The following is a 72089-nucleotide window of genomic DNA, read 5'->3' on the forward strand; positions in this document are numbered from 1 at the left end:
AAACATGTTTTCTTTTCCAGTGTTGGCGAATAAGCGGTTCAATAATCCAAATATAATGTGGGTTGTAGTTACTGACAATGACCACAGGAAGGCAGTGATCATCACAGCTTCTGTGTATCTGTCTGTATTAGTTTGGTTAGTAAATAAAGTGTCACGATGTTTCAGTTTTTCGACCCATAAAGAGACATCATGCAGTTCATCTTCTAACCACAAGAGGGCACCAACTCCTCATGAAGCTCTGAGAAACTCAATAAATAAAAGACTTCTGAAGTGTTTATTTTTTATGATTTGGACAAAAGACCAAAATAACAAATACGTTTAATAATTTAAATACAAATAAATGTTTCAATAATACATTAACATGTACAGTACGGGTAAAAAGCCACAGGTGCTGAGCACATAGGTCTGTTAAAGATTCTGTGTACTAAGACTCAGGACGAAGGGGAGGTAGGGGGTTCAGAGGGGTCTTTGAGGGGGGGGGGGCTTTTGTTTAATTATTACATAAACCATGTACCATGGGTGCCCGAGCCTTCAGCTGCTCGGCACCCAGACTTACTTTTGCATCATCACCTGCCAAGCAGCGCAAGATGACGTAACGAAATGGGCGTGGTTTGTAAACAAATCATAACAATCATATAGGGAGGCTCCTTGAAGGAAAGTTATCGCACCTGATGCTTCAAGGCACTTCCTTGTTTATCTCCTCACGCAAGGACGTTGGCACGCGAGCTTTTCCTCTCCGTTAAAGTTTAAGCCCTTTAACTTCATATTTAATCTGTTTGAGTTTGAAGACGGCGGGAATATTCAGAAAGGATAGAAACTCTCTGGGAGTGGAAGAAGAAATCGTCGCCGTCACCTGTTCAGGTGAGTTAAAGCGGCTCAATCAGTGGAGAAAAACATGCTGCGTTCATGTGATGTCGGGCGCGTCGGAAAAACGAGACTCCGAGTTGTAAAATACTCAAATACCTGCTCGAGTCAATACAACAACTTGGAGTCAGTACCAAGCGAACTACCCCTCTTGGATTAATAAAGTATTTCTGATTATGTTTCTGAATAAAGTGCCAGACTTAACGTCAGACTCGTCATCACCTGCGGGGGTTTAATCTGTTAACGTACTTTTTTTTAGTAATTCATGTCGGCCTATCGCACAACTTTTAACAGTAATATTTCACTGATCCTCTTTGTAGCATCAACACCTCTTTGTGTTGTGTTTTTCCCCCCACCTACCACATTAAGACTTTTAGAACTGAAATCAACGACCATCCGAGCAGCACGTGAACGCAGCATCTGTCAGATTCCCCAAATTAGTTAGTTTTTTGAAGGTTTGAACATTTAATTGATTACACCTCAAACTGAATGTTGCGTGACAGGAAGCAATAACACTGGCTCTAAGTCTGTGGGCGTAAACTGTGATAAGTCGTCATTGAACGGTGACTCATAGACACAGCATGTTCCCTGGCCTTCAGGGTGCTGACTAGACTTCTCCTATTCTATTTTAAGAGGTTTCACAAGTTTCATGTGTAAAAAAAATATAATAAATAAATAGCATAAATAAAAAATTGTGCAAACACACTTTGGTCAAGAAAAACTTTTAATTGAACCATTTCAGAAACATTTAGAGCCCGACCGATAAATCGGCCAATAACAGCATATCAATAACGATAGTCATCAATGAAAAAACATTTCATTTGACTTAATTGAATTTCCTGAAGTTCCTGGTTTGAATCCCTGTCTGACAGGAGCCTCTCTGTGTGGAGTGTGCATGTTCTCCCTGTGCAAAAACATTAAGCAAAAGACAAAACAAAAACTTACTTAATAAATCCAAAACGAGGAACAGATAGAATCATAGCACATGCGACAAACGACAGAAGACACCTACAAAAGACAATGATCCGACAAGAGGGTAAGAACACAGAGAGACTAAAGAGACATGGTCAGACACAGGTGAGACGAATTAAGACAGGTGAGGAACATCAGGGTAATCAAGACAGGCGGGAAACACAAGGAACAAAGAACACGAGACCAGAACACTAAAAGACAAGTATAAAGTAAAACCCAACACTGACACCACCAAAACCAGATCTACAAAATAAAACAGGAAACACTAAAAACTAGACTTAAAACACAAGACAGGAAACAAACTTACAGACAACAGGTAAACACTAAAGAACAAAGCGACCACACCAGGAATCACATACAAGCAACACAGGAAATGATGCAGAACACTAAAGATAAAAAACTAAAACGAGACAAAACACAGAACCAAACAAAACCACGACAGCATGACTCGGCGTTTTGAACAAGTCATTCAAATATTTCTCTGTGAGTTTGAAAGCATGAGGAGGAATCTCCCATCATTTTACAACTCATCACATCCTCATTTCTATTTTTATTTTGTAGCTTTCATCATGATGATATAGAAGCCACACTGACGAAATGCTTTATTTATATCACACATTATTACTAACTGTTATGTTTACCTTCAGCTGCATGATGGTGATCTTTTATTCATCATGATTAATGGTGTTGTTATCAGGTGTGAGGTTCACCCTGCATTACATTTATTTTTGAGGATTACGAATTAAAATCATTCCAGAGAAATGTAAACTTTTTTTTTCTCCACATCCAAACAGGAAGTAGTAACAACTTTCAGGTTTTTCAGAGTAAAAGTTTTAACCGGAAGTGTAAAGAGTTGGACTTTTGCCTCCTTTGTTTTACGATAGGATAGGATTTAACTTTATTGATTCCCAAAGTGGAAATTCGGGCGTTACAGCAGCAGCAGTGCAGAATCAAAAACAAAAAGTCAAAAATCGAATAAAATAATAACATAAACATAAATACAATCCAGGTCGTAAGTGGGGGATATATACAGAGGACTATAGTGTGGTGGACTCAGCAGGACAATGAAAAAGATAGTAATAATACTGTGCAGTGAATGGCACGTTAAAGTGATCAGTGAAGAATTTTTAAAGTGACATTTGTGATGTAAAGAGGGTTATGTAAACAGTATTGACAGTTATAAGTTACAAGTATAATAAATATAGTGCAGTTTTTGACTTTACGCGTTCATTGTGTGTTTTGTTGTTTGTCCAACAGGAATATTGATCTGTGAGTCCACAAGGATCCAACACTGCACCACACTTAATGAAGAGACAAGTTCCGCTAATAAACATGTAAGCTAACGCGACAGTGGGTGTCTCACAGTGCAGCCGTGTTTTATGTACACTCACTAATTTATTTACGGTCATTTAGGATCTACCAAAGACCAGACTCCCCTGATCCTGACCCCAGACCTGATCCAAGCTGCGAGTCCATCAGTAGTAACATGTCCATGTCTGATCCAATCCAGCTTCCAAAGGCCCCCTGTGGTCCAGAGCACAGGTGATGTTTTTACGAATAGACACGTCTCTGTCCTTCAGAGTCACAGAAAAAAAACGGCGTGCTAAATGTCTGCGGGATCTTTAAGTGTGATGATTCAACTTTGTTTATCTCTTTAAACAGGATCCTAAAGAAACTAGAGTCAACAAAATCTGGATCTGGATCTGAACCTGGATCTGAACCTGGATCAGAGGCGGGCTGTGTGTGCTTCCGAGACAACGAGTCGAAGGCTGAGCCTATAGCGTTTAAGGACAGGGTCTCCCTTTTGGAAGAGTAAGTAATCAATGAAGTTTTGCAGAATCGTGACAGAAATATGAATTGTATGTTTATATAAGAAGTTTTATTTTTATTTTTATTGGCTTTAAGCATTTAATCTCCATGAAAAACATGCACAAATGTTTTATAATAACAAAGAAATATAAATAAATGAAAAAAAATCTTTGGGCTGAAATATTATCCTTTAAATGTCTGAACAAGCCCAATTAAAACGTTTCAAACAATTCAAAAACTGAAGTTCCAGCATGTCATTCAAGTGCTAAAAAAATAAAGCCGATGTTGAAGTGTAAAATCCTGCAGTTCCTGGAGTGTCCACTAGAGGCTGCTGCAGAATCACAGGAAGTACAAAAAGCCTGTTTTTACAGCAGACATGAAGACATGATGTTTACAGCCTGCTTCAAGAAACCAAATAGGTGTGATTGGCTCATGTCTCCATCCACACACACTGTATGGTTTGTTTCTAATAGTATCATCACCTGATCTCATACTTTGTGGTTCCTCCACAGAGTTGACCGGCAGAGCTCAGATGTTCCCAGCGGTCAATCTGCCCATCAGCAGCAAACACACCTGGACTCCATATTTATGGTCTGTTCACACAGCAACTATGAATCTATCTGTTTTGTTTCTAATAATCTCCATGTTGCACTTCATAGAGCACATGGTCATCTGTCCGTCCAACATAGAATCAAAATCAAAAATCAAATTTTGTTCCAGATGTTGGAGGAGAAGATGATCACTTTTGTGAAAAATGAGCTGAAGAATCTCCGGAGAGTTCTGAGTCCAGACGACGCAGAGATCTCAGAGAGTCCGCCCGAGGATGAGCATTTAAAGGACGGCGAGGATAAAGAGCAGAGGAGGAGGATCAGGGAAGCATTTCTGAAGATGACCGTGGACTTCATGAGGAGGATGAAGCAGGAGGAGCTGGCTGACCTTCTGCAGAGCAGTAAGAAGATTTATGGTTTAACATGCTAACATTTATTAATAGACTACAGACAAATCGCTCTTCTTGAGGAGGACTTACAGTCCATGTGCAACAATTACCAGCCTCTTCTTTTTCAAAAAGTTATGCCCTAATTTTTCTCGGGATCAAATCAGATCCCACATTGAATCCAATCCCGTCTAGTTCCTTGAAAAGAAAGAGTTAAGTTTACAATGGAGACCAGAAATCAAGAAATACTGATAGAAAATCAGTGTCCATCAGTCTTCACTCTCTCAGGTGGAAACAGGAAGTGTGTGTTACCATGGTTTCTCAGTGGCATCTTGGGGGAACAGCTTATTATTAATGTAGCTAATGCATTCTGTAAAGATGTCGATTTTCTCTTGTAAATTATATTAGTGTAGACTTCAGATGGAGCCCACATTCTTTATTGTAATTTATAATTTAATGTTTAGTTAATTTATTGTAACATCAAAGAACAGGTTGTCTTAAATGAAAGCACAGACAAGGAGACTACAAATGAACATCACGGCAGCAAAACGTTCATTTTTTGTTGCAGCCTAAATTAAGTTTTACAAAAGACATCAAAAGTAGAACAATGAGTTTTCTGCAATCAATCAATCAATCAATCATTATTTGTATAGCATCAATTCATAACAGATGTTTTCTCGAGACACTTTACAAAAAGCAGGTAAAGGACCTTACTGTTTGTCTGTTAACATTAACAAAAGAGCAGGTAACAAGACCATGCTCATTGTTATGTTTACATAAAGCAGGTAAAGGACCTTACTGATGGCTATATTACAAGAGCCCAGCTGAATCCGTCATAGCGTGGCAAGAAAAAACTTCCTTTTAACAGGCAGAAATCTTCAGCAGACCCGGATCATGACGGAACAGCCATCTGCTAAACTGTGCTGGGCTTGAAAATGGGATGGGGGAGATGGTACAAGATTCAGAAAGAAGGATAGGATAGGATGGGGGGACGGGTGAATGTTTGGGCAGGCCATCCTCATCAACAGTCCTGAGGAACCTAAGAGAGCTCAGGAGCTCCCAGAAAAAAGGAGAGGTTAGTAACTTCAATATAAAAATAGTGACAAGCAATAATAAGACATGATAAAACATGCAATATGATTTAATATTTAATATTCTTTAGTTTTTGCAACAGTCCCTTTAGATGTAAAACACAATCAAATACGAAGTTGCTAACATCTGTATGATGATATTAAATGTCGATCTTAGTTGGAGCAGTGTTTGTATAGGTCGCTTCTTCCGAGACAACCAGACGCAACAGGCGTTACACGTGATCATCAAGTCGGCAGACTCACTGGCGGAGAGTTTTATGGCCCACTACCACTCCCCGCTAAAAGGTTTGGGATGGACTTAATATGGCGGACCCTCAGTGGGTTGGGTGTAGTGGATGGTTTGAAAAAGACCCTGTGTCACGTTTTTCTTCTTTGTTGAATTTATTAGCAGGGTACACTATGTCGCACTGATATGACGTCACGCTATTACGTAACTTGAGTTGCTATCTGCATCCGGCTTACACATCGCAAACCACATAGGGCATGGTTGGTTGTGAAAAGGCACAAACAGGATCAGGCCTTACTGAGCCAAACCGTACCAAACTGACCCATATCGGACCGCTTGGTGGAAACATGGCAACTCTTTGAAGAACTATAAAATTCCTCCACAATGCTTATGAGGCATCCTTAAATCCACACATCTTACTGACCCTTGTGGCCCCTTCAGAGCATTTCCCCTTTAGTCCTTGTGATCTAGTTGAGTGTCTACACCAAACCAGGAAAGTTTGGTGAAGTAACACTCCATTGTCTAACACGTTGGGCTAGTTTGACCTGAGCTGTTTTCAAATTTAGCATTCTTAGACTATTTCAGGACCAAATTTAAAGCATTGTTACTTTAAATATTCTGTAACTTGTTGGCTTCTTTTGTTAAAGAGACTACAAAGAACTCCTAATGAATGCCATCCTTGCAAGCTTAGTATTTTGCCAGAATAGGTAATTATTTTGTCTTACTTGTATTTTCAGAATCTCCTGCCATGTGCCAACTCAATGTCAAATCTAATCTGAAGAAGAAGTTTCAGTTTGTGTTTGAGGGGATTGCTAAAGCAGGAAACCCAACTCTTCTGAACCAGATCTACACAGACCTCTACGTCACAGAGGGAGGGACCGGAGAGGTCAATAATGAACATGAAGTTAGACAGATTGAAACAACATCCAAGAAAGTTGTCAAATTGGAAACCAAAATCAGATGTGAAGACATCTATAAACCCTCATCTGAAAGAAATACACAAATTAGAAGAGTGATGACAAAGGGAGTGGCTGGCATCGGGAAAACGGTGTTAACACAGAAGTTCACTCTGGACTGGGCTGAAGACAAAGCCAACCAGGACATCCAGTTCACATTTCCATTCACTTTCAGAGAGCTGAATGTGCTGAAAGAGAAAACGTTCAGCTTGGTGGAACTTGTTCATCACTTCTTTCCTGAAACCAAAGAAGCAGGAATCTGCAGGTTTGAAGAGTTCCAGGTGGTGTTCATCTTTGACGGTCTGGATGAGTGTCGACTTCCTCTGGACTTTAAAAACAACCAGACCCTGACTGATGTCACAGAGTCCACCTCAGTGGATGTGCTGCTGACAAACCTCATCAGGGGGAAACTGCTTCCCTCTGCTCGCCTCTGGATAACCACACGACCTGCAGCAGCCAATCAGATCCCTCCTGAGTGTGTTGACATGGTGACAGAAGTCAGAGGGTTCAACGACCCTCAGAAGGAGGAGTACTTCAGGAAGAGATTCAAAGATAAGAAACAGGCAGGAAGGATCATCTCCCACATCAAGACATCCCGAAGCCTCCACATCATGTGCCACATCCCAGTCTTCTGCTGGATCACTGCTACAGTTCTGGAGGATGTGCTGAAAGAAGAAGAGGGAGGGGAGATGCCGAAGACCCTGACTGAGCTATACATCCACTTCCTGGTGGTTCAGTCCAAAGTGAAGAACCTCAAGTATGATGGAGGAGCTGAGACAGATCCACACTGGAGTCCAGAGAGCAAGACGATGATTGAGTCTCTGGGAAAACTGGCTTTTGAGCAGCTGCAGGAGGGAAACCTGATCTTCTACGAATCCGACCTGACCCACTGTGGCATCGACATCGAAAAAGCCTCAGTGTACTCAGGAGTGTTCACACAGATCTTCATAGAGGAGAAAGGACTGTACCAGAGCAAGGTGTTCTGCTTCGTCCATCTGAGCGTTCAGGAGTTTCTGGCTGCTCTTCATGTCCATCTCACGTTCACCAACTCTGGAGACAATCTGATCTCAGTCACACCATCACCCTCCCAGTCGTCTGAAACAACAAATGAGGCAACTGTAGAGACCCAGTTCTACGTGAGTGCCGTGGACGAAGCATGCAAGAGTCCCAATGGACACCTGGACTTGTTCTTGCGCTTCCTCCTGGGACTTTCCCTTCAGTCCAATCAGACTCTGCTACGAGGTTTGCTGAAAAAGACAGACAACTGCGAACAGACAAATCAAGAAACATCCAGGTACATCAAAGACAAGATTGAGGAGGCTCCTTCTGTAGAGAAAAGCATCAACCTGTTCCACTGTCTGAATGAACTTAAGGACCGTTCTCTAGTGGAGCACATGCAGCAGTTCCTGAGATCAGGGAGTCTGTCCACCGAGAAGCTGTCTCCTGCTCAGTGGTCGGCTCTGGTCTTCATCTTGCTGTCGTCAGAAAGTGATCTGGAGGAATTTGACTTGAGGAAATACTCAGCCTCAGAGGAGGCTCTTCTAAGGCTGCTCCCAGTTGTAAAGGCCACCAAGAAAGCTGTGTAAGATGGCTTTTTCCATCATAAACGTTTATGCCAATTCTTGCAGGAAGAAACAACAAATAAAAATATCACTTGTGTTTTACTATTTTCTCTCCAGGCTTAGTGGGTGTAATCTCTCGGAAAGAAGCTGTGAAGCTCTGTGCTCAGTTTTGACCAACCAGTCCTCAAACCTGAAAGAACTGAACCTCAGTAACAATGACCTGCGGGACTCGGGAGTGAAGCTGTTTTCGGCTGGACTGGCGAGTCCACACTGTACACTGGAAACTCTCAGGTCAAGATACGTTTTTAACCCATTCAATTAAGGGCAACTTGAAATATGATTTTGAAGTTCTGGAAAAGACCTATCAAGGAATCAGAAAAGATTCCTTGGAGGACACCTGCTAATCAACCCCACAAAGTCCCAATCCAGTGGTCTCTGCTGGAAGGCAATGGGATGCTGTCGCCAAGTTCTAGGATTTTGGGTCTTGTTTAAGGTTAAATGGATTGTAAGAGCACTTGACGAATTAGAGCAGTGTTTGCAGTCAAGCTACTGTCATGGTGAGGGAAGTCACTCTGAAGGCACATCTTAAAATTTGACAGTTTATCTACTGTATGTTCCGACAACCGCCAATGGTCATGGGTCCGGGTTTGGTCTTCAAGGAAGGGTATGAGTACTCTGGGGTTCATGAGTTGGATTAAAACAGATCCAAACATGGATTTGTGCAGCTTCAGCAGCGATGTAAGCATTGTACTGAACCAGGAGTTTTCCAGGCATGTCCAAATAGGAGGGAACCATGGGGAAGGGTCTGAGATGCTGGAGGGATTAAAGATGGATCTGGATCTCAAAAGATTTGTGTTTTGCCGTTAGCCTGATCATCCTATCTGCCATATCTGCGTTGTTTGCAGGTTGTCAGGCTGTCTGATCTCACAGGACGGTTGTTCCTCTCTGGCCTCAGCTCTGAGTTCCAACCCCTCCCATCTCAGAGAGCTGGACCTGAGCTACAACCACCTGGGTGAGTCAGGAGCAAAACTGCTTTCGGCTGGACTGAGGGATCCAAACACCAAACTGGAAACTCTCAGGTATGAGAAGCCTGCTGTGGCCTTAAACAATTTGTTGCAAAAATAAATTGGACCATTTTCTTTCTTGGGCTGAAGGTGGGATGGGGGTGTGTATAGTTTTGGAATCAGATGATTGGCCAATGGGTAGAGAGTGGATGAGATGGACACGTTGCCACATTTACCAGTATATCTGAGTCTGTTTTTAAAAATATGTAATGAATTTATGTACTTGAGAGTGATGATAACTGCCAATCCTTTTAGGGTGCAGCCTGATGGAATCCAATGGTTGAAGCCAGGTTTGAGAAAGTGTAAGTATGATTCATCCAGAAACTGGGATATCACTCGCACAAACCTCCTATTGTCTTGAGTCTTCATCAAACAGTTAATCAGGAATAACGACTGCTGTATTTTTCTCTCCAACAGATGAATGCAAAGTCACACTTGACTCAAACACAGTGAACAAAAACATCAAGCTGTCCGACAACAACAGCAGGGCATCGTATGTGGAGAAGGATCAGTCCCATCCTGATCATCCAGACCGGTTTGACCGGTGCCCTCAGCTCCTGAGTACAAACGGTATGAAGGGTCGTGCCTACTGGGAAGTGGATTGGACAGGAAGATGTTCCATATCAGTGGCTTACAGGGAGATCGGCAGGAAAGGAGACAGTGAAAACTGTGTTTTCGGAGAGAACGAACTGTCCTGGAGGCTGATATGCTCTGATGGCGGTCGTTACTATGTCTGGCACAACAACAAAAGAACATCCATCTACTCATTGTCCTCCCCCTCGGACCCTAACAGGGTAGCAGTGTATGTGGACTGTCCTGCTGGCACTCTGTCATTTTACAGAGTTTCATCTGACACGCTGATCCACCTCTACACTTTCAGCTCGACGTTCACTGAACCCGTTTACCCCGGTTTTGGGTTCGGGTTCTTGGCTGGTTCCTCTGTATCTTTGCACTCTGTGGAAGAGGGAGAGCCACTTACTGCTCATTAGATCAGTTGAGCTTGAATGGGATCACATTGCAATCCAGCTTTGAGGTCATTTTGATTAATTCAACAACAAAAATATCTTAAACTGATTGATGCCATTTTGCATTTACAAAATAAACTCCTCCTACTTCCAGTCTTTTTAAAGTTGGGGTAGATACCTCAAGTGAACTAGTAAGAGAATAAGTAAGCTATATTTCGATAGTATCCAAGCAGAAAACTGTGAAATACGCCCTTAAAATCTTATTAAGAGCGTTCCTCACTGTTGCTAGGTTTTTAGCAGCAGCAGCTCGAGACCTGGAGATTGTACCGTTTTAAAATGAGTCGAGGTGCAAGATATAAATGTGCGAGAAAACGGATTAGTTTTGCTTCCTTCAATGTGGTAGACAAAGTTAATCAATGTAACTCCTGCCTTTTTTTATTTTAGTTGGGGTATACCGGTTTAGTGTTCCAAACATCGGACAATTTTTCACCTGAGGGAGCTGCGTACGCGATGACAAATGAAAGCGTTAAACAGCAGCCTTCGTGAATATTCTCACATGGATCAGTTCTTCCAACAGTAGCGTATGTGGTGTTATACTGTATATGCTTGTCAGCTGCAGACTCTTAACACCTGAAGACAGCACTTGAATGTCTCCAGTTGGCCCAGGCTGATGGTCAACCAATCAGTGAGTCTGTCCTGAGGCTAAAACTGATAACGAGTTGTGACATTGGAAACTGGGTGGGACGGCGATGCCCAGGTCCGGAAGGGTCACGCTGTGGTTCTTGGTATTTCAGTCAATAAACTTCATCTAGTTCCTGCTGCTTTCATATTGGTTCAGTTAAGTTATACTCTTTTTTTTTTTATTATTTATCCTGTTGAGTATTAACTTCCAGCTTTCCCCTTTTACATTGTTTTTTTTTTTTACAGTGTATGATGTGGTCTGGTATTTAAATAGCATGTCCTGTGTTGTGATTTTTACAGTGTATGTCCTGATTCCGACGCCGTAAGTTTTAGTTGTGATTCCTTACTGTGAACACCCGGGGGAAGTAAACATTCATACTTCCTGAACCAATTACGTAAATATTAAACTTGTGATTATGTGGCATAGTAACTTTAAAACGTGTATGTGAGATATTGGCGCCCTCTGGTGGTCAGAATATGTCACAGCTGCTCTCTATTACACTGTTTATACGATGCAAATTTTTAAATAAACCATTTTAGTTGATTAGATCCAAACTAATTATTACGTCATGATTATGGTGAATGTAAAATAGTGCTGTAGTGACACACTTTGACCACTGGAGGGAACTTAGTAATTTTCTTTTCGTTTAGAAATAAGTATTTATTCAGTATTCAGTTTGTTAAAATTTCACTGATGAACATTGGTGCTCAAATAATGTGAAATAAGTCCCTGAGAGTATTGTTTTTCTTATTGTCAGATTTGTAGTTTCTTACAGTGACCACTAGTGAGCAGTGATCCTTGTAATTTTGTCTTTCAGTCACGTCAATAGATTAATTTGCAGTACCAGTGTTTGTAATGAAGACCGCACAGATTGTATGTGTTTATAAGCCTTCAATAAATAATAAACTAAATTAAAGTTTTTTGTGATTTAACTGTTAAGGAGATCATATCAGATCTCTTTGAACACAGCAGCGTGCTGTCTCAGACTGCGGGTTTGTTTGTGGTGTTTTCCGCCTGACAGGAAGTGTGTCATTCTTACAGACTTGATGTGTCAGACCTGCTGTCAGCAGAGTTTATAAATGGTGAAAGGTCCTTTTTTTTTAAGATGAACTTTGTTCTCAGAGATGGGGGCGTGTCCAAAGGGATGGTCAAGAGTGACATAGGACCCCCCTTGTTCCTTCTGTCTGTTTTAAAAGCATGTCAATGTCAACTTTTACTTTTCTCTCCGAGTTCAGGATGATTTTAAGAAAAAACGAAAAGAGACAGACGTCCATTCAGGTCGTAAAGGTCAGAGGTCAGCTCAGCCATGTGGAGGGGAGGTGTGAGAGAGGGAAAAGGTTTAAAAACCCTCAAAACCCCCAAAACAGACGCAGCTGAAACTTCCAGAAACTTTCACATCAGGTCTGCGGATCTACAGATCAGGTGAGCATGTTTCCTTTCGTAGCGTCACTGAAAAGAGTCGAGTGTAAAAGGTGCTGTTTGGCGTTTAGAAAGTGTTTTTATGGACCGTTCATTTCTCTAAATGTCTGTTGTAGTCGAGACCACGCCAACAGAGACCAAGACAGATCTGAGACCAGAGCACTCTGAGACAGAGACGAGACCAAGACATTTAGGGATCAAGACCGTGTCAGGATCGAGACCAAGACAAAGAAATTTAGGTCACGAGACCAAGACCATGAACACCTGTGTCACTGACTTAGGCCGTAACACACTGGGAAGATTGCGTCCGAAGTAAAGGGGGTAAAAAGTTGTTCTTTTAGATGGAGGGGTTTTCCTTCTAATCTCAGGATCAGTGCTGGTCTTGATGGTCTTGGTTTAAAATCCAGAGTCAGCCCAGTCTGAGGCCAAGATAAAAATGCTTCAGATTCCATGATGAGACAAAGACCTTCAGAAAAGTTGATTTTGAGAGGACTTTTGTCTTTTCTACAAACAGAAGAATCTTCAGTGAAACAGTCCGACGAGGTTTTTAATCTTCCTCTGTGATCTTTGTGTCCTCAGAGGAGCTGAAACATGACAAAGTGTTTTCTGCTGAGCGTCTTCGTCCTCCTGATGCTGATTCCTGCAGGTAAATAAAACTTCCAACTTTTCATTCTGGATGTTTGCAGCCACATCAAAGATGCCCGGGGTCAATGTCAATGTCAAATGTTTTGATGAGTCAGCAGTTTTGATTGGATGAAGGATCAGAGTTATTCACAATAAGGCGTGTAGCTGAGCTGATTGACAGGTGGGCGCCGTGTAACGGTTTGTCAGGAGGCTTAAAACCCGCCTCAGCTCTCAGCCTGATCCGAGGAGCGATGACCGAGGAGACACGAGAGCTGACTTCACAGAAGTCTTTTCACTGACAGACACGCCCCCTTCTCGTATATCACTCACTGATTGGACGCTGCAGAGGATCAGACTTCAGTTTAATACGGGAGAAAAGAGGGACATTAAAAAGAGGCTAAACGGAGCGTGGGACATTTAAACAGATGATGAACATCAGTGAGTTTGTAAAGAGTCGCTCTGTGATGAGCTGGGATTAAAAAGAGTCTGATGAAGAGGAGTCCGTTTTATATTCTCACTTATTTATCTTCTGAACGTTTCATCATTTAGATTCTAATCAATCATTTTCAGTATCCTGACACATGAATATCTGTGTTTATAAAATACAGAGGTTGTTGTCTAAATACAGGCTAGGTTCAGTCCAAACTGATTAATAATAATCAATCATTATAGACAATTCAAAATGAAATCTTTTAGTCAGTAGAAACTGTCCTTTTGGTTATGAGTAGACTGCAGGTTGTTCTTCAGGTAAAGACACTAAACACTGTAACTGTGTGTGTTTGATTAGTAATAACACAGTGCGTGTTTGTGTGGACATAAACAGCTGTTCGGCTGATTGACAGCTGAACGTGATCAGCTGATGTCGCGTCATGTGACGCTGTCGAGGAAACGACGTCTCATGAGTCTTAAAGCTGATTTCCTCGGTCCTCTCTCCTCGGCTTCGAAGAGCTTGATGCAGTCATTGGTCGCCTCTCTCTGAACAAAGCTCCTGGTTCAGACGGTCTTACAGGAAACTTTTACAGATACTTCTGGGAAGATATTAAAATGTTGCTGCATCAGGTTTTCTCCGAAATCTTTGAAACATGTTTACTTCCACCCACAATGAGACGAGGGATAATCGTCTCAATCCCAAAGCCCAACAAAGACCCCAGACTTATAGAAAACAGGAGACCTATTACTCTCAGAAACTCAGACTACAAACTACTAACCTACATCTTCAATACTCGTCTTCAAACAGGGATCTCAGATCTTGTTTCAGAAACACAATCAGGTTTTTTAAAAGGCAGATCAATCCACAACAATATAAGGCTGGTATTAGACATTATTGAATATCGAAACTTAATTGAAGATGACGGATTTATTTTGTTCCTAGACTTTTACAAGGCCTTTGATTCAGTAGAACACTCTTTTATCTTGTCGGTACTTGAACATTTTGGCTTTGAATCTAAATTTAGAAATCTTATTAAAGGTTTATATCAGGATATCAGCAGCTGTGTCATATTATCTAAAGGCACTACTCCTAGCTTTAAGGTTAAGGTAGGTATCCCTCAAGGTTGCCCAATTTCACCATATTTATTTATATTAGCTACTGAAATGTTAGCAATTCACATCAAAAATTGTAGTGACATTAAAAAGTTAAATGTATTGGGTACAGATATTATTATCAGCCAATTAGCGGATGATACTACAATTTTTCTAAAAAATAGACATCAAATTCCACTAGCTATTGAAAAAGTAAAACAATTCTCCAATGCTTCTGGGTTAACTTTAAACCTGCGAAAATGCGAAATATTTGCAATACATGAAACAATACTTCAGGATATTTGTAACATTCCAATCAAGTCAGAAATCAAATATTTGGGAATTCACCTTACAAAAGACCAAAAAATAAGTCAATCATTGAATGTAGAAAACAAACTAAAAGAATGTAAAGCAAAGTTGAGTTTATGGCTCCAAAGAGATTTATCAATTCTTGGTCGAATTTATTTAACGAAAATGGAAAGCTTGTCCAGATGTATTTACCCAACTTACTCTATTGCTATCCCAAACAAATTAATTAAATCAATAAACCAGATCAATATGAATTTCATTTGGAGGAACAAAGCACACTATATGAAGAAAAGTAGTATGGTTAAAGACTTTAGGGATGGAGGCCTGAAAGTTATTGATTTTGACTGTCTTAATGGAACTTTAAAAATAAACTGGATAAAAGCCTGGATCCAACATAGTAACTCCTTCTGGTTTTGTATTCCAAATCATTTATTTAATAAAATTGGAGGGTTAAAATTTCTTCTTGTCACAGATTTTGACATCAACAAACTTCCTATTTCTTTATCAGAGTTCCATAAACAAATATTATTGTATTGGAAATTGTTATATGTCCATAACTTCTCACCCCACTCCACTGTACTCTGGAATAATAGATATGTACTATACAGAAAGAAATCTTTGTTTTTTGAAGATTGGTTTAGAAAAGGTATTTGGTCCCTGGTTGACTTGATGGATGACAATGGTCACTTATTAAACTATGATCAATTCTGCACAAAACATAACTTCAACCCAATGAAAGCTGATTTTGATAAGCTACAAAAAGCACTTCCTCAAGAATTTGTCTTCCTGACGAAAAATATAATGACACATCAGACTATTCAACCGCGTTTGGCTCCACTTTCAATTCAAGGTGTCTTAATATGGGATAAAAAGTGTAATAATTCTTTCATAAGAAAATCATTCACGGACAAATCATTCCCAGGAAAGCAAAACAAAAATAACATCTTGAATAAATTTGATGAAGGTTCTGTTGGCAAACTAAGATCCTTGTATCTCAAACTACCTTTACCCCCTAAAACTAAAGAAATACATTTCAAAATCATGAATGACATCTACCCATCCAAAGAATTACTCAGGTTACGCTTCAATATTGAAGATAACATCTGTTCATTCTGCAAAAGTGACATAGAAACCACGGACCATATCTTTTTCTCATGTGATGTGACTCATACATTTTGGGTTGAGATCCATAAATGGATCGCAAAGGGAATATCGTCACGTCTACCTTCCATCTCCAGAGATGATATTACATTTGGAATCTCAAACAATACAAATGAGGAACTTTGTCTTAATTTGATTCTGTGTATGGCAAAATTCTTTATTCACAAGAGTAGATTTTTAAAGTCATCCCCCAATTTTGTCTCTTTTCTGAATGATCTCAAACTTTATCTCAAGTCCTTAAAACTAATTAATGGAAAAAAAGCAAAAATGATATACGATGTTTTGAAAAACTTTCCCAAAGTATTAGACAACTAACATTACATACCCTTGTATATTTCATTTACTATTTATTTCTCCTTAATTTCCTTTTTCTTCTCAGTTCAGACCTCATTTATTATTTCTTAAGATTGTCATTTATTTTCTCTATTTTGAAATGAAGTGCTGGATATTGACGTTGCAATTTTGATGTGCTTGTTTTCTACGTTTGTACTGAAAGAAACGTTCAATAAAGTTTTTGAATGAAAAAAAAAAAAAAAAATAAAAAAATAAAAAAATAAAAAAATAAATAAAAAAAAAATAAAGCTGATTTCCTCGGTCCTCTCTCCTCGGCTTCGTTTCCTCCGTGCATCTCTGGTGGGCGGGGCTAAGACGCAAGTGGAGGAGAGAACTCGGAGGACACTCGGTGCAAATAAGGGACTTGGGATTGAGCCCAGATCAAAGAGCTGGCCAGGACCTTCTGGGCTCACTTCCCCTCTGCAGACCGACTCGGTTACGGAGCCCACGAACCGGACGAGTAGATGGACGATGGCAAAAAAGACCAGACCTAAACCTAAAAAATTCTGAAATGAGATTGAGATTTTTTTTCTCTAAATATATAATAAATGATCAGATAAAATAGATTAAAAAAAAGTGGTGTAGTTATTCCGTCTGACCACAGGAGGGCAGTAAACATGTTTTCTTTTCCAGTGTTGGCGAATAAGCGGTTTAATAATCCAAATATAATGTGGGTTGTAGTTACTGACAGTGACCACAGGAAGGCAGTGATCATCACAGCTTCTGTGTATCTGTCTTTATTAGTTTGGTTAGTAAATAAAGTGTCACGATGTTTCAGTTTTTCTACCCATAAAGAGACATCATGCAGTTCATCTTCTAACCACAAGAGGGCACCAACTCATGAAGCTCTGAGAAACTCAATAAATAAAAGACTTCTGAAGTGTTTATTTTTATGATTTGGACAAAAGACCAAAGCAGACCAAGATAACGTTTAACAATTTAAATACAAATAAATGTTTCAATAATACATTAACATGTACAGTACGGGTAAAAAGCCACAGGTGCTGAGCACATAGGTCTGTTAAAGACTCAACGTACTGAGGACAAAGTAGAGGTAGGGGGTTCAAAGGGGTCTTTGGGGGGGGGGGGGGGGGGGGGGGGTTGTTTAATTATTACATAAACCATGTACCATGGGTGCCCGAGCCTTCAGCTGCTCGGCACCCAGACTTACTTTTGCATCATCACCTGCCAAGCAGCGCAAGATGACGTAACGAAATGGGCGTGGTTTGTAAACAAATCATAACAATCATATAGGGAGGCTCCTTGAAGGAAAGTTATCGCACCTGATGCTTCAAGGCACTTCCTTGTTTATCTCCTCACGCAAGGACGTTGGCACGCGAGCTTTTCCTCTCCGTTAAAGTTTAAGCCCTTTAACTTCATATTTAATCTGTTTGAGTTTGAAGACGGCGGGAATATTCAGAAAGGATAGAAACTCTCTGGGAGTGGAAGAAGAAATCGTCGCCGTCACCTGTTCAGGTGAGTTAAAGCGGCTCAATCAGTGGAGAAAAACATGCTGCGTTCATGTGATGTCGGGCGCGTCGGAAAAACGAGACTCCGAGTTGTAAAATACTCAAATACCTGCTCGAGTCAATACAACAACTTGGAGTCAGTACCAAGCGAACTACCCCTCTTGGATTAATAAAGTATTTCTGATTATGTTTCTGAATAAAGTGCCAGACTTAACGTCAGACTCGTCATCACCTGCGGGGGTTTAATCTGTTAACGTACTTTTTTTTAGTAATTCATGTCGGCCTATCGCACAACTTTTAACAGTAATATTTCACTGATCCTCTTTGTAGCATCAACACCTATTTGTGTTGTGTTCCCCCCCACCTACCACATCAAGACTTTTAGAAATGAAATCAACGACCATCGGAGCAGCACGTGAACGCAGCATCTGTCAGATTCCCCAAATTAGTTAGTTTTTTGAAGGTTTGAACATTTAATTGATTACATCTCAAACTGAATGTTGCGTGACAGGAAGCAATAACACTGGCTCTAAGTCTGTGGGCGTAAACTGTGATAAGTCGTCATTGAACGGTGACTCATAGACACAGCATGTTCCCTGGTCCTAAGGGTGCTGACAGACTTCTCCTATTCTATTTTAAGAGGTTTCACAAGTTTCATGTGTAAAAAAAATATAATAAATAAATAGCATAAATAAAAAATTGTGCAAAAACACTCTGGTCAAGAAAAACTTTTAATTGAACTATTTCAGAAACATTTAGAGCCCGACCGATAAATCGGCCAATAACAGCATATCAATAACGATAGTCATCAATGAAAAAACATTTCATTTGACTTAATTGAATTTCCTGAAGTTCCTGGTTTGAATCCCTGTCTGACAGGAGCCTCTCTGTGTGGAGTGTGCATGTTCTCCCTGTGCAAAAACATTAAGCAAAAGACAAAACAAAAACTTACTTAATAAATCCAAAACGAGGAACAGATAGAATCATAGCACATGCGACAAACGACAGAAGACACCTACAAAAGACAATGATCCGACAAGAGGGTAAGAACACAGAGAGACTAAAGAGACATGGTCAGACACAGGTGAGACGAATTAAGACAGGTGAGGAACATCAGGGTAATCAAGACAGGCGGGAAACACAAGGAACAAAGAACACGAGACCAGAACACTAAAAGACAAGTATAAAGTAAAACCCAACACTTCCACCACCAAAACCAGATCTACAAAATAAAACAGGAAACACTAAAAACTAGACTTAAAACATAACCCAGGAAACAAACTTACAGACAACAGGTAAACACTAAAGAACAAAGCGACCACACCAGGAATCACATACAAGCAACACAGGAAACGATGCAGAACACTAAGGATAAAAAACTAAAACGAGACAAAACACAGAACCAAACAAAACCACGACAGCATGACTCGGCGTTTTGAACAAGTCATTCAAATATTTCTCTGTGAGTTTGAAAGCATGAGGAGGAATCTCCCATCATTTTACAACTCATCACATCCTCATTTCTATTTTTATTTTGTAGCTTTCATCATGATGATATAGAAACCACACTGACGAAATGCTTTATTTATATCACACATTATTACTAACTGTTATGTTTACCTTCAGCTGCATGATGGTGATCTTTTATTCATCATGATTAATGGTGTTGTTATCAGGTGTGAGGTTCACCCTGCATTACATTTATTTTTGAGGATTACAAATTAAAATCATTCCAGAGAAATGTAAACTTTTTTTTCTCCACATCCAAACAGGAAGTAGTAACAACTTTCAGGTTTTTCAGAGTAAAAGTTTTAACCGGAAGTGTAAAGAGTTGGACTTTTGCCTCCTTTGTTTTACGATAGGATAGGATTTAACTTTCTTGATTCCCAAAGTGGAAATTCGGGTGTTACAGCAGCAGCAGTGCAGAATCAAAAACAAAAAATCAAATCAAATAATAACATAAACATAAATACAATCCAGGTCGTAAGTGGGGGATATATACAGAGGACTATAGTGTGGTGGACTCAGCAGGACAATGAAAAAGATAGTAATAATACTGTGCAGTGAATGGCACGTTAAAGTGATCAGTGAAGAATTTTTAAAGTGACATTTGTGATGTAAAGAGGGTTATGTAAACAGTATTGACAGTTATAAGTTACAAGTATAATAAATATAGTGCAGTTTTTGACTTTACGCGTTCATTGTGTGTTTTGTTGTTTGTCCAACAGGAATATTGATCTGTGAGTCCACAAGGATCCAACACTGCACCACACTTAATGAAGAGACAAGTTCCGCTAATAAACATGTAAGCTAACGCGACAGTGGGTGTCTCACAGTGCAGCCGTGTTTTATGTACACTCACTAATTTATTTACGGTCATTTAGGATCTACCAAAGACCAGACTCCCCTGATCCTGACCCCAGACCTGATCCAAGCTGCGAGTCCATCAGTAGTAACATGTCCATGTCTGATCCAATCCAGCTTCCAAAGGCCCCCTGTGGTCCAGAGCACAGGTGATGTTTTTACGAATAGACACGTCTCTGTCCTTCAGAGTCACAGAAAAAAAACGGCGTGCTAAATGTCTGCGGGATCTTTAAGTGTGATGATTCAACTTTGTTTATCTCTTTAAACAGGATCCTAAAGAAACTAGAGTCAACAAAATCTGGATCTGGATCTGAACCTGGATCTGAACCTGGATCAGAGGCGGGCTGTGTGTGCTTCCGAGACAACGAGTCGAAGGCTGAGCCTATAGCGTTTAAGGACAGGGTCTCCCTTTTGGAAGAGTAAGTAATCAATGAAGTTTTGCAGAATCGTGACAGAAATATGAATTGTATGTTTATATAAGAAGTTTTATTTTTATTTTGATTGGCTTTAAACATTTAATCTCCATGAAAAACATGCACACATGTTTTATAATAACAAAGAAATATAAATAAATGAAAAAAAATCTTTGGGCTGAAATATTATCCTTTAAATGTCTGAACAAGCCCAATTAAAACGTTTCAAACAATTCAAAAACTGAAGTTCCAGCATGTCATTCAAGTGCTAAAAAAATAAAGCCGATGTTGAAGTGTAAAATCCTGCAGTTCCTGGAGTGTCCACTAGAGGCTGCTGCAGAATCACAGGAAGTACAAAAAGCCTGTTTTTACAGCAGACATGAAGACATGATGTTTACAGCCTGCTTCAAGAAACCAAACAGGTGTGATTGGCTCATGTCTCCATCCACACACACTGTATGGTTTGTTTCTAATAGTATCATCACCTGATCTCATACTTTGTGGTTCCTCCACAGAGTTGACCGGCAGAGCTCAGATGTTCCCAGCGGTCAATCTGCCCATCAGCAGCAAACACACCTGGACTCCATATTTATGGTCTGTTCACACAGCAACTATGAATCTATCTGTTTTGTTTCTAATAATCTCCATGTTGCACTTCATAGAGCACATGGTCATCTGTCCGTCCAACATAGATCTGATGATTGGTTCAAAATTTGTTCCAGATGTTGGAGGAGAAGATGATCACTTTTGTGAAAAATGAGCTGAAGAATCTCCGGAGAGTTCTGAGTCCAGACGACGCAGAGATCTCAGAGAGTCCGCCCGAGGATGAGCATTTAAAGGACGGCGAGGATAAAGAGCAGAGGAGGAGGATCAGGGAAGCATTTCTGAAGATGACCGTGGACTTCATGAGGAGGATGAAGCAGGAGGAGCTGGCTGACCTTCTGCAGAGCAGTAAGAGGATTTATGGTTTAACATGCTAACATTTATTAATAGACTACAGACAAATCGCTCTTCTTGAGGAGGACTTACAGTCCATGTGCAACAATTACCAGCCTCTTCTTTTTCAAAAAGTTATGCCCTAATTTTTCTCGGGATCAAATCAGATCCCACATTGAATCCAATCCTGTCTAGTTCCTTGAAAAGAAAGAGTTAAGTTTACAATGGAGACCAGAAATCAAGAAATACTGATAGAAAATCAGTGTCCATCAGTCTTCACTCCCTCAGGTGGAAACAGGAAGTGTGTGTTACCATAGTTTCTCAGTGGCATCTTGGGGGAACAGCTTATTATTAATGTAGCTAATGCATTCTGTAAAGATGTAGATTTTCTCTTGTAAATATTAGTGTAGACTTCAGATGGAGCCCACATTCTTTATTGTAATTTATAATTTAATGTTTAGTTAATTTATTGTAACATCAAAGAACAGGTTGTCTTAAATGAAAGCACAGACAAGGAGACTACAAATGAACATCACGGCAGCAAAACGTTCATTTTTTGTTGCAGCCTAAATTAAGTTTTACAAAAGACATCAAAAGTAGAACAATGAGTTTTCTGCAATCAATCAATCAATCAATCATTATTTGTATAGCATCAATTCATAACAGATGTTTTCTCGAGACACTTTACAAAAAGCAGGTAAAGGACCTTACTGTTTGTCTGTTAACATTAACAAAAGAGCAGGTAACAAGACCATGCTCATTGTTATGTTTACATAAAGCAGGTAAAGGACCTTACTGATGGCTATATTACAAGAGCCCAGCTGAATCCGTCATAGCGTGGCAAGAAAAAACTTCCTTTTAACAGGCAGAAATCTTCAGCAGACCCGGATCATGACGGAACAGCCATCTGCTAAACTGTGCTGGGCTTGAAAATGGGATGGGGGAGATGGTACAAGATTCAGAAAGAAGGATAGGATAGGATGGGGGGACGGGTGAATGTTTGGGCAGGCCATCCTCATCAACAGTCCTGAGGAACCTAAGAGAGCTCAGGAGCTCCCAGAAAAAAGGAGAGGTTAGTAACTTCAATATAAAAATAGTGACAAGCAGTAATAAGACATGATAAGACATGCAATATGATTTAATATTTAATATTCTTTAGTTTTTGCAACAGTCCCTTTAGATGTAAAACACAATCAAATACGAAGTTGCTAACATCTGTATGATGATATTAAATGTCGATCTTAGTTGGAGCAGTGTTTGTATATGTGGCTTCTTCCGAGACAACCAGACGCAACAGGCGTTACACGTGATCATCAAGTCGGCAGACTCACTGGCGGAGAGTTTTATGGCCCACTACCACTCCCCGCTAAAAGGTTTGGGATGGACTTAATATGGCGGACCCTCAGTGGGTTGGGTGTAGTGGATGGTTTGAAAAAGACCCTGTGTCACGTTTTTCTTCTTTGTTGAATTTATTAGCAGGGTACACTATGTCGCACTGATATGACGTCACGCTATTACGTAACTTGAGTTGCTATCTGCATCCGGCTTACACATCGCAAACCACATAGGGCATGGTTGGTTGTGAAAAGGCACAAACAGGATCAGGCCTTACTGAGCCAAACCGTACCAAACTGACCCATATCGGACCGCTTGGTGGAAACATGGCAACTCTTTGAAGAACTATAAAATTCCTCCACAATGCTTATGAGGCATCCTTGAATCCACACATCTTACTGACCCTTGTGGCCCCTTCAGAGCATTTCCCCTTTAGTCCTTGTGATCTAGTTGAGTGTCTACACCAAACCAGGAAAGTTTGGTGAAGTAACACTCCATTGTCTAACACGTTGGGCTAGTTTGACCAGAGCTGTTTTCAAATTTAGCATTCTTAGACTATTTCAGGACCAAATTTAAAGCATTGTTACTTTAAATATTCTGTAACTTGTTGGCTTCTTTTGTTAAAGAGAGACTACAAAGAACTCCTAATGAATGCCATCCTTGCAAGTTTAATATTTTGCCAGAATAGGTAATTATTTTGTCTTACTTGTATTTTCAGAATCTCCTGCCATGTGCCAACTCAATGTCAAATCTAATCTGAAGAAGAAGTTTCAGTTTGTGTTTGAGGGGATCGCTAAAGCAGGAAACCCAACTCTTCTGAACCAGATCTACACAGACCTCTACGTCACAGAGGGAGGAACCGGAGAGGTCAATAATGAACATGAAGTTAGACAGATTGAAACAACATCCAAGAAAGTTGTCAAATTGGAAACCAAAATCAGATGTGAAGACATCTATAAACCCTCATCTGAAAGAAATACACAAATTAGAAGAGTGATGACAAAGGGAGTGGCTGGCATCGGGAAAACGGTGTTAACACAGAAGTTCACTCTGGACTGGGCTGAAGACAGAACCAACCAGGACATACACTTCACATTTCCATTCACTTTCAGAGAGCTGAATGTGCTGAAAGAGAAAAAGTTCAGCTTGGTGGAACTTGTTCATCACTTCTTTCCTGAAACCAAAGAAGCAGGAATCTGCAGGTTTGAAGAGTTCCAGGTCGTGTTCATCTTTGACGGTCTGGATGAGTGTCGACTTCCTCTGGACTTTAAAAACAACCAGACCCTGACTGATGCCACAGAGTCCACCTCAGTGGATGTGCTGCTGACAAACCTCATCAGGGGGACACTGCTTCCCTCTGCTCGCCTCTGGATAACCACACGACCTGCAGCTGCCAATCAGATCCCCCCTGACTGTGTTGACATGGTGACAGAGGTCAGAGGGTTCAACGACCCTCAGAAGGAGGAGTACTTCAGGAAGAGATTCAAAGATAAGAAACAGGCAGGAAGGATCATCTCCCACATCAAGACATCCCGAAGCCTCCACATCATGTGCCACATCCCAGTCTTCTGCTGGATCACTGCCACAGTTCTGGAGGATGTGCTGAAAGAAGAAGAGGGAGGGGAGATGCCCAAGACCCTGACTGAGCTGTACATCCACTTCCTGGTGGTTCAGTCCAAAGTGAAGAACCTCAAGTATGATGGAGGAGCTGAGACAGATCCACACTGGAGTCCAGAGAGCAAGACGATGATTGAGTCTCTGGGAAAACTGGCTTTTGAGCAGCTGCAGGAGGGAAACCTGATCTTCTACGAATCCGACCTGACCCACTGTGGCATCGACATCGAAAAAGCCTCAGTGTACTCAGGAGTGTTCACACAGATCTTCATAGAGGAGAGAGGACTGTACCAGAGCAAGGTGTTCTGCTTCGTCCATCTGAGCGTTCAGGAGTTTCTGGCTGCTCTTCATGTCCATCTGACCTTCACCAACTCTGGAGACAATCTGATCTCAGTCACACCATCACCCTCCCAGTCGTCTGAAACAAGAAATGAGGCAACTGTAGAGACCCAGTTCTACGTGAGTGCCGTGGACGAAGCATGCAAGAGTCCCAATGGACACCTGGACTTGTTCTTGCGCTTCCTCCTGGGACTTTCCCTTCAGTCCAATCAGACTCTGCTACGAGGTTTGCTGAAAAAGACAGACAATTGCGAACAGACAAATCAAGAAACATCCAGGTACATCAAAGACAAGATTGAGGAGGCTCCTTCTGTAGAGAAAAGCATCAACCTGTTCCACTGTCTGAATGAACTTAAAGACCGTTCTCTAGTGGAGCACATGCAGCAGTTCCTGAGATCAGGGAGTCTGTCCACCGAGAAGCTGTCTCCTGCTCAGTGGTCGGCTCTGGTCTTCATCTTACTGTCGTCAGAAAATGATCTGGAGGAATTTGACTTGAGGAAATACTCAGCCTCAGAGGAGGCTCTTCTAAGGCTGCTCCCAGTTGTAAAGGCCACCAAGAAAGCTGTGTAAGATGGCTTTTTCCATCATAACGTTTATGCCAATTCTTGCAGGAAGAAACGACAAATAACAATATCACTTGTGTTTTACTATTTTCTCTCCAGGCTTAGTGGGTGTAATCTCTCGGAAAGAAGCTGTGAAGCTCTGTGCTCAGTTTTGACCAACCAGTCCTCAAACCTGAAGGAACTGAACCTCAGTAACAATGACCTGCGGGACTCGGGAGTGAAGCTGTTTTCTGCTGGACTGGCGAGTCCACACTGTACACTGGAAACTCTCAGGTCAAGATACGTTTTTAACCCATTCAATTAAGGGCAACTTGAAATGTGATTTTGAAGTTCTGGAAAAGACCTATCAAGGAATCAGAAAAGATTCCTTGGAGGACACCTGCTAATCAACCCCACAAAGTCCCAAGCCAGTGGTCTTTGCTGGAAGGCAATGGGATGCTGTCGCCAAGTTCTAGGATTTTGGGTCTTGCTTAAGAGTGAAGGTTAAATGGATTGTAAGAGCACTTGACGAATTAGTGCAGTGTTTGCTGTCATGCTACTGTCATGGTGAGGGAAGTCACTCTGAAGGCACATCTTAAAATTTGACAGTTGATCTACTGTATGTTCCGACAACCACCAATGGTCATGGGTCTGGGTTTGGTCTTCAAGGAAGGGTATGAGTACTCTGGGGTTCATGAGTTGGATTAAAACAGATCCAAACATGGATTTGTGCAGCTTCAGCAGCGATGTAAGCATTGTACTGAACCAGGAGTTTTCCAGGCAGGTCCAAATAGGAGGAAACCATGGGGAAGGGTCTGAGATGCTGGAGGGATTAAAGATGGATCTGGATCTCAAAAGATTTGTGTTTTGCCGTTAGCCTGATCATCCTATCTGCCATATCTGCGTTGTTTGCAGGTTGTCAGGCTGTCTGATCTCACAGGACGGTTGTTCCTCTCTGGCCTCAGCTCTGAGTTCCAACCCCTCCCATCTCAGAGAGCTGGACCTGAGCTACAACCACCTGGGTGAGTCGGGAGCAAAACTGCTTTCGGCTGGACTGAGGGATCCAAACACCAAACTGGAAACTCTCAGGTATGAGAAGCCCGCTGTGGCCTTAAACAATTTGTTGCAAAAATAAATTGGACCATTTTCTTTCTTGGGCTGAAGGTGGGATGGGGATGGGGGTGTGTATAGTTTTGGAAACAGATGATTGGCCAATGGGTAGAGAGTGGATGAGATGGACACGTTGCCACATTTACCAATCGATCTGAGTCTTTTTTTTAAATATGTAATGAATTTATGTACTTGAGAGTGATGATGACCGCCAATCCTTTTAGGGTGCAGCCTGATGGAATCCAATGGTTGAAGCCAGGTTTGAGAAAGTGTAAGTATGATTCATCCAGAAACTGGGATATCACTCGCACAAACCTCCTATTGTCTTGAGTCTTCATTAAACAGTTAATCAGGAATAACGACTGCTGTATTTTTCTCTCTAACAGATGAATGCAAAGTCACACTTGACTCAAACACAGTGAACAAAAACATCAAGCTGTCCGACAACAACGGCAGGGCATCGTATGTGGAGAAGGATCAGTCCCATCCTGATCATCCAGACCGGTTTGACCGGTGCCCTCAGCTCCTGAGTACAAACGGTATGAAGGGTCGCGCCTACTGGGAAGTGGATTGGACAGGAAGATGTTCCATATCAGTGGCTTACAGGGAGATCGGCAGGAAAGGAGACAGTGAAAACTGTGTTTTCGGAGAGAACGAACTGTCCTGGAGGCTGATATGCTCTGATGGCGGTCGTTACTATGTCTGGCACAACAACAAAAGAACATCCATCTACTCATTGTCCTCCCCCTCGGACCCTAACAGGGTAGCAGTGTATGTGGACTGTCCTGCTGGCACTCTGTCATTTTACAGAGTTTCATCTGACACGCTGATCCACCTCTACACCTTCAGCTCGACGTTCACTGAACCCGTTTACCCCGGTTTTGGGTTCGGGTTCTTGGCTGGTTCCTCTGTGTCTTTGCACTCTGTGGAAGAGGGAGAGCCACTTATTGCTCAGTAGATCAGTTGAGCTTGAATGGGATCACATTGCAATCCATCTTTGAGGTCATTTTGATTAATTCAACAACAAAATGTGTCAAAAATATCTTAAACTGATTGATGCAATTTTGCATTTACAAAATAAACTCCTCCTACTTCCAGTCTTTTTAAAGTTGGGGTAGATACCTCAAGTGAACTAGTAAGAGAATAAGTAAGCTATATTTCGATAGTATCCAAGCAGAAAACTGTGAAATACGCCCTTAAAATCTTATTAAGAGCGTTCCTCACTGTTGCTAGGTTTTTAGCAGCAGCAGCTCGAGACCTGGAGATTGTACCGTTTTAAAATGAGTCGAGGTGAAAACGGATTAGTTTTGCTTCCTTCAATGTGGTAGACAAAGTTAATCAATGTAATGTAATTTAGTTGGGGTATACCAGTTTAGTGTTCCAAACATTGGACAATTTTTCACCTGAGGGAGCTGCGTACGCGATGACAAATGAAAGCGTTAAACAGCAGCCTTCGTGAATATTCTCACATGGATCAGTTCTTCCAACAGTAGCGTATGTGGTGTTATACTGTGTATGCTTGTCAGCTGCAGACTCTAACACCTGAAGACAGCACTTGAATGTCTCCAGTTGGCCCAGGCTGATGGTCAACCAATCAGTGAGTCTGTCCTGAGGCTAAAACTGATAACGAGTTGTGACATTGGAAACGGGGTGGGACGGCGATGCCCAGGTCCGGAAGGGTCACGCTGTGGTTCTTGGTATTTCAGTCAATAAACTTCATCTAGTTCCTGCTGCTTTCATATTGGTTCAGTTAAGTTATACTCTTTTTTTATTATTTATCCTGCTGAGTATTAACTTCCAGCTTTCCCCTTCTACGTTGTTTTTTTTTTTACAGTGTATGATGTGGTCTGGTATTTAAATAGCATGTCCTGTGTTGTGATTTTTACAGTGTATGTCCTGATTCCTACGCCGTAAGTTTTAGTTGTGATTCCTTACTGTGAACACCCGGGGGAAGTAAACATTCATACTTCCTGAACCAATTACATAAATATTAAACTTGTGATAATGTGACATAGAAACTTTAAAACGCATTCGTGAGATATTGGCGCCCTCTGGTGGTCAGAAGATGTCACAGCTGCTCTCTATTACACTGTTTGTACGACGCACATTTTTAAATAAACCATTTTAGTTGATTAGATGAAAACTAATTATTACGTCATGATTATGGTGAATGTAAAATAGTGCTGTAGTGACACACTTTGACCACTGGAGGGAACTTATTAATTTTCTTTTCGTTTAGAAATAAGTATTTATTCAGTTTGTTAAAATTTCACTGATGAACATTGGTGCTCAAATAATGTGAAATAAGTCCCTGAGAGTTTTGTTTTTCTTATTGTCAGATTTGTAGTTTCTTACAGTGACCACTAGTGAGCAGTGATCCTTGTAATTTTGTCTTTCAGTCACGTCAATAGATTAATTTGCAGTACCAGTGTTTGTAATGAAGACCGCACAGATTGTATGTGTTTATAAGCCTTCAATAAATAATAAACTAAATTAAAGTTTTTTGTGATTTAACTGTTAAGGAGATCATATCAGATCTCTTTGAACACAGCAGCGTGCTGTCTCAGACTGCGGGTTTGTTTGTGGTGTTTTCCGCCTGACAGGAAGTGTGTCATTCTTACAGACTTGATGTGTCAGACCTGCTGTCAGCAGAGTTTGTAAATGATGAAAGGTCCTTTTTTTTTAAGATGAACTTTGTTCTCAGAGATGGGGGCGTGTCCAAAGGGATGGTCAAGAGTGACATAGGACCCCCCTTGTTCCTTCTGTCTGTTTTAAAAGCATGTCAATGTCAACTTTTACTTTTCTCTCCGAGTTCAGGATGATTTTAAGAAAAAACGAAAAGAGACAGACGTCCATTCAGGTCGTAAAGGTCAGAGGTCAGCTCAGCCATGTGGAGGGGAGGTGTGAGAGAGGGAAAAGGTTTAAAAACCCTCAAAACCCCCAAAACAGACGCAGCTGAAACTTCCAGAAACTTTCACATCAGGTCTGCAGATTTACAGATCAGGTGAGCATGTTTCCTTTTCGTAGCGTCACTGAAAAGAGTCGAGTGTAAAAGGTGCTGTTTGGCGTTTAGAAAGTGTTTTTATGCACCGTTCATTTCTCTAAATGTCTGTTGTAGTCGAGACCACGCCAACAGAGACCAAGACAGATCCGAGACCCGAGCGCTCGGAGACAGAGACGAGACCAAGACATTTAGGGATCAAGACCGTGTCAGGATCGAGACCAAGACAAAGACATTTAGGTCCCGAGACCAAGACCATGAACACCTGTGTCACTGACTTAGGCCGTAACACACTGGGAAGATTGCGTCCGAAGTAAAGGGGGTAAAAAGTTGTTCTTTTAGATGGAGGGGTTTTCCTTCTAATCTCAGGATCAGTGCTGGTCTTGATGGTCTTGGTTTAAAATCCAGAGTCAGCCCAGTCTGAGGCCAAGATAAAAATGCTTCAGATTCCATGATGGGACAAAGACCTTCAGAAAAGTTGATCTCGAGGACTACAGCACTACTAATTATTACAAAGTTCCTGTTCGGCGTATGGAGAAAAATAACGAGTGGTAATAAAATGAAGGAATTTTGTCTTTTCTACAAACAGAAGAATCTTCAGTGAAACAGTCCGACGAGGTTTTTAATCTTCCTCTGTGATCTTTGTGTCCTCAGAGGAGCTGAAACATGACAAAGTGTTTTCTGCTGAGCGTCTTCGTCCTCCTGATGCTGATTCCTGCAGGTAAATAAAACTTCCAACTTTTCATTCTGGATGTTTGCAGCCACATCAAAGATGCCCGGGGTCAAATTCACTCAAAACCAAAGAGAACTGTAACCACTGATTGTTTTTCCTCAGTGTTACTTCATACTGACTATTTAGTTTGTTTTGTTTTTGTCATGTTAGAATATCTGAAAAATAATACCCGTTGAGCCTGAGAGGTCAAACTTAAAGCAACAAGGTCAGACAAGAAAAAAAAGCTGTTCTCTTGTTTTCCTCACCTGCTCGTTACTTTCGAGGATCTGTGCTGAAAATGACGAAACAGCGAGGAAAACAGAAAAACCTTCCTTCCTCTTCTTTCTGTGAAACACTCAGGAGGAGGTCTCACTGTGACAGATTTTCTAAAGACAGAATTCCTCCAACGCAGTGTTTTGCAAAATGATGTTACAGCTGCAGTTCCTGGAGTGTCCACTAGAGGCTGGCTGCAGCAGCACAGGAAGTCACATACACACCCATTCAAACAGCCTGTTTTTACAGCAGACATGAACATGTTTACAGCCTGCTTCAAAAAACCAAATAGGTGTGATTAGCTCATGTCTCCATCCACACACACTGTACGGGGGGGGGATGTTTTGATGACTCAGCAGTTCTGATTGGATGAAGGATCAGAGTTATTCACAATAAGGCGTGTAGCTGAGCTGATTGACAGGTGGGCGCCGTGTAACGGTTTGTCAGGAGGCTTAAAACCCACCTCAGCTCTCTGCCTGTCGTTAGCTTGATTCAAAGTTAGCATGAGACAGCATTTCCAGCACGGAGACCGCCATCCATGGGACTCCAGCGCCCCCTGCAGGGACACACGGGGGACTCCAGCGCCCCCTGCAGGGACAGATTGGTTATGTCACTCATCAATATACCGTCTGTGGTTTGTTCGTTACAGTATTCTGTTTTGTTTCAGGGGCTCCAGAGGATGCAGGCGATGCAGGTGAAGGTGAGTGACAGTGGCATCTTTCTGACTTTTACCTGCATGTACATTTCTCAACCTAACAAACAACCTGTCCCTTTAAATTTATGTTTCTATTTTTTTCTCCCCCAGCAGGCGGGAAACAGAAGCGCAGTATCCCAAACTGGGCGATGACCTCTGACGACTTCTTCGGCTGGGTGGAGGAGCTCCGGAAACACGCTGGCTACGACCAGATCGAAGAGCTGGCCAGGACCTTCTGGGCTCACTTCCCCTCTGCAGACCGACTCGGTTACGGAGCCCACGAACCGGACGAGTAGATGGACGATAACAAGAAAGACCAGACTTACTCGAAGAAAGAAAAGAACAACAAGATGGCCAATAAATCAATCAATTAAAAGTTTCAGAAATAAGATTTTTTTTCTCTAAATAAATGATAAGATAAAAACACATTGTTAAAAGTGCTGTAGTTATTCCGTCTGGCCACAGGAGGGCAGTAAACATGATTTTCTTTTTCATGTGTTGACCAATAAGCGGTTTAATAATCCAAATATAATGTGGGTTGTAGTTACTGACAGTGACCACAGGAAGGCAGTGATCATCACAGCTTCTGTGTATCTGTCTTTATTAGTTTGGTTAGTAAATAAAGTGTCACGATATTTCAGTTTTTCAAACCCATAAAGAGACATCATGCAGTTCATCTTCTAACCACAAGAGGGCACCAACTCCTCATGAAGCTCTGAGAAACTCAATAAATAAAAGACTTCTGAAGTGTTTATTTTTATGATTTGGACAAAAGACCAAAATAACAAATACGTTTAATAATTTAAATACAAATAAATGTTTCAATAATACATTAACATGTACAGTACGGGTAAAAGGCCACAGGGGCTGAGCACGTAGTTCTGTTAAAGATTCTGTGTACTAAGACTCAGGACGAAGGGGAGGTAGGAGGTTCAGAGGGGTCTTTGAGCTGCAGCGTTATAAAACCTTTCGTTTAATTATTACATATGCAAACAGAAATTGTTTTTGGCCAAAAAAAAAAAGAAAAAATATGAACAGAATAAAAATGTGTATTATATATATATATATATATATATATATATATATATATATATATATATATACATACATAATATTATGTATTTGTATGTATTATGTAGTACCTGTTATGTACTGTTATTTAAATATTATTATGTATTTGTAATACTACAAATACATAATACAACTATATATACAGTATATATACAGTATATATATATATATATATATATATATATATATGTATATGTATGTATATGTATGTATGTATGTATGTATATATGTGTGTGTGTGTGTATATATATATATATATATAGCCACAATTGACTTTTATTTGAATTATTTGTTTTAACATTTTTGGGACTTCTGGGCCTCTGTAGATGGTAAAATTGTGTATATTGAAGGTGAGTTCAGGTGTTATACCTGAGAATTTATTTATTTATTTACAAACAACTCACACGATTCAGGAGTTAATTATCTTCTTTAATCTCATCTTTGTGTTGTGATATTTAGTCTGAGGTCAACACAATGTGTACATAACACAGAAATGACCCCACTGTTTGTTTGTTTGTGACGTCAGAACTCCGATAAAATCAACAGATGAATATTTGCAACATGAGAACTAATACTTTAGGACACATTGTCTTACTTTTGCATCACCTGCCAAGCAGCGCATGATGACGTAACGAGATGGGCGTGGTGTGTGAGCAACAAAACCATAACAACCATATAGGGAAGTTCCTGGATGGAAAGTTATCGCACGTGACGCCTCGAGGCGCTTCCTTGTTTATCTCCTCACGCAAAGGACGCAAGGACGCTGGCACCTTGGCACGCGAATCTTTTTCTCTCCGGTAAAGTTTAAGCCCTTTAACGACTTCATATTTAATCTGTTTGAGTTTGAAGACGGCGGGAATATTCAGAAAAAAGGATAGAAACTCTCTGGCGTCGCAGTCACCTGTTCAGGTGAGTTAAACCGGCTCAATCAGTGGAGAAAAACATGCTGCATTCATGTGATGTCGGGTGCATCGGAAAAACGAGACTCCGAGTTCTAAAACACGCAATACGCAGCACTTTTTTTAGTAATTCATGTCGGCCTATTGCACAACTTTTAACAGTAATATTTCACTGATCCTCTTTGTAGCATCAACACCTCTTTGTGTTGTGTTTTTCCCCCCACCTACCACATTAAGACTTTTAGAACTGAAATCAACGACCGTCCGAGTAGCACGTGAACGCAGCATCTGTCAGATTCCCAAAATTAGTTAGTTTTTTGAGGGTTTGAACATTTAATTGATTACATCTCAAACTGAATGTTGTGTTTTTTTGTGTGACAGGAAGCAATAACACTGGCTCTAAGTCTGTGGGCGTAAACTGTGATAAGTTGTTATTGAATGGTGACTCATAGACACAGCATGTTCCCCGGCCTTCAGGGTGTTGACAGACTTCTCCTATTCTATTTCAAGAGGTTTCACAACTTTCATGTGTAAAAAAAAAAAAAATAGCTTAAATAAAAATGTGTGCAACCACACTCTGGTCAAGAAAAATAACTTTCAATTGAACTATTTCAGGAAGTTTAGAAAAAAAGGAAAAATCAAAATGATCCCTTTTAATTAAAACAGTTAGAGCCCGATCGATTAACCGGCCAGCCGATAGTATCGGCCAATAACAGCATATCAATAATGATAGTGTTATGACTCAATTTAGTCATCAGTAAAACAACATTTCATTTGACTTAATTTAATGACACTTGGGGCTGCGTTGTGGTTCATGTTGTTTCCTCACAGAGTTCCTGGTTTGAATCCCTGTCTGACAGGAGCCTCTCTGTGTGGATTCTGTCCAGATACTCGGTCCTTCTCCCACAGTCCAAACACATGCTCGTTGCCCATAGGTGTAAACGTGAGAGTCAAAGGTTACCTGCTCACCTCTGGAGGCATGACTCGAAGCATGATTCAAATGCTTCTCCGTCAGTGTGAAAGAACGAGGGGGGGAATCTCCATCATTTCACAACTCATCACATCTTCATTTCTATTCTCGTTTTTGTAGCTTTCATTATGAAATACCTCCTGACAGAGAAGCCACACTGACGAAATGCTTTATTTATATCACACATTATTACTAACTGTTATGTTTACCTTCAGCTCCATGATGGTGACCTTTTATTCATCATCATTAATGGTGTTGTTGTTGTTATCCGGTGTGAGGTTCACCCTGCATTACATCTGTTTTAGAGGATTACAAATTAAAATGATTACAGAGAAATGTGAACTTTTTTTTTCTCCACATCCAAACAGGAAGCAGCAACAACTGTCAGGTTTTTCAGACTAAAAGTTTTAACCTGAGGTCTTAAGAGTTGGACTTTTGCATCGTTTGTTTTGCGCGTTCATTGTGTGTTTTGTTTGTCCAACAGGAATGTTGATCTGTGAGTCCACAAGGATCCAACATGATTGTGTCACAAGTTCCGCTAATAAACATGTAAGTTAACGCGACAGTGGGTGTCTCACAGTGCAGCCGTGTTTTATGTACACTCACTCATTTATTTTTGGTCATTTAGGATCTACCCCAGACCTGATCCAAGATGCGAGTCCTGCAGGAGTAACATGTCCATGTCTGATCCAATCCAGTTTCAGAAGGCCCCCTGTGGTCCAGAGCACAGGTGATGTTTCCACAGATGAAATGTCAACCTGGTTTTAGATCATTAATGTATCACATGAAACAAACCTATCCTGTTTCTTTTCTCTTTGTTTATAAGTTGTATAAGTGCAGATTTTCTCTTCACTTGACCAACAATGATGTCAAAAGAAACCCGGGTTCATGATTTCCTCATATTAATCTGTTCTTCAGAGTCACAGAAAAAATAAACGGCGTGCTAAATGTCTGCGGGATTTTTCAGGGTGATGAATCAACTTTGTTTATCTCTTTATACAGGATCCTAAAGAAACCAGAGTCAACAAAACCTGGATCTGGATCTGAACCTGGATCTGAACCTGGATCTGAACCTGAACCTGGATCTGAACCTGGATCAGAGGCGGGCTGTGAGTGCTTCCGAGACAACGAGTCAAAGGCTGAGCCTATAGCGTTTAAGGACAGGGTCTCCCTTTTGGAAGAGTAAGTAATCAATGAAGTTTTGCAGAATCGTGACAGAAATACAATATTTATATTCACTTTAAATTTCTAAATATGTATATATTTGAAGTTTTAGTTTTATTTTAAACGGCATTAAACATTTAATCTCCATGAAAAACATGCACATATGTTTTATAATAACAAATAAATATAAATGTAAAAAAAATGTATCATAAAAAAATCATTAAAAAAATCTTTGTGCCAAAATATTGTTCTTTTTAAATATCTGAACATGTTTCAACCCTTAAACTCAATGCCCAATTAAAACGTTTCAAACAATTCAAAAACTGAAGTTCCAGCATGTCATTCAAGTACTGAAAAATAAAGCCGATGTTGAAGTGTAAAATCCTGCAGTTCCTGGAGTGTCCACTAGAGGCTGCTACAGAATCGCAGGAAGTCACATACAAAAAGCCTGTTTTTACAGCAGACATGAAGACATGATGTTTACAGCCTGCTTCAAGAAACCAAATAGGTGTGATTGGCTCATGTCTCCATCCACACACACTGTATGGTTTGTTTCTAATAGTATCATCACCTGATCTCATACTTTGTGGTTCCTCCACAGAGTTGACCGGCAGAGCTCAGATGTTCCCAGCGGTCAATCTGCCCATCAGCAGCAAACACACCTGGACTCCATATTTATGGTCTGTTCACACAGCAACTATGAATCTATCTGTTTTGTTTCTAATAATCTCCATGCTGCACTTCATAGAGCACATGGTCATCTGTCCGTCCAACATAGATCTGATGATTGGTTCAAAATTTGTTCCAGATGTTGGAGGAGAAGATGATCACTTTTGTGAAAAATGAGCTGAAGAATCTCCGGAGAGTTCTGAGTCCAGACGACGCAGAGATCTCAGAGAGTCCGCCCGAGGATGAGCATTTAAAGGACGGCGAGGATAAAGAGCAGAGGAGGAGGATCAGGGAAGCATTTCTGAAGATGACCGTGGACTTCATGAGGAGGATGAAGCAGGAGGAGCTGGCTGACCTTCTGCAGAGCAGTAAGAAGATTTATGGTTTAACATTTATTATAAAAGTCATGCCCTAATTTTGCTCAGGATCAAATCAGATCCCACATTGAATCCAATCCTGTCTATTTCCTTGAAACGAAAGAGGGACTACCTCTCCAAAATCAACTTTTAGTTTACAATGGAGACCAGAAACAGGTGTTAAACCAAGACATACTGATTGAAAACCAGTGTCCATCTTTGAAGTGAAATAATCCACAGAGAATCTGAACACTATTCACTGTCCTTTTTGCCTGCAAAGCCCCGTTTCCCACCAAACAGTTTGTTTGCTTTTTCTCGGTAAGGCACGTATTTTGTGGCGTTTCTAGATAGATAGATAGATAGATAGATACTTTATTGATCCCGAGGGAAATTCAAGACATCCAGTAGCAGTATACAGACAGGCAGGACACAAGACATTAGTTACAATACACACCCGCTGTCCCCCCTCCCCTCTGTATACAATAATCCCCCAAACAAGATTTAGGAGCCCCTATGTGACAAAGAGTAAATATAATTACAAGTTAAACCTGTGCAGTTAGCATTAGCATTAGACTTAAAACTTATATAGCATAATGTACATAACCTGTAACGGAGAGAAAAACATGTGCTGGTTAAAAGAGACCTGTAAACAGTTAAAGGACCTTAGAAACAAAGTGCTGACCTTCTAGAAACTAGTTCCATGTGCATGTACAGAGGTGTTTGAGGTAGTGCCAGAGGTGTGAGTACAGTCGTTAAACAGTCAATGCAGGGATGCAGACTGGGCCATTAAAGTGCTCAGCAACATAAAGGAGCAGTGATTAGCATTAAGTGTCCAAAAAAATAAGGTGAAACCAGGAGTGATTAGGGTGATTGTCATTAAAGTACCCAACTATTGAGGAGCAGATTAGCATTAAGTGTCAAAGCCAATAGAGTGAAACTTGACCTAGTTAGGGTAAAGGACAAGCACAACCCTATTGGTCTTTGTTTACTGTGTCACATTTTCGTCTTTCTTGAATTTCTTAGCACACTGTGTCGCGCTAATACGTAATTGAAGTGGCTATCTGCATCCGGCTTACACGTCACAAACCAAATAGGGCACGGTTGGTTGTGAAAAGGCACAAACAGGACTACCAAATACCAAACTGCACCAAACTGACCCATACCGGTCTGCTTGGTGGAAACATGGAAACTCTTTGAAGAACTATAAAATTCCTCCAAAATGCCTACGAGGCATCAGATTTAGCATTCTTAAATTATAGAACAATTTCAGGACCAAATTTAAAACATTACTTTAAATATTCTGTAACTTGTTGGCTTCTTTTGTTAAAGAGATACTACAAAGAACTCCTAATGAATGCCATCCGTGCAAGTTTAGTATTTTGCCAGAATAGGTCATTATTTTTGTCTTACTTGTATTTTCAGAATCTCCTGCCATGTGCCAACTCAATGTCAAATCTAATCTGAAGAAGAAGTTTCAGTTTGTGTTTGAGGGGATCGCTAAAGCAGGAAACCCAACTCTTCTGAACCAGATCTACACAGACCTCTACGTCACAGAGGGAGGAACCGGAGAGGTCAATAATGAACATGAAGTTAGACAGATTGAAACAACATCCAAGAAAGTTGTAAAATTGGAAACCAAAATCAGATGTGAAGACATCTATAAACCCTCATCTGAAAGAAATACACAAATTAGAAGAGTGATGACAAAGGGAGTGGCTGGCATCGGGAAAACGGTGTTAACACAGAAGTTCACTCTGGACTGGGCTGAAGACAAAGCCAACCAGGACATCCAGTTCACATTTCCATTCACTTTCAGAGAGCTGAATGTGCTGAAAGAGAAAAAGTTCAGCTTGGTGGAACTTGTTCATCACTTCTTTCCTGAAACCAAAGAAGCAGGAATCTGCAGGTTTGAAGAGTTCCAGGTGGTGTTCATCTTTGACGGTCTGGATGAGTGTCGACTTCCTCTGGACTTTAAAAACAACCAGACCCTGACTGATGTCACAGAGTCCACCTCAGTGGATGTGCTGCTGACAAACCTCATCAGGGGGACACTGCTTCCCTCTGCTCGCCTCTGGATAACCACACGACCTGCAGCTGCCAATCAGATCCCTCCTGACTGTGTTGACATGGTGACAGAGGTCAGAGGGTTCAACGACCCTCAGAAGGACGAGTACTTCAGGAAGAGATTCAGAGATGAAAAACTAGCCAACAGGATCATCTCCCACATCAAGACATCCCGAAGCCTCCACATCATGTGCCACATCCCAGTCTTCTGCTGGATCACTGCTACAGTTCTGGAGGACGTTTTGAAAGCCAAAGATGGAGGAGAGCTGCCGAAGACCCTAACTGAGATGTACATCTACTTTCTGGTGGTCCAGTCCAAACGGAGGAACATGAAGTATGATGGAGGAGATACAGATTCACACTGGAACAAAAAGAGCAGGGAGATGATTGAGTCTCTGGGAAAACTGGCCTTCGAACAGCTGCAGAAAGGAAATATAACCTTTGATGAATCTGACCTGACAGAGTGTGGCATCGATATCAAAGCAGCATCACTGTACTCAGGAGTGTTCACACAGATCTTTAAAGAAGAAAAAGGACTTTACCGGGACAAGGTGTTCTGCTTCATCCATCTGAGCGTTCAGGAGTTTCTGGCTGCTCTTCATGTCCACCTGACCTTCATCAACTCTGGAGTCAATCTGATGTCTGAAGAACCATCAACTTCCCATGAATCAACAATGACAAAATTCTACCAGAGTGCTGTGGACAAGGCCTTCAAGAGTCCAAATGGACATCTGGACTTGTTCCTCCGCTTTCTTTTGGGTCTTTCGCTGCAGACCAATCAGACTCTCCTGAGAGGTCTGCTGACTCAGACAGGAAGTAGTTCACAGACCGATCGGGACAAAGTCCAGTACATCAAGGAGAAGATTGAAGAGAACCCCAGTCCAGAAAAAAGCATCAACCTGTTCCACTGTCTGAACGAGCTTAAGGACCATTCTCTGGTGGAGGAGATCCAGCAGTACCTTAGATCTGGTAGCCTTGCCACTGACCAGCTCTCTTCCGCTCAGTGGTCGGCTCTGGTCTTCATCTTGCTATCATCAGAAAAAGATCTGGACGTGTTCGACCTGAAGAAGTACTCTGCTTCAGAGGAGGCTCTTCTGAGGCTGCTGCCTGTGGTCAAAGCATCCAAGAAAGTCTTGTAAGTGTGGATATCTTTTTTTGGTTTACACATGTTGAAGACTAGAAAAAGCACTATACAAGTTGAAGTCTATTTACCAACAATTAAAATGCACATATTTTTTTTATATTGTTCCTCTCCAGACTGAGTGGCTGTAACCTATCTGAAAGAAGCTGTGAAGCTATGTCTTCAGTCCTCAGCTCCAAGTCATCCAGTCTAAGAGAGCTGGAGCTGAGTAATAACGACCTGCGGGATTCGGGTGTGAAGATGCTGTTAACCGGCTTGGAGAGTCCAAACTGCGCACTGGAAACTCTGAGGTTAGATACGATCTTTAGGTATTGCATGATGACAAATTAAACTACAGGTCTTTAAAGATTCTATTTAAATTATTGTGCATGTAAAACCTTTTAAGTTCTCTAACTTTGTAAGTGAAGACATGAGTCATCTGGTTGAACATCATCCATGACTTAATAGTGGTTCCCCAGCAGCCAATCCTAAACAACCTCCACAAAACAACACAAAGACAGTCTTAGACTTCTCTGAGGTCTAGAAACCACAAGAAGACCTGAAATAGGGAGATATATGGTAAAATACCAGTCAGTGTTCTAGCTACACAGATGATATGATTATACATCGCTAAATTAGTCAGATGGCCAACCACCAAGAGTCTGGAACCGCTCAGGTTTTTCCCTGTTAAAAGATTTTCCTTGCCTGCTGCTGAAAAGACGACGTTCTTGAATTGTTTTTTTGTTGCAGTTATGAGATGTCGGGCCATGTTAGGATATAGATAGTCATTCTTTATTGTCGTATCTGCGTTATTTGCAGGTTGTCGGGATGTCTGATCACGGAGGAAGGCTGTGCATCTCTGGCCTCAGCTCTGAGCTCCAACCTCTCCCATCTCAGAGAGCTGGACCTGAGCTACAACAATCCAGGAGACTCCGGAGTGAAGCGTCTGTCCGCTGTGCTGGAGGATCCCCAATGGAGTCTGGACACTGCCACGTATGTAAACACGCTCTCAATGATTATGAAGCAGACAGAAGAGTTACGTTTTCTGACTTTGTTTGGTTAACCCATCCTGACTTCTCTCTTTGATTGTTTTTCAGATTTAACCCCAGCGGGGTAGAGTGGTTGACACCTGGTTTGAGGAAGTGTAAGTATTGTTTGGATTCACAAAATTAAACTCTTAGTTGTTCTTATAAGCAGATTGAAACCATCAAACCAAACCTTCTTGTCCTTCCTTCAGATTTCTGTGAACTCACACTAGATCCCAACACGGCCCACAAATTCCTCAAACTGTCTGATGACAACAGAAAGGTGAATGATCTGAGAAAAGAGCACCCGTATCCTGATCACACAGAGAGATTCAACTACTGGCCTCAGGTGCTGTGTGAACAGGGTTTGACTGGCCGCTGTTACTGGGAGGTTGAGTGGGAAGGAAAGGTTTACATCGCAGTGAGTTACAAAGGCATTGCAAGAAAAGGAGACAGCGATGGCTCTAAGTTTGGAGGGAACGATCAATCCTGGAGTCTGACCTGCACTGACGGAGGATACAACGCCTGGCACGACAACAGCGGAACACTCATCCCGCTTCCCTCCTCCGCCGTCTCGCACAGAGTGGGAGTCTACGTGGACTGTCCGGCTGGGACTGTGTCATTTTACAGAGTCTCCGCTGACACCCTGACCCACCTCCACACCTTTAACACCACAATTACGGCACCTCTTTATGCCGGGTTTGGTTACGGGGTCAAGTTTAATGCTTCGGCTCATCTGTGCAAACTTTAGACCATCTGTAAGAGTAACAACTTCCAGACTGTTTTGGACCAAGTTGGATGAGTTTTTTTTTACAGTTTTGGCTGATAAAATTAGATGTTTTCTATGGAGTTGCAACCAAAGTGTTTGCTGCTAGCTGCTAGCTTTTGCACTTAAAAAAAACAAACAAACTACATGTTCTGACATTCATTGCCAGTTCTCTCCAAAGTCTCTAAACACCTCCGTCCAGGATCCGCCCGACTGCTAAACATTTTAAGCTGCTGTTTGGCATCAGTGTTATTTTATGCAAAAGTGTGCAAGACTGTTTCCAGCTAATGGATCAGGATTTTTAAGTGGTCTGGTTTTGCTCCTTTCAGACTGTAAGAGACTACAACATAATTGGGTGGGGACAAAGATCTGGCCAAACGGTGTTGTCTCCACTGAAATGATTTAACTGTTACCCAATGAGTTAACCTGTTCTCTTTGTAAGTCTGTGTTGGACTGTTTTCAGGAGTTGATTGCTTCTTTAAAAGCTACTGGTGCATTCAGCTGAGCAAAATGACCTGGAAGTGTGTAAGCGGCAACCATGATAAGGGCATTTCAAATTCTCTAAAAGCTCCAGAAAAATGTGCCAGGGCTTCCGCCTTTACGGCCGTCCGTTCATCATTGATGTTCAGATGAAGACAAACGATGACTGACAATAGACGAAAATCATGTAAGTTACTAGTAGCCTATTTTCCTTTTTATTTAAATTCCAGCCTTGTGATAATTAGGACTGTTTCCCCCTCTGCCTACATATTTCCTAAACTTCATGACATTTTCCCTCGGGTTCAAGTAAAGAGGATATCGAAAGGAGGGAGAATTTCGCCTTTGCTGGCCGGCTATATAATGGCAGATATGCTTGGAAGAAACTTAAAACCCCCGGCAGAATTTAAAGGACTTCAGCATTTAGAAAACATCTGGCACACAGCTGTACTTCCTGTGTACTAGTTTGGTATTTATTTAAGAGATGTTCTTTATTTGTAAAAATATTTATTTTCTTATTGTGTGGTCCTTTATTAGTGAAGCCTTAGGTTGCCTTAATGATGAAGAGGGTCAAAACGACAGCTGAAATGTTGAGATGTTCATTTTAAATGGAGTGCCCAGTGTCAGTCAGACTGAGTAACTGTATCACTTGATATCGATGCAATAAGTTGAATGAACATTAATTAAACTGTATTTTTGTATTGAAAGCTCCTGTAAGTTCAGTATGAAATGAATCTGAAGTTATGCATGCTTATTTGTAAAGTATAAAACATAATTAAAATAAATGTGGACAATAATTACTTCCTTTTTTTCATCTTTCGCCTACATCCGCATATGTCACATAAAACACTAATTGTGTTTAAACATATCGTTCTGAAGCAAAAACCAACCACACAACACACTCACTGACACTTCCACACTGCCTCTGCCTAAAACACTCAGCACACTCTCAAACTGTGTCATCAACTCCATGGCTGCAAACGGTGATCACAAACTGCTGTTGATAACACGTCAACAATGCTACCCCCTCCCCCACCCCCCAAAAAACAACATGCATACCCATGTCAAAAAAATGCAAAAAAACATGTTGAAATGATAAAAAAAACAAGAAAAAAAACAATATACATACCTGTCAAAAAAAACAAAAAAAACCCCCAAACATATATACCTATGTCAAAAAATGAAAAAAACAACATACATGTCGAAAAACAAACAAACAACATACATACCTAATATCGGAATAATGAAGAAAACAACAACATACATACCCTTGTTAAAAAAAATGCAAAAAACATCATACATACCTCTGTTGAAAAAAAAAACAAACATACATAACCATGTCAAAAAAATGCAAAAATAAAACATACATACCCATGTCGAAATAATAAAAAAAAACATCCATACCCTTGTCGAAAAAATGCAAAAAACAACATACATACCCATGTGGAAAAAAAACCCAAAACAACATATATACCCATGTACAAAAAATAAACATGAATACGCATGTCGAAAAAATTAAAAAACATACATACCTGTCGAAAAATGCAAAAAAACAACATCCATACCTATGTCGAAAAAACATAATACATATGTTGAAAACAAGAACATTAAAAAAAGATAATAAAAAAACATCCATACATGTAAAAAAAAAACACCATACATACCCATGTCAAAAAAAATGCAATAAAACAACATATATACCCGTGTCGAAAAAATAAAAAGAAACAACATATATACCCATGTCCAAAAAAAAAACATCCATACCTATGTCGAAAAAACAACACACATACCTATGTCGAAAAAAAGAACATCCATACATATGTCAAAAAATAAAAAAACATGTCCAAAAAAATTAAAAAACAACATCCATACCCATGTCAAAAAAATGCAAAAAAATACAAAAAAACAACATACATACCCATGTTGAAAAAATAAAGAAAACATACATACCTACGTAAAAAAAACAACAATATACATACCTAATATCGGAATAATGAAGAAAAAAAATACATACATACCCTTGTCAAAAAAATGCAAAAAAACAACATACATACCCATGACGAAATAATAAAAAAAAACCCATCCATACCTGTCGGAAAAATGCAAAAAAAAAACAACAGACATACCCTTGTCGAAAAAAGGCAAAAAACAACATACATACCCATGTGGAAAAAAAACCAAAACAACATAGATACCCATGTCCAAAAAATAAACAACATGAATACGCATGTCCAAAAAATAAAAAAACATAATACATATGTTGAAAAAAAAACAACAAAAAAACAACATACATACCCATCTCAAAAAAATGCAAAAAAACATACATACCCATGTCGAAATAATAATAATAAAAAAAACAACAAATATACCTATGTCAAAAAATGAAAGAAAACACACATACCTAATATCGGAATAATGAAAAAACTAAAACATACAAACCTAATATCAAAATAATGAAGAAAAAAAAAACATACATACCTCTGTTGAAAAAAATAAAAAAACCTACATACATACCCATGTCGAAAAAATGCAAAAAAACAACATACATACCTATGTCGAAAAAATAAAAAGAAACAACATATACACCCATGTCCCAAAAAAAAGAAAATCCATACATAACTCAAAAAATACAAAAACATGTCGAAATGATAAAAAAAAAACATCCATACCCATGTCAAAAAAATGCAAAAAACAACATACATACCCATGTGGAAAAAACAAAACAAAACAACATATATACCCATGTCCAAAAAATAAACAATATGAATACGCATGTCGAAAAAATAAAAAAACATACATACCTATCGAAAAATGCAAAAAAACAACATACATACCCATGTTGAAAAAATAAAGAAAACAACATACATACCTATGTCAAAAAAAAACAACATACATACCTATGTCAAAAAAAACCCAACATACATACCCATGTCGAAATCATAAAAAAAAAAAATCCATACCCATGTCAAAAAAATGCAAAAAACAACATACATAACCATGTGGAAAAAACAAAACAAAACAACATATATACCCATGTCCAAAAAATAAACAATATGAATACGCATGTCGAAAAAATAAAAAAACATACATACCTATGTCGAAAAAGTGAAAAAAAAAACATACATACCTATGTTGAAAAAAGTGAAAAAAACAACATACATACCTATGTCGAAAAAGTGAAAAAACGACATACATACCTATGTCGAAAAAAAAGAAAACGCCATTCATTTCTATGTCGAAAAAAGTGAAAAAAACGACATACATACCTATGTCGAAAAAAGAGAAAAAACGCCATACTTACCTATGTCGAAAAAAGTGAAAAAACGCCATACTTACCTATGTCGAAAAAGTGAAAAAAACAACATACATACCTATGTTGAAAAAAGTGAAAAAAACGACATACATACCTATGTCGAAAAAAAAAAAAACGCCATCCATTTCTGTCGAAAAAAGTGAAAAAAATGACATACATACCTATGTCGAAAAAAGTGAAAAAACGCCATACTTACCTATGTCGAAAAAGTGAAAAAAACAACATACATACCTATGTCGAAAAAAGTGAAAAAAACGCCATACATATCTATGTCGAAAAACTTAAAAAAACACATACATACCTATTAGTAAGGGTATTTTATCAGATATTTGGCCAATCTGGGAATAAATTCCTTACCAATAGATTTCTTCACAAATGTGTTCATAAAGGTGTCTTATAACACATAAAAAAACATTTAATTCCAACTCCCATAGGAAAATCCGTGAGAGCAGCTCAAAGTCGGGGTACCTGGAATAGTACTTTCTTGGTACTATGTACTTATTGGTGAAAATGTGAAAATGTTAACCTTTGCTTTTGGTAGCTTGTGAGGGGTCAAACTAGGGGTTCTTTAGGATTCTGAATCCATTGCAAACATTTGTTTTCAAAAAAATCCATTCCTTGGTGGAGAAATGGCCACGCCCACTTTTACATGTAAATTTACAATAGCTCTATATGTTGATTTTAATATCTCGAATACTAGTTAAAAAATATACTGCATCACATTGCTTAATGTATTAGGGGTCCGGGTCTGAGTTTTCTTCACACTCTACTGTTCTTAAAGTGGGGATTGGGACCCCCTGGGGGCTTATGAGACACTGAGAGGGGGCTCGCGAGATGTTTTCCATCACCAAATACAAAAGTTGAATGATCTAAAATTTCATATCTTACCCATTATGGTGGAAAAAAAAAACCATTCAAATATTAGTTTAATTTTAACTAATGGTTCAAAAATGGTTAACAGTGGCAAAGTAATTTATGCTTCCCATAAGTGAAACAATGCAGGTGTCTGCTGCTCCCTATGAATGACATTTGACACCTACATAAACTGAGTGTCTGTTAAGGAAATTCTGAATGTCCACACAGTCCTACTGTTTATACATTATATTATTATACAGCATTTCTTACATTACTCTGTTGAAATAGAGACAGTGGGGTTCCCCGGTCTCTAGCACAGTTATTGTGGGGGTCCAAAGCTGAAATGTATGGTAACCTCTGCTCTACATCATCATTGATACAGTTCTTGCACGTTGTACCTTTACCATTTCTGCATGCCAAGATACATTCGACACCTTTCTCCATACAATTAAAGATCCTCAGGAGCCATTGGGTCCTGTGTTTGAACCACCTTATAACCATAAACTCCTCCCACCCATCAATAGTCACTGAGGTCCAAAAGACTCTGCTAAACCTTTCAGTCCCAGGTTTTGATATAGGCTTGGAAAGTTTGCTTTGCAGCTTCACCCTCTGTTGGAGTTACAGTTTCGAGTTAGATTAACTCAACCACCGCCTTCCATAAGAACCTGTATCAAACCAGACACACTGACACCAGGTATAGAGTAACAGATGGTACATGATATGTGTACTGGAAAATGTGGATACCAGTTCTTTAATGGCTATAGTAACTTGCAAAATGTTCACTGTTAAAACCAAGAACTCCTGTTTTAATCAACAGATTTGAGCAGATATGGTACGTTTATCACCAAGTGCAAAACACCTGGTGCATTTATGCAACAACCTCTAATGTTGAAAAATTAAGCCGATGTGAAAGTGTCAAATCTTGCAGTACGTTGAGTGTCCACTAGAGGCTGGCTGCAGCGGCACAGGAAGTCACATACACACCCATTCAAAAAGCCTGTTTTTACAGCAGACATGAACATGTTTACAGCCTGCTTCAAAAAACCAAATAGGTGTGATTAGCTCATGCCTCCATCCACACACATTGTACGGGGGGTGAATGTTTTGATGACTCATCAGTTTTGATTGGATGAAGGATAAGAGTTATTCACAATAAGGCGTGTAGCTGACCTGATTGATAGGCAGGCGTGGTGTAGCTGGTGTCAAAATGCTCAAAACCTGCCTCAGCTCCAGCTCTTAGCCTGTCGTTAGGTTGACTAAAAGTTAGGTTAACTCAAAGTTAGGTTGAGACAGGATTTTGAGCATAGAAACGATCGGCTTCCAAAACCCCCTGCAGTAACAGATAGGTGATATGACGTCACTGAGGCTTCTGCCATTCATATTTACAGCCTATAGTAACAACACACGCAGAGACACAGGACCACAGTGATCCAGAGCTAAATTTGCAGGTACACTCACACTATTAGATTACTGCTTAGAAACTCGGAGACGAGCAGACAGTTTGTAAAAAATAGTATGTTGTTGTGTTTTGATGCGTGTTTCTAAGGGAACCTTATAAATATGCTGTTTTCTATATAATAGATGCTTCTTTGTTGTGCTTATTAAGATCTTATCTAAACAGATATCTGATTCGAAAAATGCAAACTCAAATTATAAAAGTCACCTTGTATGGTTTTGGTCAGGCTCAGCCCATAAACAAAGTTAAAAGGACAGGCTGGGCTCAGAGAGAACCTGCATTGGCTCAGGTCAGTGGGGCATAGTGTAAGCTAAATGACAAAGGTACAGTGTGCAAGAACTGTATCAATGATGATGTAGAGCAGAGGTTACCATACATTTCAGCTTTGGACCCCCACAATAACTGAGCTAGAGACCGGGGAACCCCACTGTCTCTATTTCAACAGAGTAATGTAAGAAATGCTGTATAATAATATAATGTATAAACAATAGGACTGTGTGGACATTCAGAATTTCCTTAACAGACACTCAGTTTATGTAGGTGTCAAATGTCATTCATAGGGAGCAGCAGACACCTGCATTGTTTCACTTATGGGAAGCATAAATTACTTTGCCACTGTTAACCATTTTTGAACCATTAGTTAAAATTAAACTAATATTTGAATGGGTTTTTTTTCCACCATAATGGGTAAGATATGAAATTTTAGATCATTCAACTTTTGTATTTGGTGATGGAAAACATCTAGCAGCCCCCCTCTCAGTGTCTCATAAGCCCCCAGGGGGTATATTTTTTAACTAGTATTCGAGATATTAAAATCAACATATAGAGCTATTGTAAATTTACATGTAAAAGTGGGCGTGGCCATTTCTCCACCAAGGAATGGATTTTTTTGAAAACAAATGTTTGCAATGGATTCAGAATCCTAAAGAACCCCTAGTTTGACCCCTCACAAGCTACCAAAAGCAAAGGTTAACGTTTTCAAATTTTCACCAATAAGTATATAGTACCAATAAAGTACTATTCCAGGTACCCCGACTTTGAGCTGCTCTCACGGATTTTCCTATTGGAGTTGGAATTAAATGTTTTTTTATGTGTTATAAGACACCTTTATGAACACGTTTGTGAAGAAATCTATTGGTAAGGAATTTATTCCCAGATTTTTGCAATATGCCCTTACTATATGTCGAAAAAAGTGAAAAAAACGACATACATACCTATGTCGAAAAAAGTGAAAAAACGCCATACTTACCTATGTCGAAAAAGTGAAAAAAACAACATACATACCTATGTCGAAAAAAGTGAAAAAACGACATACATATCTATGTCGAAAAACTTAAAAAAACACATGCATACCTATGTCGAAAAAGTGAAAAAAACAACATACATACCGATGTCGAAAAAATTAAAAAACGACATGCATACCTATGTCGAAAAAAGTGAAAAAACACATACATACCTATGTCGAAAAAAGTGAAAAAAACAACATACATACCTATGTCGAAAAAAGTGAAAAAACGCCATACATACCTATGTCGAAAAAGTGAAAAAACGACATACATACCTATGTCGAAAAAAAAGAAAACGCCATTCATTTCTATGTCGAAAAAAGTGAAAAAAACGACATACATACCTATGTCGAAAAAAGAGAAAAAACGCCATACTTACCTATGTCGAAAAAAGTGAAAAAACGCCATACTTACCTATGTCGAAAAAGTGAAAAAAACAACATACATACCTATGTTGAAAAAAGTGAAAAAAACGACATACATACCTATGTCGAAAAAAAAAAAAACGCCATCCATTTCTGTCGAAAAAAGTGAAAAAAATGACATACATACCTATGTCGAAAAAAGTGAAAAAACGCCATACTTACCTATGTCGAAAAAGTGAAAAAAACAACATACATACCTATGTCGAAAAAATTAAAAAACGACATGCATACCTATGTCGAAAAAAGTGAAAAAAACGACATACATATCTATGTCGAAAAACTTAAAAAAACACATACATACCTATGTCGAAAAAAGTGAAAAAAACGACATACATACCTATGTCGAAAAAAGTGAAAAAACGCCATACTTACCTATGTCGAAAAAGTGAAAAAAACAACATACATACCTATGTCGAAAAAAGTGACAAAACGCCATACTTACCTATGTCGAAAAAGTGAAAAAAACGACATACATACCTGTGTCGAAAAACATAAAAAAACGACATACATACCTATGTCGAAAAAGTGAAAAAAACAACATACATACCTATGTCGAAAAAAGTGAAAAAACGGCATACATACCTATGTCGAAAAAGTGAAAAAACGCCATACTTACCTATGTCGAAAAAGTGAAAAAACGCCATACTTACCTATGTCGAAAAAGTGAAAAAAACAACATACATACCTATGTTGAAAAAAGTGAAAAAAACATCATACATACCTATGTCGAAAAAAAAAGAAAACGCCATCCATTTCTGTCGAAAAAAGTGAAAAAAATGACATACATACCTATGTCGAAAAAAGTGAAAGAAACGACATACATACCTATGTCGAAAAAAGTGAAAAAACGCCATACTTACCTATTTCGAAAAAGTGAAAAAACGACATACATACCTATGTCGAAAAAAAAGAAAACGCCAATCATTTCTATGTCGAAAAAAGTGAAAAAAATGACATACTTACCTATGTCGAAAAAGTGAAAAAAACAACATACATACCTATGGCGAAAAATTGAAAAAAACGACATACATACCTATGTCGAAAAACTTAAAAAAACACATACATACCTATGTCGAAAAAAGTGAAAAAAACGACATACATACCTATGTCGAAAAAAGTGAAAAAACGCCATACTTACCTATGTCGAAAAAGTGAAAAAACGACATACATACCTATGTCGAAAAAAAAGAAAACGCCATTCATTTCTATGTCGAAAAAAGAGAAAAAACGCCATACTTACCTATGTTGAAAAAGTGAAAAAAACGCCATACTTACCTATGTCGAAAAAGTGAAAAAAACAACATACATACCTATGTTGAAAAAAGTGAAAAAAACGACATACATACCTATGTCGAAAAAAAAAGAAAACGCCATCCATTTCTGTCGAAAAAAGTGAAAAAAATGACATACATACCTATGTCGAAAAAAGTGAAAAAACGCCATACTTACCTATGTCGAAAAAGTGAAAAAAACAACATACATACCTATGTCGAAAAAATTAAAAAACGACATGCATACCTATGTCGAAAAAAGTGAAAAAAACGACATACATATCTATGTCGAAAAACTTAAAAAAACACATGCATACCTATGTCGAAAAAAAAGAAAACGCCATTCAAACCTATGTCGAAAGAAGTGAAAAAACGCCATACTTACCTATGTCGAAAAAGTGAAAAAAACGACATACATACCTATGTCGAAAAAAGAGAAAAAACGCCATACTTACCTATGTCGAAAAAGTGAAAAAAACGACATACTTACCTATGTCGAAAAAGTAAAAAAAAACAACATACAAACCGATGTCGAAAAATTGAAAAAAACGACATACATACCTATGTCGAAAAACTTAAAAAAACACATACATACCTATGTCGAAAAAAGTGAAAAAAACGACATACATACCTATGTCGAAAAAAGTGAAAAAACGCCATACTTACCTATGTCGAAAAAGTGAAAAAACGACATACATACCTATGTCGAAAAAAAAGAAAACGCCATTCATTTCTATGTCGAAAAAAGTGAAAAAAACGACATACATACCTATGTCGAAAAAAGAGAAAAAATGCCATACTATGTCGAAAAAGTGAAAAAAACGACATACATACCTGTGTCGAAAAAAATAAAAAAACGACATACATACCTGTCGAAAAAGTGAAAAAAACAACATACATACCTATGTCGAAAAAAGTGAAAAAACGGCATACATACCTATGTCGAAAAAATAAAAAAACGACATACATACCTGTGTCGAAAAAAGTGAAAAAACGCCATACTTACCTATGTCGAAAAAGTGAAAAAATGACATACATACCTATGTCGAAAAATGTGAAAAAAACGACATACATACCTATGTCGAAAAAAGTGAAAAAACGCCATACTTACCTATGTCGAAAAAAAAAGAAAACGCCATCCATTTCTGTCGAAAAAAGTGAAAAAAATGACATACATACCTATGTCGAAAAAAGTGAAAAAACGCCATACTTACCTATGTCGAAAAAGTGAAAAAAACTACATACATACCTATGTCGAAAAAATTAAAAAACGACATGCATACCTATGTCGAAAAAAGTGAATAAAACGACATACATATCTATGTCGAAAAACTTAAAAAAACACATACATACCTATGTCGAAAAAAGTGAAAAAAACGACATACATACCTATGTCGAAAAAAGTGAAAAAACGACATACTTACCTATGTCGAAAAAAGTGAAAAAAACGACATACATACCTGTGTCGAAAAAAATAAAAAAACAACATACATACCTATGTCGAAAAAGTGAAAAAAACAACATACATACCTATGTCGAAAAAAGTGAAAAAACGCCATACATACCTATGTCGAAAAAGTGAAAAAACGCCATACTTACCTATGTCGAAAAAGTGAAAAAAACAACATACATACCTATGTTGAAAAAAGTGAAAAAAACAACATACATACCTATGTCGAAAAAAAAAGAAAACGCCATCCATTTCTGTCGAAAAAAGTGAAAAAAATGACATACATACCTATGTCGAAAAAAGTGAAAGAAACGACATACATACCTATGTCGAAAAAAGTGAAAAAACGCCATACTTACCTATTTCGAAAAAGTGAAAAAACGACATACATACCTATGTCGAAAAAAAAGAAAACGCCAATCATTTCTATGTCGAAAAAAGTGAAAAAAATGACATACTTACCTATGTCGAAAAAGTGAAAAAAACAACATACATACCTATGGCGAAAAATTGAAAAAAACGACATACATACCTATGTCGAAAAACTTAAAAAAACACATACATACCTATGTCGAAAAAAGTGAAAAAAACGACATACATACCTATGTCGAAAAAAGTGAAAAAACGCCATACTTACCTATGTCGAAAAAGTGAAAAAACGACATACATACCTATGTCGAAAAAAAAGAAAACGTCATTCATTTCTATGTCGAAAAAAGAGAAAAAACGCCATACTTACCTATGTTGAAAAAGTGAAAAAAACGCCATACTTACCTATGTCGAAAAAGTGAAAAAAACAACATACATACCTATGTTGAAAAAAGTGAAAAAAACGACATACATACCTATGTCGAAAAAAAAAGAAAACGCCATCCATTTCTGTCGAAAAAAGTGAAAAAAATGACATACATACCTGTCGAAAAAAGTGAAAAAACGCCATACTTACCTATGTCGAAAAAGTGAAAAAAACAACATACATACCTATGTCGAAAAAATTAAAAAACGACATGCATACCTATGTCGAAAAAAGTGAAAAAAACGACATACATATCTATGTCGAAAAACTTAAAAAAACACATGCATACCTATGTCGAAAAAAAAGAAAACGCCATTCAAACCTATGTCGAAAGAAGTGAAAAAACGCCATACTTACCTGTCGAAAAAGTGAAAAAAACAACATACATACCTATGTCGAAAAAATGAAAAAAACGACATACTTACTTATGTCGAAAAAGTGAAAAAACGACATACATACCTATGTCGAAAAAAAAGAAAACGCCAATCATTTCTGTCGAAAAAAGTGAAAAAAACGACATACATACCTATGTCGAAAAAAGAGAAAAAACGCCATACTTACCTATGTCGAAAAAGTGAAAAAAACGACATACTTACCTATGTCGAAAAAGTAAAAAAAAACAACATACAAACCGATGTCGAAAAATTGAAAAAAACGACATACATACCTATGTCGAAAAACTTAAAAAAACACATACATACCTATGTCGAAAAAAGTGAAAAAAACGACATACATACCTATGTCGAAAAAAGTGAAAAAACGCCATACTTACCTATGTCGAAAAAAGTGAAAAAAACGACATACATACCTATGTCGAAAAAAGAGAAAAAATGCCATACTATGTCGAAAAAGTGAAAAAAACGACATACATACCTGTGTCGAAAAAAATAAAAAAACGACATACATACCTGTCGAAAAAGTGAAAAAAACAACATACATACCTATGTCGAAAAAAGTGAAAAAACGGCATACATACCTATGTCGAAAAAATAAAAAAACGACATACATACCTGTGTCGAAAAAAGTGAAAAAACGCCATACTTACCTATGTCGAAAAAGTGAAAAAATGACATACATACCTATGTCGAAAAATGTGAAAAAAACGACAAACATACCTATGTCGAAAAATTGAAAAAAACGACATACATACCTATGTCGAAAAAATGAAAAAAACGACATGCATACCTATGTCGAAAAAAGTGAAAAAACGCCATACTTACCTATGTCGAAAAAGTGAAAAAACGACATACATACCTATGTCGAAAAAGTGAAAAAACGACATACATACCTATGTCGAAAAAAAAGAAAACGCCATTCATTTCTATGTCGAAAAAAGTGAAAAAAACGACATACATACCTATGTCGAAAAAAGAGAAAAAACGCCATACTTACCTATGTCGAAAAAAGTGAAAAAACGCCATACTTACCTATGTCGAAAAAGTGAAAAAAACAAAATACATACCTATGTTGAAAAAGTGAAAAAAACGACATACATACCTATGTCGAAAAAAAAAAAAACGCCATCCATTTCTGTCGAAAAAAGTGAAAAAAATGACATACATACCTATGTCGAAAAAAGTGAAAAAACGCCATACTTACCTATGTCGAAAAAGTGAAAAGAACAACATACATACCTATGTCGAAAAAATTAAAAAACGACATGCATACCTATGTCGAAAAAAGTGAAAAAAACGACATACATATCTATGTCGAAAAACTTAAAAAAACACATACATACCTATGTCGAAAAAAGTGAAAAAAACGACATACATACCTATGTCGAAAAAAGTGACAAAACGCCATACTTACCTATGTCGAAAAAGTGAAAAAAACGACATACATACCTGTGTCGAAAAAAAAAAAAAACGACATACATACCTATGTCGAAAAAGTGAAAAAAACAACATACATACCTATGTCGAAAAAAGTGAAAAAACGGCATACATACCTATGTCGAAAAAGTGAAAAAACGCCATACTTACCTATGTTGAAAAAGTGAAAAAAACGCCATACTTACCTATGTCGAAAAAGTGAAAAAAACAACATACATACCTATGTTGAAAAAAGTGAAAAAAACGACATACATACCTATGTCGAAAAAAAAAGAAAACGCCATCCATTTCTGTCGAAAAAAGTGAAAAAAATGACATACATACCTATGTCGAAAAAAGTGAAAAAACGCCATACTTACCTATGTCGAAAAAGTGAAAAAAACAACATACATACCTATGTCGAAAAAATTAAAAAACGACATGCATACCTATGTCGAAAAAAGTGAAAAAAACGACATACATCTATGTCGAAAAACTTAAAAAAACACATGCATACCTATGTCGAAAAAAAAGAAAACGCCATTCAAACCTATGTCGAAAGAAGTGAAAAAACGCCATACTTACCTATGTCGAAAAAGTGAAAAAAACAACATACATACCTATGTCGAAAAAATGAAAAAAACGACATACTTACTTATGTCGAAAAAGTGAAAAAACAACATACATACCTATGTCGAAAAAAAAGAAAACGCCAATCATTTCTGTCGAAAAAAGTGAAAAAAACGACATACATACCTATGTCGAAAAAAGAGAAAAAACGCCATACTTACCTATGTCGAAAAAGTGAAAAAAATGACATACTTACCTATGTCGAAAAAGTAAAAAAAAACAACATACAAACCGATGTCGAAAAATTGAAAAAAACGACATACATACCTATGTCGAAAAACTTAAAAAAACACATACATACCTATGTCGAAAAAAGTGAAAAAAACGACATACATACCTATGTCGAAAAAAGTGAAAAAACGCCATACTTACCTATGGCGAAAAAGTGAAAAAACGACATACATACCTATGTCGAAAAAAAAGAAAACGCCATTCATTTCTATGTCGAAAAAAGTGAAAAAAACGACATACATACCTATGTCGAAAAAAGAGAAAAAATGCCATACTTGCCTATGTCGAAAAAGTGAAAAAAACGACATACATACCTGTGTCGAAAAAAAAAGAAAACGCCATCCATTTCTGTCGAAAAAAGTGGAAAAAATGACATACATAACTATGTCGAAAAAATTAAAAAACGACATGCATACCTATGTCGAAAAAAGTGAAAAAAACAACATACATATCTATGTCGAAAAACTTAAAAAAACACATACATACCTATGTCGAAAAAAGTGAAAAAACGCCATACTTACCTATGTCGAAAAAGTGAAAAGAACAACATACATACCTATGTCGAAAAAATTAAAAAACGACATGCATACCTATGTCGAAAAAAGTGAAAAAAACGACATACATATCTATGTCGAAAAACTTAAAAAAACACATACATACCTATGTCGAAAAAAGTGAAAAAAACGACATACATACCTATGTCGAAAAAAGTGACAAAACGCCATACTTACCTATGTCGAAAAAGTGAAAAAAACGACATACATACCTGTGTCGAAAAAAAAAAAAAACGACATACATACCTATGTCGAAAAAGTGAAAAAAACAACATACATACCTATGTCGAAAAAAGTGAAAAAACGGCATACATACCTATGTCGAAAAAGTGAAAAAACGCCATACTTACCTATGTTGAAAAAGTGAAAAAAACGCCATACTTACCTATGTCGAAAAAGTGAAAAAAACAACATACATACCTATGTTGAAAAAAGTGAAAAAAACGACATACATACCTATGTCGAAAAAAAAAGAAAACGCCATCCATTTCTGTCGAAAAAAGTGAAAAAAATGACATACATACCTATGTCGAAAAAAGTGAAAAAACGCCATACTTACCTATGTCGAAAAAGTGAAAAAAACAACATACATACCTATGTCGAAAAAATTAAAAAACGACATGCATACCTATGTCGAAAAAAGTGAAAAAAACGACATACATCTATGTCGAAAAACTTAAAAAAACACATGCATACCTATGTCGAAAAAAAAGAAAACGCCATTCAAACCTATGTCGAAAGAAGTGAAAAAACGCCATACTTACCTATGTCGAAAAAGTGAAAAAAACAACATACATACCTATGTCGAAAAAATGAAAAAAACGACATACTTACTTATGTCGAAAAAGTGAAAAAACAACATACATACCTATGTCGAAAAAAAAGAAAACGCCAATCATTTCTGTCGAAAAAAGTGAAAAAAACGACATACATACCTATGTCGAAAAAAGAGAAAAAACGCCATACTTACCTATGTCGAAAAAGTGAAAAAAATGACATACTTACCTATGTCGAAAAAGTAAAAAAAAACAACATACAAACCGATGTCGAAAAATTGAAAAAAACGACATACATACCTATGTCGAAAAACTTAAAAAAACACATACATACCTATGTCGAAAAAAGTGAAAAAAACGACATACATACCTATGTCGAAAAAAGTGAAAAAACGCCATACTTACCTATGGCGAAAAAGTGAAAAAACGACATACATACCTATGTCGAAAAAAAAGAAAACGCCATTCATTTCTATGTCGAAAAAAGTGAAAAAAACGACATACATACCTATGTCGAAAAAAGAGAAAAAATGCCATACTTGCCTATGTCGAAAAAGTGAAAAAAACGACATACATACCTGTGTCGAAAAAAAAAGAAAACGCCATCCATTTCTGTCGAAAAAAGTGGAAAAAATGACATACATAACTATGTCGAAAAAATTAAAAAACGACATGCATACCTATGTCGAAAAAAGTGAAAAAAACAACATACATATCTATGTCGAAAAACTTAAAAAAACACATACATACCTATGTCGAAAAAAGTGAAAAAAACGACATACATACCTATGTCGAAAAAAGTGAAAAAACGCCATACTTACCGATGTCGAAAAAGTGAAAAAAACAACATACATACCTATGTCGAAAAAAGTGAAAAAAACGACATACATACTTATGTCGAAAAAAAAAGAAAACGCCATCCATTTCTGTCGAAAAAAGTGAAAAAAACGACATACATACCTATGTCGAAAAAAGTGAAAAAACGCCATACTTACCTATGTCGAAAAAGTGAAAAAAACGACATACATACCTATGTCGAAAAAAGTGAAAAAACGCCATACTTACCTATGTCGAAAAAAAAAGAAAACGCCATCCATTTCTGTCGAAAAAAGTGAAAAAAATGACATACATACCTATGTCGAAAAAATTAAAAAACGACATGCATACCTATGTCGAAAAATGTGAAAAAAACGACAAACATACCTATGTCGAAAAATTGAAAAAAACGACATACATACCTATGTCGAAAAAAGTGAAAAAAACGACATACATACCTATGTCGAAAAAAAAAGAAAAGGCCATCCATTTCTGTCGAAAAAAGTGAAAAAAATGACATACATACCTATGTCGAAAAAAGTGAAAAAACGCCATACTTACCTATGTCGAAAAAGTGAAAAAAACGACATATATACCTACGTCGAAAAAAGTGACAAAACGCCATACTTACCCATGTCGAAAAAAGTGAAAAAAACGACATATATACCTATGTCGAAAAAAGTGAAAAAACGCCATACTTACCTATGTCGAAAAAGTGAAATAAACGACATACATACCTGTGTCGAAAAAAATAAAAAACGACATGCATACCTATGTCGAAAAAAGTGAAAAAACGCCATACTTACCTATGTCGAAAAAGTGAAAAAAACAACATACATACCTATGTCGAAAGAATTAAAAAACGACATGCATACCTATGTCGAAAAAAGTGAAAAAAACAACATACATATCTATGTCGAAAAACTTAAAAAAACACATACATACCTATGTCGAAAAAAGTGAAAAAAACGACATACATACCTATGTCGAAAAAAGTGAAAAAACGCCATACTTACCGATGTCGAAAAAGTGAAAAAAACAACATACATACCTATGTCGAAAAAAGTGAAAAAAACGACATATATACCTATGTCGAAAAAAGTGAAAAAACGCCATACTTACCTATGTCGAAAAAGTGAAAAAAACGACATACATACCTGTGTCGAAAAAAATAAAAAAACGACATACATACCTATGTCGAAAAAGTGAAAAAAACAACATACATACCTATGTCGAAAAAAGTGAAAAAACGGCATACATACCTATGTCGAAAAAATAAAAAAACGACATACATACCTATGTCGAAAAAAGTGAAAAAACGCCATACTTACCTATGTCGAAAAAAGTGAAAAAATGACATACATACCTATGTCGAAAAATGTGAAAAAAACGACAAACATACCTATGTCGAAAAATTGAAAAAAACGACATACATACCTATGTCGAAAAAAGTGAAAAAAACGACATACATACCTATGTCGAAAAAAAAAGAAAAGGCCATCCATTTCTGTCGAAAAAAGTGAAAAAAATGACATACATACCTATGTCGAAAAAAGTGAAATAACGCCATACTTACCTATGTCGAAAAAGTGAAAAAAACGACATATATACCTACGTCGAAAAAAGTGACAAAACGCCATACTTACCTATGTCGAAAAAAGTGAAAAAAACGACATATATACCTGTCGAAAAAAGTGAAAAAACGCCATACTTACCTATGTCGAAAAAGTGAAATAAACGACATACATACCTGTGTCTAAAAAAATAAAAAACGACATGCATACCTATGTCGAAAAAAGTGAAAAAACGCCATACTTACCTATGTCGAAAAAGTGAAAAAAACAACATACATACCTATGTCGAAAGAATTAAAAAACGACATGCATACCTATGTCGAAAAAAGTGAAAAAAACAACATACATATCTATGTCGAAAAACTTAAAAAAACACATACATACCTATGTCGAAAAAAGTGAAAAAAACGACATACATACCTATGTCGAAAAAAGTGAAAAAACGCCATACTTACCGATGTCGAAAAAGTGAAAAAAACAACATACATACCTATGTCGAAAAAAGTGAAAAAAACGACATATATACCTATGTCGAAAAAAGTGAAAAAAACGCCATACTTACCTATGTCGAAAAAGTGAAAAAAACGACATACATACCTGTGTCGAAAAAAATAAAAAAACGACATACATACCTATGTCGAAAAAGTGAAAAAAACAACATACATACCTATGTCGAAAAAAGTGAAAAAACGGCATACATACCTATGTCGAAAAAATAAAAAAACGACATACATACCTATGTCGAAAAAAGTGAAAAAACGCCATACTTACCTATGTCGAAAAAAGTGAAAAAATGACATACATACCTATGTCGAAAAATGTGAAAAAAACGACAAACATACCTATGTCGAAAAATTGAAAAAAACGACATACATACCTATGTCGAAAAAAGTGAAAAAAACGACATACATACCTATGTCGAAAAAAAAAGAAAAGGCCATCCATTTCTGTCGGAAAAAGTGAAAAAAACGACATACATACCTGTGTCGAAAAAAATAAAAAAACGACATACATACCTATGTCGAAAAAGTGAAAAAAACAACATACATACCTATGTTGAAAAAAGTGAAAAAAACGACATACATACCTATGTCGAAAAAAGTGAAAAAAATGACATACATACCTATGTCGAAAAAAGTGAAAAAACGCCATACTTACCTATGTCGAAAAAGTGAAAAAAACAACATACATACCTATGTTGAAAAAAGTGGAAAAAACCACATACATACCTATGTCGAAAAAAAAAGAAAACGCCATCCATTTCTGTCGAAAAAGTGAAAAAAACAACATACATACCTATGTCGGAAAAAGTGAAAAAACGGCATACATACCTATGTCGAAAAAATAAAAAAACGACATACATACCTATGTCGAAAAAAGTGAAAAAACGACATACATATCTATGTCGAAAAACTTAAAAAAACACATGCATACCTATGTCGAAAAAAGTGAAAAAAACGACATACATACCTATGTCGAAAAAAGTGAAAAAACGCCATACTTACCTATGTCGAAAAAGTGAAAAAAACGACATACATACCTATGTCGAAAAAAGTGAAAAAACGCCATACTTACCTATGTCGAAAAAAAAAGAAAACGCCATCCATTTCTGTCGAAAAAAGTGAAAAAAATGACATACATACCTATGTCGAAAAAAGTGAAAAAACGGCATACATACCTATGTCGAAAAAATAAAAAAACGACATACATACCTATGTCGAAAAAAGTGAAAAAACGCCATACTTACCTATGTCGGAAAAAGTGAAAAAATGACATACATACCTATGTCGAAAAATGTGAAAAAAACGACAAACATACCTATGTCGAAAAATTGAAAAAGACGCCATACTTACCTATGTCGAAAAAGTGAAAAAAACAACATACATACCTATGTAAAAAAAAAATAACATACATACCTATGTCAAAAAAAACCCCAACATACATACCTATGTAAAAAAAAACGACATACATACCTATGTCGAAAAAAGTGAAAAAAACGACATACATACCTATGTCGAAAAAAGTGAAAAAACGCCATACTTACCAATGTCGAAAAAAGTGAAAAAAACGACATACATACCTATGTCGAAAAAAGTGAAAAAAACAACATACATACCTATATCGAATAATTGAAAAAAACGACATACATACCTATGTCGAAAAAAAAAGAAAACGCCATTCATACCTATGTCGAAAAAAGTGAAAAAACGCCATACTTACCTATGTCGAAAAAGTGAAAAAAAAAACATACATACCTATGTCGAAAAACTTAAAAAAACGACATACATACCTATGTCGAAAAAAAAAGAAAACGCCATCCATTTCTGTCGAAAAAAGTGAAAAAAATGACATACATACCTATGTCGAAAAAAGTGAAAAAACGACATACATATCTATATCGAAAAACTTAAAAAAACACATGCATACCTATGTCGAAAAAAGTGAAAAAAACGACATACATACCTATGTCGAAAAAAAGTGAAAAAACGCCATACTTACCTATGTCGAAAAAGTGAAAAAAACGACATACATACCTATGTCGAAAAAAGTGAAAAAACGCCATACTTACCTATGTCGAAAAAAAAAGAAAACGCCATCCATTTCTGTCGAAAAAAGTGAAAAAAATGACATACATACCTATGTCGAAAAAAGTGAAAAAACGCCATACTTACCTATGTCGAAAAACTTAAAAAAACAACATACATACCTATGTCGAAAAAAGTGAAAAAAACGACATACTTACCGATGTCGAAAAAGTGAAAAAAACAACATACATACCTATGTCGAAAAAAGTGAAAAAAACGACATATATACCTATGTCGAAAAAAGTGAAAAAACGCCATACTTACCTATGTCGAAAAAGTGAAAAAAACGACATACATACCTGTGTCGAAAAAAATAAAAAAACGACATACATACCTATGTCGAAAAAGTGAAAAAAACAACATACATACCTATGTCGAAAAAAGTGAAAAAACGGCATACATACCTATGTCGAAAAAATAAAAAAACGACATACATACCTATGTCGAAAAAAGTGAAAAAACGCCATACTTACCTATGTCGAAAAAAGTGAAAAAATGACATACATACCTATGTCGAAAAATGTGAAAAAAACGACAAACATACCTATGTCGAAAAATTGAAAAAAACGACATACATACCTATGTCGAAAAAAGTGAAAAAAACGACATACATACCTATGTCGAAAAAAAAAGAAAAGGCCATCCATTTCTGTCGAAAAAAGTGAAAAAAATGACATACATACCTATGCCGAAAAAAGTGAAAAAACGCCATACTTACCTATGTCGAAAAAGTGAAAAAAACGACATATATACCTACGTCGAAAAAAGTGACAAAACGCCATACTTACCTATGTCGAAAAAAGTGAAAAAAACGACATATATACCTGTCGAAAAAAGTGAAAAAACGCCATACTTACCTATGTCGAAAAAGTGAAATAAACGACATACATACCTGTGTCTAAAAAAATAAAAAACGACATGCATACCTATGTCGAAAAAAGTGAAAAAACGCCATACTTACCTATGTCGAAAAAGTGAAAAAAACAACATACATACCTATGTCGAAAGAATTAAAAAACGACATGCATACCTATGTCGAAAAAAGTGAAAAAAACAACATACATATCTATGTCGAAAAACTTAAAAAAACACATACATACCTATGTCGAAAAAAGTGAAAAAAACGACATACATACCTATGTCGAAAAAAGTGAAAAAACGCCATACTTACCGATGTCGAAAAAGTGAAAAAAACAACATACATACCTATGTCGAAAAAAGTGAAAAAAACGACATATATACCTATGTCGAAAAAAGTGAAAAAACGCCATACTTACCTATGTCGAAAAAGTGAAAAAAACGACATACATACCTGTGTCGAAAAAAATAAAAAAACGACATACATACCTATGTCGAAAAAGTGAAAAAAACAACATACATACCTATGTCGAAAAAAGTGAAAAAACGGCATACATACCTATGTCGAAAAAATAAAAAAACGACATACATACCTATGTCGAAAAAAGTGAAAAAACGCCATACTTACCTATGTCGAAAAAAGTGAGAAAATGACATACATACCTATGTCGAAAAATGTGAAAAAAACGACAAACATACCTATGTCGAAAAATTGAAAAAAACGACATACATACCTATGTCGAAAAAAGTGAAAAAAACGACATACATACCTATGTCGAAAAAAAAAGAAAAGGCCATCCATTTCTGTCGGAAAAAGTGAAAAAAACGACATACATACCTGTGTCGAAAAAAATAAAAAAACGACATACATACCTATGTCGAAAAAGTGAAAAAAACAACATACATACCTATGTTGAAAAAAGTGAAAAAAACGACATACATACCTATGTCGAAAAAAGTGAAAAAAACGACATACATACCTATGTCGAAAAAAGTGAAAAAACGCCATACTTACCTATGTCGAAAAAGTGAAAAAAACAACATACATACCTATGTTGAAAAAAGTGGAAAAAACCACATACATACCTATGTCGAAAAAAAAAGAAAACTCCATCCATTTCTGTCGAAAAAAGTGAAAAAAATGACATACATACCTATGTCGAAAAAAGTGAAAAAACGACATACATATCTATGTCGAAAAACTTAAAAAAACACATGCATACCTATGTCGAAAAAAGTGAAAAAAACGACATACATACCTATGTCGAAAAAAGTGAAAAAACGCCATACTTACCTATGTCGAAAAAGTGAAAAAAACGACATACATACCTATGTCGAAAAAAGTGAAAAAACGCCATACTTACCTATGTCGAAAAAAAAAGAAAACGCCATCCATTTCTGTCGAAAAAAGTGAAAAAAATGACATACATACCTATGTCGAAAAAAGTGAAAAAACGCCATACTTACCTATGTCGAAAAAGTGAAAAAAACAACATACATACCTATGTCGAAAAAATTAAAAAACGACATGCATACCTATGTCGAAAAAAGTGAATAAAACGACATACATATCTATGTCGAAAAACTTAAAAAAACACATACATACCTATGTCGAAAAAAGTGAAAAAAACGACATACATACCTATGTCGAAAAAAGTGAAAAAACGACATACTTACCTATGTCGAAAAAAGTGAAAAAAACGACATACATACCTGTGTCGAAAAAAATAAAAAAACGACATACATACCTATGTCGAAAAAGTGAAAAAAACAACATACATACCTATGTCGAAAAAAGTGAAAAAACGGCATACATACCTATGTCGAAAAAATAAAAAAACGACATACATACCTATGTCGAAAAAAGTGAAAAAACGCCATACTTACCTATGTCGAAAAAAGTGAGAAAATGACATACATACCTATGTCGAAAAATGTGAAAAAAACGACAAACATACCTATGTCGAAAAATTGAAAAAAACGACATACATACCTATGTCGAAAAAAGTGAAAAAAACGACATACATACCTATGTCGAAAAAAAAAGAAAAGGCCATCCATTTCTGTCGGAAAAAGTGAAAAAAACGACATACATACCTGTGTCGAAAAAAATAAAAAAACGACATACATACCTATGTCGAAAAAGTGAAAAAAACAACATACATACCTATGTTGAAAAAAGTGAAAAAAACGACATACATACCTATGTCGAAAAAAGTGAAAAAAACGACATACATACCTATGTCGAAAAAAGTGAAAAAACGCCATACTTACCTATGTCGAAAAAGTGAAAAAAACAACATACATACCTATGTTGAAAAAAGTGGAAAAAACCACATACATACCTATGTCGAAAAAAAAAGAAAACTCCATCCATTTCTGTCGAAAAAAGTGAAAAAAATGACATACATACCTATGTCGAAAAAAGTGAAAAAACGACATACATATCTATGTCGAAAAACTTAAAAAAACACATGCATACCTATGTCGAAAAAAGTGAAAAAAACGACATACATACCTATGTCGAAAAAAGTGAAAAAACGCCATACTTACCTATGTCGAAAAAGTGAAAAAAACGACATACATACCTATGTCGAAAAAAGTGAAAAAACGCCATACTTACCTATGTCGAAAAAAAAAGAAAACGCCATCCATTTCTGTCGAAAAAAGTGAAAAAAATGACATACATACCTATGTCGAAAAAAGTGAAAAAACGCCATACTTACCTATGTCGAAAAAGTGAAAAAAACAACATACATACCTATGTCGAAAAAATTAAAAAACGACATGCATACCTATGTCGAAAAAAGTGAATAAAACGACATACATATCTATGTCGAAAAACTTAAAAAAACACATACATACCTATGTCGAAAAAAGTGAAAAAAACGACATACATACCTATGTCGAAAAAAGTGAAAAAACGACATACTTACCTATGTCGAAAAAAGTGAAAAAAACGACATACATACCTGTGTCGAAAAAAATAAAAAAACGACATACATACCTATGTCGAAAAAGTGAAAAAAACAACATACATACCTATGTCGAAAAAAGTGAAAAAACGGCATACATACCTATGTCGAAAAAATAAAAAAACGACATACATACCTATGTCGAAAAAAGTGAAAAAACGCCATACTTACCTATGTCGAAAAAAGTGAAAAAATGACATACATACCTATGTCGAAAAATGTGAAAAAAACGACAAACATACCTATGTCGAAAAATTGAAAAAGACGACATACATACCTATGTCGAAAAAAGTGAAAAAAACGACATACATACCTATGTCGAAAAAAAAAGAAAACGCCATCCATTTCTGTCGAAAAAAGTGAAAAAAATGACATACATACCTATGTCGAAAAAAGTGAAAAAACGCCATACTTACCTATGTCGAAAAAGTGAAAAAAACAACATACATACCTATGTAAAAAAAAAATAACATACATACCTATGTCAAAAAAAACCCCAACATACATACCTATGTAAAAAAAAACAACATACATACCTATGTCGAAAAAAGTGAAAAAAACAACATACATACCTATGTCGAAAAAGTGAAAAAACGGCATACATACCTATGTCGAAAAAATAAAAAAACGACATACATACCTATGTCGAAAAAAGTGAAAAAACGCCATACTTACCTATGTCGAAAAAAGTGAAAAAACGACATACATATCTATGTCGAAAAACTTAAAAAAACACATGCATACCTATGTCGAAAAAAGTGAAAAAAACGACATACAAACCTATGTCGAAAAAAGTGAAAAAACGCCATACTTACCTATGTCGAAAAAAGTGAAAAAACGACATACATATCTATGTCGAAAAACTTAAAAAAACACATGCATACCTATGTCGAAAAAAGTGACAAAAACGACATACATACCTATGTCGAAAAAAGTGAAAAAACGCCATACTTACCTATGTCGAAAAAGTGAAAAAAACGATATACATACCTATGTCAAAAAAAGTGAAAAAACGCCATACTTACCTATGTCGAAAAAAAAAGAAAACGCCATCCATTTCTGTCGAAAAAAGTGAAAAAAATGACATACATACCTATGTCGAAAAAAGTGAAAAAACGGCATACATACCTATGTCGAAAAAATAAAAAAACGACATACATACCTATGTCGAAAAAAGTGAAAAAATGCCATACTTACCTATGTCGAAAAAGTGAAAAAAACAACATACATACCTATGTCGAAAAAATTAAAAAACGACATGCATACCTATGTCGAAAAAAGTGAAAAAACGCCATACTTACCTATGTCGAAAAAGTGAAAAAAACAACATACATACCTATGTCGAAAAAATTAAAAAACGACATGCATACCTATGTCGAAAAAAGTGAATAAAACGACATACATATCTGTCGAAAAATTTAAAAAAACACATACATACCTATGTCGAAAAAAGTGAAAAAAACGACATACATACCTATGTCGAAAAAAGTGAAAAAAACGACATATATACCTATGTCGAAAAAAGTGAAAAAACGCCATACTTACCTATGTCGAAAAAGTGAAAAAAACGACATACATACCTGTGTCGAAAAAAATAAAAAAACGACATACATACCTATGTCGAAAAAGTGAAAAAAACAACATACATACCTATGTCGAAAAAAGTGAAAAAACGCCATACTTACCTATGTCGAAAAAAGTGAAAAAACGACATACATATCTATGTCGAAAAACTTAAAAAAACACATGCATACCTATGTCGAAAAAAGTGAAAAAAACGACATACATACCTATGTCGAAAAAAGTGAAAAAACGCCATACTTACCTATGTCGAAAAAGTGAAAAAAACGACATACATACCTATGTCGAAAAAAGTGAAAAAACGCCATACTTACCTATGTCGAAAAAAAAAGAAAACGCCATCCATTTCTGTCGAAAAAAGTGAAAAAAATGACATACATACCTATGTCGAAAAAAGTGAAAAAACGGCATACATACCTATGTCGAAAAAATAAAAAAACGACATACATACCTATGTCGAAAAAAGTAAAAAAACGCCATACTTACCTATGTCGGAAAAAGTGAAAAAATGACATACATACCTATGTCGAAAAATGTGAAAAAAACGACAAACATACCTATGTCGAAAAATTGAAAAAGACGCCATACTTACCTATGTCGAAAAAGTGAAAAAAACAACATACATACCTATGTAAAAAAAAAATAACATACATACCTATGTCAAAAAAAACCCCAACATACATACCTATGTAAAAAAAAACGACATACATACCTATGTCGAAAAAAGTGAAAAAAACGACATACATACCTATGTCGAAAAAAGTGAAAAAACGCCATACTTACCAATGTCGAAAAAAGTGAAAAAAACAACATACATACCTATATCGAATAATTGAAAAAAACGACATACATACCTATGTCGAAAAAAAAAGAAAACGCCATTCATACCTATGTCGAAAAAAGTGAAAAAACGCCATACTTACCTATGTCGAAAAAGTGAAAAAAACAACATACATACCTATGTCGAAAAACTTAAAAAAACGACATACTTACCTATGTCGAAAAAAAAAGAAAACGCCATCCATTTCTGTCGAAAAAAGTGAAAAAAACGACATACATACCTATGTCGAAAAAAGTGAAAAAACGCCATACTTACCTATGTCGAAAAAGTGAAAAAAACGACATACATACCTATGTCGAAAAAAGTGAAAAAACGCCATACTTACCTATGTCGAAAAAGTGAAAAAAACGACATACATACCTATGTCGAAAAAAGTGAAAAAACGCCATACTTACCTATGTCGAAAAAAGTGAAAAAATGACATACATACCTATGTCGAAAAATGTGAAAAAAACGACAAACATACCTATGTCGAAAAATTGAAAAAGACGACATACATACCTATGTCGAAAAAAGTGAAAAAAACGACATACATACCTATGTCGAAAAAAAAAGAAAACGCCATCCATTTCTGTCGAAAAAAGTGAAAAAAATGACATACATACCTATGTCGAAAAAAGTGAAAAAACGCCATACTTACCTATGTCGAAAAAGTGAAAAAAACAACATACATACCTATGTAAAAAAAAAATAACATACATACCTATGTCAAAAAAAACCCCAACATACATACCTATGTAAAAAAAAACAACATACATACCTATGTCGAAAAAAGTGAAAAAAACAACATACATACCTATGTCGAAAAAGTGAAAAAACGGCATACATACCTATGTCGAAAAAATAAAAAAACGACATACATACCTATGTCGAAAAAAGTGAAAAAACGCCATACTTACCTATGTCGAAAAAAGTGAAAAAACGACATACATATCTATGTCGAAAAACTTAAAAAAACACATGCATACCTATGTCGAAAAAAGTGAAAAAAACGACATACAAACCTATGTCGAAAAAAGTGAAAAAACGCCATACTTACCTATGTCGAAAAAAGTGAAAAAACGACATACATATCTATGTCGAAAAACTTAAAAAAACACATGCATACCTATGTCGAAAAAAGTGACAAAAACGACATACATACCTATGTCGAAAAAAGTGAAAAAACGCCATACTTACCTATGTCGAAAAAGTGAAAAAAACGATATACATACCTATGTCAAAAAAAGTGAAAAAACGCCATACTTACCTATGTCGAAAAAAAAAGAAAACGCCATCCATTTCTGTCGAAAAAAGTGAAAAAAATGACATACATACCTATGTCGAAAAAAGTGAAAAAACGGCATACATACCTATGTCGAAAAAATAAAAAAACGACATACATACCTATGTCGAAAAAAGTGAAAAAATGCCATACTTACCTATGTCGAAAAAGTGAAAAAAACAACATACATACCTATGTCGAAAAAATTAAAAAACGACATGCATACCTATGTCGAAAAAAGTGAAAAAACGCCATACTTACCTATGTCGAAAAAGTGAAAAAAACAACATACATACCTATGTCGAAAAAATTAAAAAACGACATGCATACCTATGTCGAAAAAAGTGAATAAAACGACATACATATCTGTCGAAAAATTTAAAAAAACACATACATACCTATGTCGAAAAAAGTGAAAAAAACGACATACATACCTATGTCGAAAAAAGTGAAAAAAACGACATATATACCTATGTCGAAAAAAGTGAAAAAACGCCATACTTACCTATGTCGAAAAAGTGAAAAAAACGACATACATACCTGTGTCGAAAAAAATAAAAAAACGACATACATACCTATGTCGAAAAAGTGAAAAAAACAACATACATACCTATGTCGAAAAAAGTGAAAAAACGCCATACTTACCTATGTCGAAAAAAGTGAAAAAACGACATACATATCTATGTCGAAAAACTTAAAAAAACACATGCATACCTATGTCGAAAAAAGTGAAAAAAACGACATACATACCTATGTCGAAAAAAGTGAAAAAACGCCATACTTACCTATGTCGAAAAAGTGAAAAAAACGACATACATACCTATGTCGAAAAAAGTGAAAAAACGCCATACTTACCTATGTCGAAAAAAAAAGAAAACGCCATCCATTTCTGTCGAAAAAAGTGAAAAAAATGACATACATACCTATGTCGAAAAAAGTGAAAAAACGGCATACATACCTATGTCGAAAAAATAAAAAAACGACATACATACCTATGTCGAAAAAAGTAAAAAAACGCCATACTTACCTATGTCGGAAAAAGTGAAAAAATGACATACATACCTATGTCGAAAAATGTGAAAAAAACGACAAACATACCTATGTCGAAAAATTGAAAAAGACGCCATACTTACCTATGTCGAAAAAGTGAAAAAAACAACATACATACCTATGTAAAAAAAAAATAACATACATACCTATGTCAAAAAAAACCCCAACATACATACCTATGTAAAAAAAAACGACATACATACCTATGTCGAAAAAAGTGAAAAAAACGACATACATACCTATGTCGAAAAAAGTGAAAAAACGCCATACTTACCAATGTCGAAAAAAGTGAAAAAAACAACATACATACCTATATCGAATAATTGAAAAAAACGACATACATACCTATGTCGAAAAAAAAAGAAAACGCCATTCATACCTATGTCGAAAAAAGTGAAAAAACGCCATACTTACCTATGTCGAAAAAGTGAAAAAAACAACATACATACCTATGTCGAAAAACTTAAAAAAACGACATACTTACCTATGTCGAAAAAAAAAGAAAACGCCATCCATTTCTGTCGAAAAAAGTGAAAAAAACGACATACATACCTATGTCGAAAAAAGTGAAAAAACGCCATACTTACCTATGTCGAAAAAGTGAAAAAAACGACATACATACCTATGTCGAAAAAAGTGAAAAAACGACATGCATACCTATGTCGAAAAAAGTGAATAAAACGACATACATATCTATGTCGAAAAACTTAAAAAAACACATACATACCTATGTCGAAAAAAGTGAAAAAAACGACATACATACCTATGTCGAAAAAAGTGAAAAAACGACATACTTACCTATGTCGAAAAAAGTGAAAAAAACGACATACATACCTGTGTCGAAAAAAATAAAAAAACGACATACATACCTATGTCGAAAAAGTGAAAAAAACAACATACATACCTATGTCGAAAAAAGTGAAAAAACGGCATACATACCTATGTCGAAAAAATAAAAAAACGACATACATACCTATGTCGAAAAAAGTGAAAAAACGCCATACTTACCTATGTCGAAAAAAGTGAAAAAATGACATACATACCTATGTCGAAAAATGTGAAAAAAACGACAAACATACCTATGTCGAAAAATTGAAAAAGACGACATACATACCTATGTCGAAAAAAGTGAAAAAAACGACATACATACCTATGTCGAAAAAAAAAGAAAACGCCATCCATTTCTGTCGAAAAAAGTGAAAAAAATGACATACATACCTATGTCGAAAAAAGTGAAAAAACGCCATACTTACCTATGTCGAAAAAGTGAAAAAAACAACATACATACCTATGTAAAAAAAAAATAACATACATACCTATGTCAAAAAAAACCCAACATACATACCTATGTAAAAAAAAACAACATACATACCTATGTCGAAAAAAGTGAAAAAAACAACATACATACCTATGTCGAAAAAGTGAAAAAACGGCATACATACCTATGTCGAAAAAATAAAAAAACGCCATACATACCTATGTCGAAAAAAGTGAAAAAACGCCATACTTACCTATGTCGAAAAAAGTGAAAAAACGACATACATATCTATGTCGAAAAACTTAAAAAAACACATGCATACCTATGTCGAAAAAAGTGAAAAAAACGACATACAAACCTATGTCGAAAAAAGTGAAAAAACGCCATACTTACCTATGTCGAAAAAAGTGAAAAAACGACATACATATCTATGTCGAAAAACTTAAAAAAACACATGCATACCTATGTCGAAAAAAGTGACAAAAACGACATACATACCTATGTCGAAAAAAGTGAAAAAACGCCATACTTACCTATGTCGAAAAAGTGAAAAAAACG

General features: G+C 37.0%; 3 protein-coding genes across 4 annotated transcripts; all 3 read left to right on the forward strand.

Annotated features, from left to right (window-relative positions):
* The first annotated feature begins 813 nt into the window (after positions 1–813).
* LOC306818933 (NLR family CARD domain-containing protein 3-like) lies at positions 814–12045 on the forward strand. Its single transcript, XM_079336671.1, has 11 exons — positions 814–861; positions 3094–3170; positions 3250–3378; positions 3499–3648; positions 4158–4236; positions 4366–4594; positions 6634–8434; positions 8532–8705; positions 9320–9493; positions 9734–9780; positions 9896–12045. The coding sequence occupies exons 2-11, from the start codon at positions 3142–3144 to the stop codon at positions 10465–10467; spliced, it is 3384 nt and encodes a 1127-aa protein (XP_079192797.1). The 5' UTR covers positions 814–861; positions 3094–3141; the 3' UTR covers positions 10468–12045.
* Positions 12046–17926: 5881 nt separating this feature from the next.
* Positions 17927–42675, forward strand: LOC306818934 (NLR family CARD domain-containing protein 3-like). Its single transcript, XM_079336672.1, has 11 exons — positions 17927–17968; positions 20190–20266; positions 34863–34964; positions 35237–35416; positions 36000–36078; positions 36207–36435; positions 37846–39622; positions 39745–39918; positions 40427–40600; positions 40705–40751; positions 40845–42675. The coding sequence occupies exons 2-11, from the start codon at positions 20238–20240 to the stop codon at positions 41381–41383; spliced, it is 3330 nt and encodes a 1109-aa protein (XP_079192798.1). The 5' UTR covers positions 17927–17968; positions 20190–20237; the 3' UTR covers positions 41384–42675.
* Positions 30184–31645, forward strand: otos2 (otospiralin 2). Of its 2 annotated transcripts, none has more exons than XM_079336732.1 (3): positions 30184–30336; positions 31268–31300; positions 31406–31645. In XM_079336732.1, exons 1-3 carry the CDS (start codon positions 30282–30284, stop codon positions 31588–31590), a joined length of 273 nt encoding a protein of 90 aa, XP_079192858.1. In that variant the 5' UTR covers positions 30184–30281; the 3' UTR covers positions 31591–31645. The 2 variants fall into 2 exon arrangements, with proteins under 2 accessions (XP_079192858.1, XP_079192859.1); XM_079336733.1 differs by having other exon boundaries at positions 31409–31645.
* Positions 42676–72089: the final 29414 nt, after the last annotated feature.

Source organism: Symphodus melops (genome assembly GCF_947650265.1).
Source record: "Symphodus melops genome assembly, chromosome: 23".
Classification (NCBI taxonomy): domain Eukaryota; kingdom Metazoa; phylum Chordata; class Actinopteri; order Labriformes; family Labridae; genus Symphodus; species Symphodus melops.

Excerpts from the sequence above, each read along its gene's own strand:
- LOC306818933 (XM_079336671.1), top strand. The coding sequence starts at position 3,142 with ATGAAGAGACAAGTTCCGCTAATAAACAT. Across the intron at positions 8,706-9,319 it reads TGTACACTGGAAACTCTCAG|GTTGTCAGGCTGTCTGATCT; the intron begins GTCAAGATACGT and ends CGTTGTTTGCAG. Across the intron at positions 9,781-9,895 it reads GAAGCCAGGTTTGAGAAAGT|ATGAATGCAAAGTCACACTT; the intron begins GTAAGTATGATT and ends TCTCTCCAACAG.
- LOC306818934 (XM_079336672.1), top strand. The coding sequence starts at position 20,238 with ATGAAGAGACAAGTTCCGCTAATAAACAT. Across the intron at positions 35,417-35,999 it reads AGGGTCTCCCTTTTGGAAGA|AGTTGACCGGCAGAGCTCAG; the intron begins GTAAGTAATCAA and ends GTTCCTCCACAG. Across the intron at positions 36,079-36,206 it reads ACCTGGACTCCATATTTATG|ATGTTGGAGGAGAAGATGAT; the intron begins GTCTGTTCACAC and ends AATTTGTTCCAG.
- otos2 (XM_079336732.1), top strand. The coding sequence starts at position 30,282 with ATGACAAAGTGTTTTCTGCTGAGCGTCTTCGTCCTCCTGATGCTGATT. Across the intron at positions 30,337-31,267 it reads CCTGATGCTGATTCCTGCAG|GGGCTCCAGAGGATGCAGGC; the intron begins GTAAATAAAACT and ends GTTTTGTTTCAG. Across the intron at positions 31,301-31,405 it reads TGCAGGCGATGCAGGTGAAG|CAGGCGGGAAACAGAAGCGC; the intron begins GTGAGTGACAGT and ends TTTCTCCCCCAG.